The following is a 72,089-nucleotide window of genomic DNA, read 5'->3' on the forward strand; positions in this document are numbered from 1 at the left end:
ATGTTGTAGAACTAGAGTCATTTCTTTATTAGTCATCTTTTCTGGTATCTCTTAACCATCCTGTCATGACCACGAGGGAACCATCTCTCCTTGTTCTCCTCTCTGTTCTGGTCGCTTGCCCCTAACTCCTGTCTTCACTGGTCATCTACACACCTCGAACCTCTGCCCAGGTGAGGGCCTATTCAGATTCTTAGGCCCACAGAGATTCAAATAAGAGGCATATTACCCTGAGGCCATGGTAAACAATAGTAGCCTTACTGGCATTAACAATACAATAGTGGGCCAGAGCTTTCCGGTGTTCCATGTTTTCTGAAGTTGGAGGCTGGGCCCTAAAATATTTCATAACAGAATTATTTGGTCCCCCACACTGTTAACCTCCATATTCCTTCATAGGTTTGAGTTTTCCCTTCATATTTGTTTGAAGTGTTGTATTTGTGGGTACATGTTTAGATTTGGCTTTATAATGTGACATATTATTTTTTCCATCTATGATGATTGAAAATTTTCCATAGTATACTAGTCAGGACTAGGATCTGTGCTTTCACAGAAACTGCAATAAATCTGTTCAGGGTTTTCTACCTTTTGGGGTTTTTATTGACTAGTCATTTGTAATTCTGACTAATGTTCTTTATATGGTACCTGAGTTGTTTCACTTGCAACTTTTAATATCCATTTTTTGTTGTTCTGTGTATTTATTGCTCTGGTTATTTTATATCTAGGAGCTTTCTTTCTTGCTATAACCTATTTAATGTTCTGCATATTTCTTGTTCCTTTATAGGTATCTTATTATTCAGGTTAAGAGATATTCTTTTATCATTTGGCTGAAAATACTATCTGAGACTAGGAGCAGGAATATTTCCTTCCTCAAATTCTATTATTTTTAGTTTTCTGACTGTTTTATTGCCAGAGGTTTTTAGATGTAAAATATTTATTGACAAATGTATCCATTTCTTTTATTGCTTTTTCAATGCCTGAGGTTTTTCTATCCCTGCTAATCTTTTGATGAGGTTGCCTTTGTAGTTCTCTGAGTTCCGCTGCAATGTTAGGACCCCCAAAATAACACACAAAGACTTATATTGAAGGGACCAGCTTCCCTTTTGGCAGCCATAATGGCCGAACACGTACTCCTATGACCTTGTCCTAGAAACTAGAAAGTCAGATGCCTGCCTCATGACAAGGAACCAATCAGAAGTTAGCTGGTGGCGCTATGCTTTACGACCAAGCACACAGCAATGACATAGAGAGCATAGCAACCATCCTGGGAGGGCCTATGGGCCATAACAACCAGTTGACCAATCAACACAGGGCAAGCCCTCCAAGCCTGGAGGCACACCAATCCTGAGCCTGTGCGTACCCCTAGACACTCCCCTTACGCTGCCCTATAAGATCTTTCGGGAGCCCCTAGGAGCCGTCTTTTGCGAGCCATCCTCCATGGCGGGTGGGTGAAAGACCCGAGCTAAATTGGGTTAGCTCGTTAAATTACAATAAAGCCTCGTGCAGTTTGCAGTAAGCTCTCGAATCCGCCTGGTGATGGGGGGACCGAGAACGTGGCCTGAGACCCCGGATACTTGAGTTTTCGGGGGTCTAACAATATTAGGTATAATGCTGCTGGACAACGACTAGGATTTCTTATCTGCTAGCTCAGTCTTTTTTTTTCTTTTTGTTTTACCCTCTCCCTCCCCCCACCACCAACCCTCCTCCCCGACTCTCAACCTACCCCCCACTCCATCCACCCACCAATCATCAGGCAGAGTAGGACCCTCAACAGGGGCTCTGCAAAGTCCACCAAATCTTCCTGTGCTGGTCCTGGGCCCTACCCCATGTGTCCAAGGCCAGAGTGTAACCCTTCACGTGGGATGGGCTCTCAAAGTCCCTTCTTGCACCAGGGAAAAATACTAATCCACTACCAGAGGCTCCCTGGAGTACAGAGGCCTCCTTATTGACATCCATGTTCAGGGGTCTGGATCAGTCTTGTACGGGCCTCCCAGACAGCATCTGGGATTGTTGTGCTCTCCCTTGTTCAGGCCAACTGTTCCTGTGGGTTTCTCCAACCTGGTACAGACCCCTTCAATCTTCATTCCTCCCTCTTTTCAACTAAATTCCAGATTTCAGCACAGTGTATATCTGTGGATGTCTGTCTCTGCTTCCATCAGCCACTGGATGAGGGCTCTAGGATGGCATAAAGAAAAGTCATCAATCTCATTTTAGGGGAAGGGCTTTTAGGTTATCCTCTCCACCATAACCTGGATTGTCAGATCGTGTCATCCTTGTAAGTCTCTGGAGATCTCCCTGGTTCCAGATCTCTTCACAGACCTATAGTGGCTCCCTCTGATATGGTGTCTCTCATTCTGCTCTCTCCCCTCTATTCTTTCCCCAACTCAATATTTCTGCTCCTCCATTTCCTCTCCTCTACTCCTCTTCTCTTGCTTATTGTAGCAGGTCCCTCTCCCCTAGCCTCATGCTCCCAATTAGATCAGGAGTTCATGCCACTTCCATTCCTGGGGACCATTTATCCCTTAGAGTCCTACATGTTTCCTAGTTTCTTTGGTGAAAGGATTATAGGCTGGTAATTGTTTGCTCTATGTCTAAAATTCATATATGAGTGAGTACATAACATGTTTGTCTTTTTGTGACTGGGTTGCATCACTCAGGATGGTTTCTTCTAGTTGCATCCATTTGCCTGCAAATTTCAAGATTCCAAAGTTTTTTTTCTGCTGAGAAGTATTCCATTGTATACATGTACCACATTTTCTCAATCCATTCTGCAGTTGAGAGGCATCTAGGTTGCTTCTCGTTTCTGTCTATTACAAACAATGCTTGCTGTGAACATGGTTGAACATATGTCCTTGTTGTATGAACATGCACTATTTGGGTATATACCCAAGAGAGGAATGGCTGGATCTTGAGGTAGACTGATTCCCATTTTTCTGAGCAACCGCCATACTGATTTCCAGAGTGGTCTTACAAGTTTGCACTCCCACCAGCAATGGAGGAGTGTTCCTTTTTCTCCACATCCTCTCCAGCATAGATTGTCATTGGTATTTTTGATTTTAGCCATTCTGACAGACGTGAGGTGGTATCTCAGAGTTGTTTTGAGTTGCATTTCTCTGATGGCCAAGGACTTTGAGTACTTTCTTAAGTGTCTTACAGCCATTTCAGATTCCTCTGCTGAGAATTCTCTATTTAGTTCTGCACCCCACTTTTTAATTTCATTGCTTGATGTTTTGGTGGCTAGCTTCTTGAGTTTCTTGTATATTTTGGAAATCAGTCCTCTGTCAGATGTGGGATTGGTGAAGATCTTTTCCCATTCTGTGGATGGTCGTTTTATCCTACTGACTGTTTCCTTTGCCTTGCAGAAGCTTCTCAGTTTCAGGAGGTCCCATTTATTAATTGCAGACCTCAGTGTCTGTGCTACTGGCATAATGTTCAGGAATCAGTCTCCTGTGCCAATTTGTTCAAGGGTAATTCCCACTTTCTCTTGTAGAAGATTCAGTGTGGCTGGATTTATGGTGAGATCTTTGATCCATTTGCACTTAAGTTTTGTGCATGGTGACAGGTATGGATCTGCAATCTTCTGCATATCCGAATCCAATTGTGCTAGCACCATTTGTTGAAGATGCTATCTTTTTTCTATTGTATAGATTTAGCACCTTTGTCAAAAATAAGGTGTTGTAGTTGCATGGGTTAATATCAGGGTTTTCAATTCGATTCCATTGGTCTATCTGTCTATTTTTGTGTCAATACCAAGCTGTTTTCAGAACTATGCCTCTATAGTAGAGCTTGAAGTCAGGGATGATGATGCCTCCAGAAGATCCTTTATTGTAAAGAGTTGTTTTAGCTATCCTGGGTTTTTTATTTTTCCATATAAAGTTGAGTATTGTTCTTTCAATGTCTGTTGAAAAACTGTGTTGGGGTTTTGATGGGGATTGTGTTGAATCTGTAGATTGCTTTTGGCAAGATTGCCAATTTTACTATGTTAATTCTACCTATCCAAGAGCATGGCAGATCTTTCCATTTTGTTGTATCTTCTTGAATTTCTTTCCTTTAAGTCTCCAAGTTCTTGTTGTACAGGTCTTTCACTTTTTTGGTTAGTGTTACCCCAAGATATTTTATGTTGCTTGTGGATACTGTGAAAGGTGATGTTTCCCTGATTTCTTTCTCATTGCATTTATCATCTGTATATAGTAGGGCTGCTGATTTTTTTTAGTTACTTTTGTATCCTGCTACCTTGGTCCCCTGGTAGAGTTTTTTGGGTCACTAATGTAGACTATCATGTCCTCTGCAAATAGTGAAAGTTTGACTTCTTCCTTTCCAATTTGTATCTCTTTGATCCCCTTTTCTTGTCTTATTGCTCCAGCGAGAACTTCAAGTACAATATTGAAGAAATATGGAGAGAGTGGACAGCCTTGTCTTGTTCCTGATTTTAGAGAAAACGTTTTGAGTTTCTCTCCATTTAGTTTGATGTTGGCTATTGGTTTGGTGTATATTGCGTTTATTATGTTTAGATATGCTCCTGTTATTCCTGTTCTCTCCAAGATCTTTGTCATGAAGGGATGTTGGATTTTTTCAAAGGGTTTTTCAGCATCTAGTGAGAAAATCATGTGGTTTTTCTTTTTCAGTTTGTTTATATGGTAGATTACATTGATGGATTTTTGTATGTCAAACCATCCTTGCATCCCTGGGATGAAGCCTACTTGATCATGGTGGATGATTTTTCTGATATGCTCTTGGATTCGATTCGCCAATATTTTATTGAGTATGTTAGCATCGATGTTCATGAGGGATATTGGTTTGTAGTTCTCTTTCTTAGTCATATCTTTGTGTGGCTTGGTATCAAAGTTATTGTAGCCTGGTAGAAAGAGTTTGGCAATATCCCATCTGCTTCTATTGTGCGGGACAGTTTGAGGAGTACTGGAATTAGCTCTTGTTTGAATTTCTGGTAGAATTCTGCAGTGAAGCCATCTGGCCCTGGGCTTTTTTTGGTTGGGAGGCTTTGGATGACTGCTTCTACTTCATTCAGGGTTATAGATCGATTTAAACTGCTTTCTGACCTTGGTTTAATTTTGGTAAGTGATATTTATCCAGAAAACTGTCCATTTCCTTTAGATTTTCAAATTTTGTTGAGTACAGGTTTTCAAAATATGACCTGAAGATTCTCTGGATTTCCTCGGTGTCCGTTGTTATATCCCCCTTTTCATTTCTGATTTGTTAATTAGCATGCTCTCACCCTCTGCCTTTTGGTTAGTTTGGCTAGAGGTTTGTCTATCTTGTTGATCTTCTCAAAGAACCAACTCTTTGTTTCATTGATTCTTTGTACTGTTTTCCTAGATTCTACTTTATTGATTTCGGCCCTCAAGTTGATTATTTCCTGGCGTCTACTCCTCCTTGGTGAGCTTGCTTCTTTTTGCTCCAATGCTTTCAATTGTTCTGTCAATTCTCTAATGTGACTTTCCTCCAGTTTCTTCATGTGGGCACTTAGTGCTATGAACTTCCCTCTTAGCACTGCTTTCAGAGTGTCCCATAAGTTTGGGTATCTTGTGTCTACATTCTCATTAAATTCTAGGAAGTCTTTAATTTCTTTTTTTTTTTCTTCTTCAACCCAGGAATGGTGCAATTGGGTGTTATTCAATTTCACGAATATGTACGTTTTCTGCAATTCGCATTGCTGTTGAATTCTAGCTTCAATGCCTGGTGGTCTGATTAGATACAGGGGGGATTTCAATTCTTTTGTAACTGTGGACATTTTCTTTGCTGCCAACTATGTGGTCAATTTTAGAGAAGGTTCCATGTGGCGCTGAGAAGAAGGTATATTATTTTGTGTTTGGATGGAATGTTCTATAGATAGCTGTTAAACCCAGTTGAGTCATAACTTCTGTCAGATTCTTTGTTTCTTTGTTAAATTTCTGTCTGGCTGTCCTGTCTAGTGGTGTAAGGGGAGTGTTGAAGTCTCCTATTATAAGTGTGTGTGGTTTTATGTGTGGTTTGAGCTTTAGTAATGTTTCTTTTACAAATGTGGGTGCCTTTGTATTTGGGGCATAGATGTTCAGGATTGAGACTTCATCTTGATGGACTTTTCCTGTGATGAGTATGAAATGCCCTTCTTCATCTCTTTTGATTGATTTTAATTTGAAGTCTAATTTGTTAGATATTAGGATTGCTACACCAGCTTGTTTCTTGGGCCCATTTGATTGGAAAATCTTTTCCCATCCTTTTACTCTGAGGTATCGCCTGTCTTTGAAGTTGAGGTGTGTTTCTTGTAAACAGCAGAAAGATGGATTCTGTCTTTGTATCCATTCTGTTAGCCTATATCTTTTAATGGGTAAGTTAATACCATTGACATTTAGGGATATTAATGTCCACTGTTTGTTGGTTCTTATTTGTTTTGGATTTATTGTTGGTGGTGTCATTGTGTGTGGATTTCGCCCTCCTGTTTCTTTTGTGTTTGGTAAAATTAGATTATCTATTGCCAGTGTTTTTGTGAGTGTAGTTATGTTCGTAGGGTTGGAGTTTTCCTTCCAGAACCTTCTGTAGTGCTGGTTTGTGGATATGTATTGTTCAAATTTTTTTTGTCACGGAATATCTTGTTTCCTCCATCTATAGTGATTGAAAGTTTTGCTGGGTACAGTAGTCTGGGTTGACATCCATGCTCCCTTAGTGCTTGTAGGGTATTTATCCAAGACCTTCTGGCTTTCAGAGTTTCCACTGAGAAGTCGGGTGTGATTCTGATTGGTTTGCCTTTATATGTTACTTGGCCTTTTTCCTTTACTGTTCTTAATATTTTCTCTTTATTCTGTAGATTTGGTGTTTTGATTATCATGTGTCAGGGGGACTTCTTTTTGTGGTCCAGTCTGTTTGGTGTCCTGTAAGCTTCTTGTACTTTCATAGGCATATCCTTTTGTAGGTTGGGGAAGTTTTCTTCTATGATTTTGTTGAATATGTTTTCTGTACCTTTGAGCAGTGTTTCTTCACCTTCTTCTATACCTATTATTCTTAGGTTTGGTCTTTTCATGGTGTCCCATATTTCCTGGATATTTTGTGTTAGGGAAATGTTGGACTTGAGATTGTCTTTGGTCGATGAATGTATATCTTCTAACGAGTCTTCAATCGCTGAGTTTCTCTCTTACATCTCTTGAATTCTATTAGTTATACTCACATCTTTAGTTCCTAATCATTTATCCAGCCTTTCCATTTCCAGCATCACCTCATTCTGTGTTTTCTTTATTGTGTCTATTTCAGTTTTCATGCTTTGAATTGTTTCAAGGGCTTCCTTCACTTGTTTGGTTGTTTTTTCTTGGGTTTCTTTAGATTCTTTAAGAGATTTGTTTATTTCTTAAATTTTTTGGTTTGTCTTTTCCTCCATCTCATGTTATTTTTTGCTTGTTTTTTCTTCTATTTCTTTAAGGGATTTTCTTGTTTCCTCTTTAAAGGTCTCTATCATCTGCTCGAGATAATTTTTGAGGTCCATCTCTTCTTCCTGCTCTGTGTTGGGCTTTTCAGACTTGCTGAAGTGGAGTCCCTAGATTCTGGTGGTGTCATATTGGTCTTTCTTTTGTTGAGTGAGTTCTTATTCTGTCTTCTTCCCATATCTTCTTCCAGTGGGTGCAGGTGGGTTCTCTCTGTCTCCTGTTGTGACCCAGTGGTGTGTGTGTCTTACCCATGTTTAATTAATTTTTATTTTAATTAAAAACAGTCAGGTTTACAAATCAATCCCAGTTTCCTCTCCCTTCCATCCTCCCATTCTCCTTATCATCTCCACATCCCACCCATATCTATTCCCCAGGGAGGGTGAGGCCTCCCATGGGGGAATCATTGAAGTCTGTCACATTATTTGGTGCAGTACCAAGGCCCTCTCCCCTGTATCTAGGCTGAGAGAGTATCCCTCCATAGGGAATGGGCTCCAAAAAGCCGGTTCATGTACTAGGGATAAATACTGGTTCCACTGCCAGTGGCCCCATAGATTGCCCAAGCACCCAACTGACACTACATTCAGGGGGCCTGGTTTCGTCTTATGCAGGTTTCCCCTGCTGTCAGTCTGGAGTCCTTGGGCTCCCACTTGCTCAGGTCAGCTGTTGCTGTGGGTTTCCCCAGCATGGTTTTGACCCCTTTGTGATGGGGAATGTCACTCTGTGTGTATGTTTGTCTTATTGGCTGATAAATAAAGTACAGTTGGCCAATAGGAAAACAAGATAGGTGGGACTAGTAGTCAAGGAGGATTCTGGGAAATGTAGTAGAGATCCAGGCATGAAGTGACATAGCAGGCAGACTCAGATATAAGCAGGGAGAAGAAGAAAATGGTCCTCTTTCTCTTGATCTTCCTCCTCCTCTCTGTGCAATCGCCATGTGAACAACCAGGAAGACAGGACACATTCTGCCTGCCTCCTCCTCAAGATAAGTTTTTTATTATGGCTGATAATTAAGACTGAGCTAGCAGATAGGAAATCCTAGGCATTGGACAAGCAGCATTTGAAACGAATATAAGACTCTGTGTGCTATTCTGGGTGTCCACGTGTTGGCGGGGCTTGGGCGGATGGTGTAACGATTTAGCGTTACAACTTTGCTCATCACTGCTCCCTCTCCACAACCAGGAGTTCAGCTCAGTGTTAAGCAGTGAATCTCTGCTTCTGCTTCCATCAGTTACTGGATGAAGGCTCTAGGATGGCATTTAAGGTAGTCATCAATCTCATTATAGGGGAAGGGCATTTAAGGTAACCTCTCCATTATTGCTTAGATTCTTAGTTGGGGTCGTCCTTTTAGATTCCTGGAATTACACTAGTTTCAGGTTTCTGGTAGCCTCCCTTGGTTGTAGTGGGACCAAGGCTGTATCTCTTACTTTTTGGCTTTATCTTCAGCCCTTCATCTTCTGTTCATTTGCCTTGTTCAACTTCAATATGATAGGTTTTGTTTCATCATACTATATTTTGTTATAGCCAGTTGTTATCCTTTTGAGGCCTGTTCTTTTCTAATGAGACAGAGAGAGAAATGAAGTGGGTCTAGGTTAGATGAATATGGAAGAGAAGTGGACAGTAAAACTGTAATCAAGATATTTTCTATAAAAAGGAGTCTACTTTTGTTTATTTTTGTAGGAGCATAAACATTTATTGTTTTATTTTAAAACAGTCTTTTCTCATTTCACATACCACTCCCCTCCTATTGCTCCTCCCACCTTCAACCCACCCCAACCCCCATCCTCTCCTCAGAGAGGGTAAGGCTTCCCATTGGGAGTCACCAAAGTCTGGCACACCACTTTGAGGCAGGACCAAGGACCACCCCCCCCATATCTAGGTTGAACAAGGTATCCCTCCAAAGAGAATTAGCTCCAAAACCCAGTTCAAGAACAAGTGATAAATCCTGGTCCCACTGCCATTGGTCCCACAGACTGCCCAAGCCATACAACTGTCACTCACATTCAGAATGCCTACCTTGGTTCTAGGCAGGTTCCCCTGCTGTCAGTCTGAAGTCCGTGAGCTCCCACTAGCTCAATCAGCTGTTTCTGTGGGTATGATCCCTTTGCTCATAATATCAATATTCCCTCTCTTCAATTGGATCATGGGAACTGGGACCAATGTTTAGCTGTGGATCTTTGCATATAATTCCATCAGTTGCTGGATGAAGCTTCTATGGTGATAATTAAGGTAGCCATCAACCTGATAACACAGGAAGGTCAGTTCAATCACCCTCTCCACTATTGCTTGTGGTCTTGACTGGAGTCATCTTTGTGGATTCCTGGCTATTTCCCTATTGCCGGCTTTCTCATTGGCTCCATAATAGCTCCCTCAATCAAGATATCTCTTTCCCTGCTCTCATTCTGTGTCCTTTCATCTCAATCATCAAATTTCCTCATGTTCTTCTCCACTTCCCCCTCCCCCCCCACGTCTGCCCTCCCTTCTCCCCACACACAATACAAATTTTCTCAGGAGATCCTTCTACTTCCCTTTAGCAGGGGCTAAATGTATGTCTTTCTTATGGTCCTCCTTGCTACCTAGCTTTTCTGGGGTCACAGACTATATAGATTTTTTTACCCTTTGCTTTATATCTAATATCCACTTATGAGTGAGTACATACCATGTTTGTCTTTCTTGGTCTGGGTTACCTCACTCAGGATGGTTTTTCTAGTTCTATCCATTTCCCTGCCAATTTCAAGATGTCATTGTTATTTACTGCTGAGTTGTACTCCATCGTGTGTACTTACCTCATTTTCTTTATCCATTCTTTGGTTGAGGGTCATCTAGGCTGTTTCCAGGTTCTGGCTATTATGAATAATGCCGCTATGAACACAGTTGAGCAATTGTCCTTGTGGTATGGGTGTGAATCCTTTGGATATATGTCCAAGAATGGTATTGCTGGGTTTGATGTAGATGGATTCCCAATTTTCTGAGAAACTGCCAAAGTGGCTGTATAACTTTGCACTCCCACCAGTAATAGAGGAGTGTTCCCATTTCTCTGCATACTTTCCAGTATAAGCTTTCATCAGTGTTTTTGATCTTATCATTCTGAGGATTTTAGATTGTAGTAAAAGGAAAAGTGGCCAAAGGAGGGGACTATAAAAGAGATTAGGCAATATTTAAGAACAATACATGAATACTAAATAAATGAATCCATGAAGATTATACCTAACAAGAGCTTCCTTCACTGTGAACAGAATGAAATAATCCCTTAGATGTAGACAGTCTAAACTAGTGACGATTACTTAGAAAACTAGCAACAGTTGAGTCTAGATACAGAAACAGCTTCAAGGGAGATCCTATAAGAAGAACAAAAGAAGAAGGGAAGTTGAGAAAAAGGAAGGAACTAAGGGAGGGAGGGAAGGAGGGATGAAGGAATAGAAGAGGGAAGGGAGGGAAGGAAAGAGGGGTGGGAATTAAGGAAGAGAGGAAACATAGAAAGAAGGAAGGAAGGAAGGAAGGAAGGAAGGAAGGAAGGAAGGAGGGAAGGAAGAAGGAAGGGAGGAAAGGGATTACCTGAAGGTAGATCTGTTTTGCTTTGGAACTGTGGATGATCTTAAACTTCTGAAAGTCCTCGCAATGGTTAGAGCAATGGTTTTCAACAAGTGGCTTAACAGGGCTCACCTAAGACCATTTGAAATAATAGTAATTATATTATGATTCATAATAGTATCTAAATTACAGTTAAGAAATAGCAATGAAAATAATTTTATGATTGGGATTCATATAATCAGAGATTTTCCCTTCTAGTCCCTTCTGGGTCCTATTGGACCCATTTACTCTCCACCCACCAGGTCCCACAGCTGCTTAATAAAATAACCACTCAGAGAATTAATATGTATTTATAATTTTTATCCAATGGCTTAAGCTTCTCACTGGCTAGCTCTCTCTTCATTACTAACACATAACTATCAATCTATATATCTCCATGTGGCCCTATCTTACCAGAGAATGCCCAGTCATGCGATCTTCCTGGTAGCTACATGGCATCTGTCTGACTCCACCTGTGACCTTTCTCTATACCTGTTCAAATTTCCCACCTGGCTAAATCCTGCCTGTCCATTGAAAGAAACAGCTTTATTTATCAAACAATAAGATAAACATATATTCACAGCATACAGGACATCCCCCATCATATCCTCTTTTCTGTCGAAATAAAAAGAAAACTTTTAACTTTAGCATAGTGAAATTGTCTATAACAAAACAGTTATCAAGAAAGAAATATAGTTATCAAGATTTAGTCTACTAACATCTGACAAAATTTAAATGAAATATTTTATCATCTATCCTCTCTTTGTGAGTCTAAAGTTTTATATATAACTTGTCTTTTATCTTAACTAAGGAAAACTATAACCATAATTAATCTGTCTTCAACTACATCAAGTACCATAAACTCTAGAATTGACAGAGACATCTCACTGCCTGAAGAGTCACCCAAAGTTCCTCTGTAACGTTGGGGCAACCCACTTCAGTCCATAGGCCCAGAATGTCAGGAAGACTTTTTGATGAAGCAGGAACCTTGAAGGAACATGTGTCCCTTGGCAAGGTCAGCAGTCACTTTTCTTGTGACCTGCTTCTCCAGTTCAGACAGCATGCTGTCAAGCAGTCCAGGCAAGAGCAGTTTTTTGTTCAAATGACTACTCATATAACAACTTTCTTTGATGCCTGTCTTCCTCTCTGACATAATTGGTATTGTCAGGAGAAGTTGGGTCTCATTGTCATGAAAAACCCTAATAAACAATTTTAAATGCCATATTCTGTAGGTCTTTGAAAGATTTTGAAGAATACCATCCATTTGAAATATATCTCTGTATATCAAGAAAGCCTAACTAATATAACTATCAGTTTGGCTATTATAGGTAACTTCCTTAACATGTATTTAATTATACATTAAATTTTTAAATGAACTGTATAATTACAACATACATACACACACACACACACACACACACACACACACACACACACACACACACACACACATATATATATATATATATATATATATATATATATATATATCCTTAAATTTGTATCAATGAAGCAAAATCTATACCAATGCAATGCAAAGTATTCATTCCTATATCATAATCCCTTTTTTTTCTTTAGGAAGAGACTGTGATCATTAAGCATTCGTAACCCTCTCCATTAAAATAAAAACAAGCCAGGCGTTGGTGGCGTAGCCGGGCGATGGTGGTGCAGCCGGGCGATGGTGGTGCAAGCCTTTAATCCAAGCACTCGGGAGGCAGAGGCAGGCAGATCTCTGTGAGTTCGAGGACAGCCTGGTCTCCAGAGCGAGTGCCAGGATAGGCTCCAAAGCTACACAGAGAAACCCTGTGTCGAAAAAAACCAAAATAAAATAAAATAAAACATTTATAAACCATATTTGGTAATTTGGTCATAGTACTCTCCAAACTGCTTCCTGCTGTTTAGGGACACTGTCAATTCCAAGGGGATCCTGAGAAACCCATAATCCTGTCCAAACCCTGGCTGTAGTGGTCTATGAGGCTGCATTGTCTCAGCTGTTTTGGATGTTGGATCTCCTAGGCCACTGCTTTAGGGGGTATTGTTTGATTAAATCATATTATTCTGGAAGGAATCCACAGCTTTTCATCTTATGTGGAAACAAAAGCAGAAACTCTTTTCTAAAGTAACATGTCCTTAGACTTAAATTTTGAAGTCAAGGCATTTTCAAAATATAGAGGTTATATTAATATAGCAGCATTTATAATCATATGTCTCCTTCCTCAGCAGCCAAACAATTCAATGACAGCACAATAATATACATTCTCCAGACTCTCTGTGTATTGTTCATCTTTATGTGGATTTTTATTACTATATTTCATTTAATTTTATTTTTTTGTTTTCAAGACAGGGATTCTCTGTGTAACCCTGGCTTTCAGGAAACTCACTCGGTAGACCAGACTGACCTTGAAATCACAGATCCGCCTTCCTCTGCCTACAGAGTGCTGGATTAAAGCCCTGCGCCACATGCCCAGTTACTCTACTTCGTTTTTGAGGACTTCCTCTATCCTTTGTCTTTTCCAAAGCCTACATATTTTTTAACTCATTGTAAACTGTTCAGGGGGGTTGTTGTTATTGTTTGGGTTTTTCTAACTGACTATTTCTTTACTCTACATCTCTATCTTTTTCTGACCAGGTAAGTCATTATTCAGCTAGGCTGCATGGCTAGGATTAAAGCTGTGGCTATGGTGGCTGGCCATGTTCCATTCCTTTCCCTCCTGAGAGTCTAGTTTCATGGCAGAGGTCTTGGAAGGAGCCAAGTTTATTGACATAAATTGGCCGAATTCCTCAGACCATGCCATCATCAAGAAGCACACTGCCATTTTGGTGTTGGGTAGCATTGCCTCTTTAAAGAGCCTTGCAGTTTTTGCAGCCAGCACTGAGTCAGGAAGCCTCTCTTAAAGGATCCAACCCTCTGCTTGCCTCTAGATAACAGAGGCCACCTGAAAAATACTGCTACCAAGAAGCCATGCTTGATTCTGTCCTTTTGTGTTTAGAATCCATTTTAAAGCATTTGTCGGGTTATCCATGAAACATGGACACATTGGTGCCACATGTAGAGGGGACTTTGTGTCGTGCCTGGTCCCTTAGCTGTTTAGTCCCAAATAAACACACAGAGGCTTATATTAATTATAAGCTGTATGGACTATTGCTTGGGGTTCTTATTGACTAGCTCTTTTAATTATAAATCCATCAATAATCATCTATATATATCCATGTGGCCTTATCTTACTGGAGAATGCCCAACCATCCTAACCTCCCAGTAGCTACATGGTGTCTGTCCAACTCTGCCTACTACCTTTCTCTACCCCTGCCTGTCCTTTAGCTGAAACAGCTTTATTCATTAACCAATAAAAGTAACATATATTGACAACTTACAGAGCAGCCCCCTTCAGATTCATCACAACATGAGGGATTTTTTAAAGGGTCACAGAATTAAGAAGGTTAAGAACCACATATTCAGAGTTACCATACAAAATTTATGTAACTGATGCAATTGTGGAATCAAAGACTGATCTGGATGAGTTTAGGCAAGTAGTCTGCCAAGTGAATTAAACGCCAAGTCTCTGAAAAATTTTCAAAGATAAAGAATCATGTGTGATACAAATTAGGCTTAATGTTAAAGCACATAGTTTGCATGCCAAGACTCACAGTTTAATCCCAGAACTGTAATTTGTAAACAGTGTCTACAAACAGATTTCACTTTAAGGTACATGACACCTACACGTAAAGGGATAGACAAATAGTTTTATAAACCACCAAGAGAACATCAAATGTTCCCTCAACTTCTATCTAACCATCACTTATGTAAATACTGTTCCAGACACATGAAATATAATTCCTGATGAACTAAGTTGAATCTGGAAGAAAAGACAAAGCTAACAATTAAACAGCAGCCAGGACATAAGAAAAAACGGTGACCCTGTAGTTTTCAGTTTGATAATTCTGAGGGACACTGTGGAAATAAAACTCTTCTTGTGCACGATAGAGTTCCAGAAAGACTGAAATGAGGTGAAAAGAACTGTGTTGAACGTGGACAGCATAATCCCGTGCTTATATACCATTAGAAATAAAGGAGGAAAGCTACCTGAGTGCCAGAATGCGCCTTTGAGGGAAGACACGACGTTAACTCCTACATCACATTCTCACCATTATGCTTTGCCAGCGGGATGGAATTTTTCTTAAAACTCGAATCCTAAGGAAACTCTTCCATGAATTGATATTTTGCTCATTTTGTCAGAGGAATAACAAAAGCTATTCATCCTGAAATTTAGATCTGAGGTGTCAGACTGCTTTGAGAATGCAATTGATGACACTGTTTTTGAATTTTTGATCTGCTTTACAGAAGGTATATGGAAGAGAGAGGACTAGGCGCCTGAGATGCTTCAGAACGTGGTGAGAAGAGACAAAGGGAACTTTGTTTGGGGTTCTGGAGGATCAGAATGTGGAGAGAATACTTAAGAGTGTAGCAGCAGTGCCAGGGTCATGACAGAGGAAGAAGGATATTATTGGTGAATATGATAACACCACACACTCTACATACTTTGAAGCAATGGCACTGGATTAGCCCATGTGAGACTGACTTCAAAGTTAAAGGACTGTTTGTTTAGTAGGAGAAATTAGAATACAGGATCACATTTAGCCAGGTTATACTTTCTACTGGCTGCTCTTCAGGACTATATTGAAAATGAGGAAAACATGGTAGAAGAAAGAATTGAAATGTGAAACTTTCTGATGAATACTGTGTCATGAAGCTTCAGTTTGTCTGCAACACATCACATCTGAAAGGATCAGAAAGTAACACCATCACATAGATACTGCATGGTCAGCATTTTGAATGTAGCAAAGGTCCTCTAAAGGAAGACACCACTCCTCTAAGTTACTAATATGTAAATCAGAAATAATAATAAAGACAAAAGCCTCAGAAGAGTAAATATATAGTTTGGTACATAAAGAGTCATGGCTCCAAAATTTAACCAATTTCAAGAGCAAAACAATGAGTTTATGTTAGTGAAAACAATGAGAACTCATTCAATCACATCTCAAAGTATGAAGCTTTCAAGAGATTTATTAAACATGTTTATTTATTTTGGACAGTGGACATATACTAGTTAAGACTCAGAAAATTTTCTCTTTAATTCCACCATGTGGTTCTAGGGAATCAAGCTCAGAATGGTACATTTGGTGGGAAGAAGCTGTACCTACAGGTTCATATTTAGAACACATGGTATAATCTTAAATGTGACTGGTATAGTTGGAAAGAACTACCACAATTCAGTTTAATTCAAGGATCATGCGGATTAAGTTTTAAGTAAATTTTTGCTCCTGCCATCTCTTTTGTCCCTGACGTGATGAACTGAGTTTCTCTCTGGCTTCAACAAAATAATGTAGCACTTAGGGGCAAAGATCAGACATAGAATGCCTGCACTGGAAGCCAAGATAGAGAAGACTTCCATAGATAACATGACCTTCCCCTTGGTGCTGTGGTACACAGGGAGGAAAGTGACCCACACACTGCAGAAAACAAGCATGCTAAAAGACAGGAACTTGGCTTCATTAAATGTGTCAGGCAGGTTCCTGTACAAGAAAGCCATGAGGTAGCTGCTAAAGGCCATGACTCCCAGGTATGCCAGACTGCAGTAGAAGGCAATGGCTGAGCCCTTGTTGCAGAGAATGATGATGTGTCCATGTTCAGAATGAGCATCCATGTCAATGAATGGAGGAGATGTTCCCAGCCATATTGCAGAGAGAAGTACTTGTGTCAGGGTACAAATGGGAATGATGAAATTAGGGGCCTGTGATATCAGTAGCCACCTTGTCCTTCTCCCTGGAGCAGTAATGTGGAATGCCATAACTACAGTGATGGTTTTGGCCAACACGGTGGAGAGAACTACAGTAAAGAGAAGCCCAAATGCATTCTGCTGCAGGATACAGGTTGCTGTGTTGGGAAGGTCAATGAACAGCAAGGGGCAGAGGAAACAGAGCATGAGAGTGAAGAGCAGGATGTAACTGAGAGATCTATTATTGGCCCTGACAATTGGAGTGTCTCGGTGGTTTACAAAGACCCCAATAACAACAGCTGTGAGTGCAGAGAATCCCAGGGACACGAGTGTGAGTCCCTTCCCCAAGGGATCATCATAAGCCAGAAAGGTCACAGTTTTCTGCAGGCAGTGTCTCTTCTCTGCATTTACATAATGAGTTTCCGGACACTTGATACATTGATCCATACCTGGTAGAAATGGAGTTTATGATGAATGCATGCTCAAATTTTCTCTTTATCCTAACACTTCACAGTACCATCTCATTGGGTTGCTACCACAACCATATTCCTTGTTATTTTAGTCAAAAATAAATGAGTATGCTAAGGTGAATCATCCCACAATTTAGAGTTTCTATCTCTTTTAAAAAGCTTCAAGAAAAACAGTAACTTGGGGGATAAAGGAAATTCTTCACATTACAGCTCAAAGTAGCATAAGCGGTCAAGAACTGGGGCTGTGCCCATGGTGGTGAGATGTCTCCTGACCAGCCTCTAGTGTCCTGCTCAACCTGTTTTGCTACACAGCTCAGAATAACATTCTCAGGTGATTCTAGAAGACCACACAGTGTGGTCGTCCAGCCCACAGCAATCATTAATCAAAAATATGTACAAGAAACTTCCCTAGAGGCCATTATCAGAGGCATTTCCTTAATTGTTAAATAATCAAGCTTTTGCCAAGTCGATAAAGATAATGCCCAGGACACCACATCTGATAAGTCCATTTCTTTTAGCTATATGTTAAACTATTCTAAAGGTTTCCTCTGTTCTTACTGAATTTTTTGTTTATATTTTGTAGTATTGTTAAAATTTACATTTTAATCATCAGAATACCAAATTATACTGCCAAACTTAATCCAGTCCTTACATACTTCTCAAAAATATTTCTTATCTTCCAGTAGATCGTGGAAAATCAATTTTAATAATAGTATTGTACTTTAAATTTCTCGTTAATGATGGTGGTCACAAACATAAGACACACACTTTTTTTTAATTCTTTTTTTTCTTTTTATTCTTATTATTATTATTAATTCAAGTTAGGGAACAGGCTTGTTTCACATGTAATTCCCCTCTCCCTCTCCCTCCCCTCACCCCCATTCCTTCTCCCCCACCTCCAACCTACCCCCACCCCATCCACCCACCACTCCCCAGGCAGGGTGGGGCCCAACCGGGCCTCCACCAAGTCCACCAAATCTTTCTGTGCTGGGCCTAGGCCCCTCCCCATGTGTCCAGAAACAGAGCCCATCCCTTCAAGTGGGATGGGCTCTCATAGTCCCCCACACACACACCAGGGCAAAACGCCAGTCCACCCCCGGAGGCTCCCAGGAATGCAGGGGCCTCCCCATTGGCATCCATGATTGGGGGGCTAGATTAGTCCCATACTGGCCTCCCAAAGAGCATCTGGGGTCGATATGCTTTCCCTTTTTCAGGCCAACTGTTTATGTGGGTTTCTCCAACCTGGTACAGACCCCTTTGTTCTTCATTCCTCCCTCTCTTCAACTAGGTTCCCGATTTCAGCTCAGTGTATTTCTGTGGATGTGTGTCTCTGCTTCCATCAGCCACTGGATGAGGACTCTAGGATAGCATAGAGAGTAGTCATCAATCTCATTCTAGGGGAAGGGCTTCTAGGCCATCCTCTCCTCCACTGCCCGGACTGTCAGATCGTGTCATCCTTGTAGGTCTCTGGAGATCTCCCTAGTTCTACATCTCTTCTCGGACCTATAGTGGCTCCCTCTGATATGGTATCTCTCATCCTGCTCTCTCTCCTCTATTCTTCCCCCAACTCAATATATCTGCTCCTCCATTTCTTCTCCTCTACTCTTATTCTTGTGCTCTTATTGTGGCAGCACCCACTCCCCTACCCTCATGCTCTCAATTAGCTCGGGAGTTCCTGCCACTTCCCGTTCCTGGGGACCATTTATCCCTTAGAGTCATTCATGATTTCTAGTTTCTTTGGGGAAGCAGATTATAGGCTGGTAAACCTTTGCTCTATGTCTAAAAATCATATATGAGTGAGTACATACCAAGTTTGTCTTTTTGTGATTGGGTTACCTCACTCAGGATGGTTTCTTCTAGTTCCATCCATTTGCCTGCGAATTTCAAGATTCCATTGCTTTTTTTCTGCTGAGTAGTACTCCATTGTATAAATGTACCACATTTTCTCTATCCATTCTTCAGTTGAGGGGCATCTAGGTTGCTTCTCGTTTCTGGCTATTACAAACAATGCTGCTATGAACATGGTTGAACATATGTCCTTGCTGCACAAACATGCACTATTTGGGTATATACCCAAGAGAGGAATGTCTGGATCTTGAGGTAGACTGATTCCCATTTTTCTGAGCAACCGCCATACTGCTTTCCAAAGTGGTCTTACAATTTCACACGCCCACCAGCAATGGAGGAGTGTTCCTTCTTCTCCGCATCCTCTCCAGCATAGGTTGTCATTGGTATTTTTGAATTTAGCCATTCTGACAGGTGTGAGGTGGTATCTCAGAGTTGTTTTGAGTTGCATTTCTCTGATGGCCAAGGATTTTGAGCACTTTCTTAAGTGTCTTTCAGCCATTTCAGATTCCTCTGTTGAAAAATCTCTGTTTAGTTCTGCACCCCACTTTTTAATTTCATTGTATGGTGTTTTGGTGGCTAGCTTCTTGAGCTCCTTGTATATTTTGGAAATCAGTCCTCTGTCAGATGTGGGGCTGGTGAAGATCTTTTCCCATTCTGTGGGTGGTCGTTTTGTCTTACTGACTGTGTCCTTTGCCTTACAGAAGCTTCTCAGTTTCAGGAGGTCCCATTTATTGATTGCAGACCTTAGTGTCTATGCTTCTGGCGTGATGTTCAGGAAGTGGTCTCCTGTGCCAATTTGTTCAAGGGTTATTCCCACTTTCTCTTCTAGAAGATTCAGTGTGGCTGGGTTTATGGAGAGATCTTTGATCCATTTGCACTTAAGTTTCGTGCATGGTGACAAGTATGGATCAATCTGCAATTTTCTGCATGTTCGAATCCAATTGTGCCAGCACCATTTGTTGAAGATGCTATCTTTTTTCCATTGTATGGATTTAGCACCTTTGTCAAAAATAAGGTGTTCGTAGGTGCGTGGGTTAATATCTGGGTCTTCAATTCGATTCCATTGGTCTATCTGTCTATTCTTGTGCCAATACCAAGCTGTTTTCAGAACTATGGCTCTATAGTAGAGCTTGAAGTCAGGGATGGTGATGCCTCCAGAAGATCTTTTATTGTAAAGAGTTGTTTTGGCTATCCTGGGTTTTTTATTTTTCCATATAAAGTTGAGTATTGTTCTTTCAATGTCTGTGAAAAACTGTGTTGGGATTTTGACGGGGATTGTGTTGAATCTGTAGATTGCTTTTGGTAGGATTGCCATTTTTACTATATTAATTCTGCCTATCCAAGAGCATGGGAGATCTTTCCACTTTCTGGTATCTTCTTTAATTTCTTTCTTTAGAGTCTCAAAGTTCTTATTGTATAGGTCTTTCACTTTTTTGGTTAGTGTTACCCCCAGGTATTTTATGTTGCTTGTGGATATTGTGAAAGGTGATGTTTCCATGATTTCTTTCTCATTGAGTTTATCATCTGTATACAGTAGGGCTACAGATTTTTTTGAGTTAATTTTGTATCCTGCTACCTTGCTGAAGGTGTTTATCAGCTGTAGGAGTTTCCTGGTAGAGTTTTTCGGGTCACTTATGTAGACTATCATAAGCAAATAGTGAAAGTTTGACTTCATCCTTTCCAATTTGTATTCCTTTGATCCCCTGTTCTTGTCTTATTGCTCTAGCTAGAACTTCAAGTACAATATTGAAGAGGTATGGAGAGAGTGAACATCCTTGTCTTGTTCCTGATTTTAGAGGAAACGTTTCGAGTTTCTCTCCATTTAGTTTGATGTTGGCTCTTGGTTTGGTATATGTTGCGTTTATCATGTTTAGATATGTTCCTGTTATTCCTGTTGTCTCCAAGATCTTTATCATGAAGGGATGTTGGATTTTGTCAAAGGCTTTTTCAGCATCTAGTGAGATGATCATGTGGTTTTTCTTTTTCAGTTTGTTTATATGGTGGATTACATTGATGGTTTTTCGTATGTTGAACCATCCTTGCATCCCTGGGATGAAGCCTACTTGATCGTGGTGGATGATTTTTCTGATATGTTCTTGGATTCGATTAGCCAATATTTTATTGAGTATTTTAGCATCAATGTTCATGAGGGATATCGGTCTGTAGTTCTCTTTCTTAGTCTTATCTTTGTGTGGCTTGGGTATTCAAAGTGGTTGTAGCCTCGTAGAAAGAGTTTGGCAAAACCCATCTGCTTCTATTGTGCGGAACAGTTTGAGGAGTACTGGTATCAGCTCTTGTTTGAATTTCTGGTAGAATTCTGCAGTGAAGCCATCTGGTCCTGGGCTTTTTTTTTGGTTGGGAGGCTTTTGATGAATGTTTCTATTTCATTTGAGGTTATGGGTCGATTTAAACTGTTTATCTGATCTTGGTTTAATTTTGGTAAGTGATATTTATCCAGGAAACTGTCCATTTCCATTAGATTTTCGAATTTTGTGGAGTACAGATTTTCAAAGTATGACCTAAAGATTCTCTGGATTTCCACAGTGTCCGTTGTTATATCCCCCTTTTCGTTTCTGATTTTGTTAATTACTGTGCTCTCTCTCTGCCTTTTGGTTAGTTTGGCTAGAGGTTTGTCTATCTTGTTGATCTTCTCAAAGAACCAACTCTTTGTTTCATTGATTCTTTGTAATGTTTTCCTAGTTTCTACTTTATTGATTTCAGCTCTCAGGTTGATTATTTCCTGGCATCTACTCCTCCTTGGTGAGTTTGCTTCTTTTTGCTCTAGTGCTTTCAGTTGTTCTGTCAGTTCTCTGATGTGACTTTTCTCTAGTTTCTTCATGTGGGCACTTAGTGCTATGAACTTCCCTCTTAGCACTGCTTTCAGAGTGTCCCATAAGTTTGGGTATGTTGTGTCTGCATTCTCATTAGATTCTAGGAAGTCTTTAATTTGTTTTTTTATTTCTTCCTCAACCCAGGAATGGTGCAATTGGGTGTTATTCATTTTCCAAGAGTTTGCAGGTTTTCTGCCATTTGTATTGTTGCTGAATTCTAGCTTTAATGCATGGTGGTCTGATAAGATACAGGGGGTTATTTCAATTCTTTTGTAACTATGGAGGTTTGCTTTGTTGCCTACTATGTGGTCAATTTTAGAGAAGGTGCCATGTGGTGCTGAGAAGAAGGTATATTCTTTTGAGTTTGGATGGAATGCTCTATAGATATCCGTTAACCCCAGTTGGGTCATAACTTCTTTCAGATCCTTTGTTTCTTTGTTAAGTTTCTGTCTGGTGGTCCTGTCTAGTGGCGTAAGGGGGGTGTTGAAGTCTCCTACTATAAGTGTGTGTGGTTTTATGTGTGGTTTGAGCTTTAGTAATGTTTCTTTCACAAATGTGGGTGCCTTCGTATTTGGAGCATAGATGTTCAGGATTGAGATTTCATCTTGATGGACTTTTCCTGTGATGAGTATGAAATGCCCTTCTTCATCTCTTTGGATTGATTTTAGTTTAAAGTCCAATTTGTTAGATATTAGGATTGCTACACCGGCCTGTTTCTTGAGGCCATTTGATTGGAAAATCTTTTCCCATCCTTTTACTCTGAGGTATCGCCTGTCTTTGAAGTTGAGGTGTGTTTCTTGTTAACAGCAAAAGGATGGATTCTGTTATCGTATCCATTCTATTAACCTATATCTTTTTATGGGTAACTTAAGACCATTGACATTTAGGGATATTCATGTCCCTTGTTCGTTGGTTCTTGTTTGTTTTGGATTTATTGTTGGTGGTATCATTGTGTGTGGTTTTTGCCCTCCTGCTTCTTTTTGTGTTTGGCAAAATTAGATTATCTATTGCCTGTGTTTTTGTGCATGTAGTTATGTTCCTTGGGTTGGAGTTTTCCTTCCAGAACCTTCTGTAGTGCTGGATTTGTGGATATGTATTGTTTAAATCTGTTTTTGTCATGGAATATCTTGTTTTCTCCATCTATAATGATTGAAAGTTTTGCTGGGTACAGTAGTCTGGGTTGACATCCATGCTCCCTTAGTGCTTGTAGGGTATCTATCCAAGACCTTCTGGCTTTCAGAGTTTCCATTGAGAAGTCGGGTGTGATTCTAATTGGTTTGCCTTTATATGTTACTTGGCCTTTTTCCTTTGAAGCTCTTAATATTTTCTCTTTATTCTGTAGATTTGGAGTTTTGATTATTATGTGTCATGGGGACTTCTTTTTGTGGTCCAGTCTGTTTGGTGTCATATAAGCTTCTTGTACTTTCATAGGCATATCTTTCTGTAGGTTGGGGAAGTTTTCTTCTATGATTTTGTTAAATATGTTTTCTGTACCTTTGAGCAGTGTTTCTTCACCTTCTTCTATACCTATTATTCTTAGGTTTGGTCTTTTCACGGTGTCCCATATTTCCTGGATATTTTGTGTTAGGGATTTGTTGGACTTGAGGTTTTCTTTGGTTGATGAATGTATATCCTCTAGCGAGTCTTCAATAGCTGAGATTCTCTCTTCTGTCTCTTGGATTCTATTAGTTATACTCACGTCTTTAGATCCTGATCGTTTATCCAGTCTTTCCATTTCCAGCATCGCCTCATTCTGTGTTTTCTTTATTGTGTCTAATTCAGCTTTCATGCTTTGAAGTGTTTCAAGCGCTTCCTTCACTTGTTTGGTTGTTTTATTTTGGGTTTCTTTAGCTTCTTTAAGAGATTTGTTTATTTCTTGAATTTTTTGGTTTGTCTTTTCCTCCATTTCGTGTAATTTTTTGCTTGTTTTTTCTTCTATTCCTTTAAGGGATTTTCTTGTTTCCTCTTTGAAGGCCTCTATCATCTTGCTGAGATAATTTTTGAGGTCCATCTCTTCTTCATGCACTATGTTGTGCTTTTCAGGTCTTGCTGGAGTGGAGTCCCTAGATTCTGGTGGTGTCATATTGGTCATTCTGTTGTTGAGCGAGTTCTTATTCTGTCTTCTTCCCATATCTTTTTCCAGTGAGTGCAGGTAGGATCTCTCTATCTCCTCTTGCTACACTGTAGTGTGTGTGGGCCAGGAATTCAATGTTCGAAGCTCTGGATGTTCTTGCCTCTCCTCATAGTCTCCTCACTCTCCTGGCAGATCGGTCCACGGAAACGGAAGGAAGAGTGGCCTGTACCCAGATTCAGGGAGCTCCTCCCTGCCTGGTCGTGTCTGTTTCAAGCAGGGACAATCCTGGAGGGATCTGGGTGAATGGCACTTAGGACAGTTGGGTAAAAGCAGGGGTCGCTCACCTGGTCTGTGATGAGTCAGCGGCGGAAAGGGAAGGAAGAGTGGCCTGTACACACTCTTATTCACAAATTTCTCTTGAAAAAATTTCATCTGCATGTAGATCTTGATTACATATTTTTAAATGCTTTGGCAAATGTTTTTTGTTTTCCTCCTCTCCCCTTTTGTATTTCATATCAGGGGGGTCTCACATATGCCAGAGGGTAGTACCAATGTCAGCAAGAGATAACCGGGACCTGATTCTCTCCCTGAATTCTGGGTTCTGGAATCAAATTCTGGTTGCTGTGATGGGCTTTAATCCACTTTACATATTGAGACAATTCCATTACTGTTAAATTACTAAACTTTTGAAAGTCATTTTCAGTAAGATGTCTATTTAGTACTTCAACTTAGATATTATTTGTTCTTTCTAGAACAGATTTTTTAAGACTCTCTGAATAAATACTTGTGAATTGAACTTGGAAGCAACAAAATATATTCTCCTGTAGCATTTAATGTCACATATCAAGCAAGATAAAATTTTTAATATTTCTGTTAGGATTTCTTTTTCAACCATCATTTTCAGTTTCCTTTTAATTCATAAAATATATGGAGGGATGCCCATAGCTTCATAGTACTTGCTGTTCTTCCACAGAAACTGAGTCTGATTCCCAGAATCCACATGGTGGGTCACAGCCATCTGTAACTTCTGTCCCAGGTGATAGAGTGTCCTCATTTGTCTCCAGAAACAAAAGAATGCCTGCAGTACACACACCTACATGCATCTCTGTACATGTGTGTCTTACTTATATTTTCTTACACTCACTTTCACAATAGTTGACATTTTCTCAAGATGTTTTTTCTTCCTAATGTCACATTCTCGTGTTACCACATTATGCTCCAGGTTGACTTTATTTTTGTTGAAGAGTTATTTTAGCTTCTATAGAGTGCATCATATGAAGAATGCCGACTCTTTCTCATTAATGGTTTTTGACATTTAAGAAACAAAATCTATTTCCTATATGATTAAAACTTTGTGTTGTAAATAATGTTTAGCATATTCTACTGTATTTCATTTACACTCACTAATTTTGGAGTATTCAACATATGTGTAACTGCTTTTTCTCTTTCATTCTTTTTTATTTATTTTTGTTTTCATTAAAAACAATTTTATTTTACGTATCAATCCCAGTTCCCTCCCATCCCATCCTCCCATGTCCCCCACCAAAACCCTATCCCATACCCTCTGTCTGTTCCCTATGGATGGTGAGACTTTCCATGGAGAAACATAAAAATCTTTCACATCTTTTGGAGAAGTGCCTAGGTCCTCCCCCTTGTATCTAGGCTGAGAGAGTCCCTCTATAGGGTATGGCTTCCAAAGTCCATTTGTACACCAGGGATAAATACTGTTCCACTACTAGTGACCCCATAGACTGCCCAGGCCTCCTAAATGACATGCACATTCAGGGTGCATGGTTCAGTCCTATGCTGGTTTCCCAGCTGTCAGTCTGGGGGACCATGAGCTCCAACTAAATCTATGGTTTTCCACAGCCATTGCTCATCACTCCTCCCTCTCTACAACTGGATTCCAGGAGTTCAGCTCATTGCTTAGCTGTGGGTCTCTGCTTCTGCTTCCATCAGGTACTAGATGAAGGCTCATGTTTTTCTTCTTGTGACTGGGGTACCTCACTCAGAATGGTCTCTTATATTTCCATCCATTTTTTGAAATTTCAATATTCCATTGTTTTTATTTACTGCTGAGTATTACTCCATTGCATGAATATACCACATTTTCTGTATCCATTCTTCAATTGAGGGGCATCTAGCTTGCTTCCAGGTTCTGGCTATTACAAATAATGCTCCTATGAACATAGTTGAACACATGTCCATGCTACATGAATGTGCATCCTTTGTGTATATGCCTAAGAGGGAATTGCTGGATCTTGAGGTAGACTATTCCCATTTTGCTGCCATACTGTTTCCAACTTGGCTGTACAAGTTTGCACTCTCACCATGAGTGGAGGAGTGTTCCCCTTTCTGCAATCCTCTCCAGCATAAACTGTCATTGATGTTTTTGATTGTAGCCATTCTGACAGGAGTAAGGTGGTATCTCAGAGTTGTTTTGATTTGCATTTCCCTGATGGCTAAGGATATTGAGCACGTTCTTAAGTATCTTTCAGCCTTTTTAGATTCCTCTATTGAGAAGCCTCTATTAAGTTCTGTACCCCACTTTTTAATTGGATTATTTGGTGTTTTGGTGATTCCTTCAAATGCTCTTGGATAGGTAGGATCAACATAGTAAAAATGGCAATCTTGCCAAAATCAATGTACATATTCAATGCAATCCCCATCAAAATACACAATTCTTCACAAACCTTGAGAGAATAATACTCAGCTTTATATAGGAAAAGAAGTCTCACTCCTCACCCTTGTCCATCCTCTGCCTTCTGCACTCTAGCTGCCCAATGAGCCTGAGGTGAATCAGGCAATGTTCTGTCCCCAACCCCCTATCAATCCCTGCTTGTTGCCTGAGGGCCCTGGACAAGAGTGGACCTGCCCAGACCAGAAGGACCACCCTGAGTCCAGACACTCCTCACTCTTATCCTCCCTCCACCCTCTGCCCTATGGCTGTTTCCTGAGCCTGAGCCTGGTGCCTGAGCCTGAGCCCTCCCCACGTGCTGACTGGAAGAAGGGATGGGAAGATGACAGATTAAGAACACAGAAAGACTAATATGACACCACCAGAATCTAGGGACTCCACACCAGCAAGAACTGAAAAGCCCAATGCAGAGGATGAAGAAGAGATGCACCTTAAAAATTATCTGATGAAGATGATAAACACCATTAAAGAGGAAACAAGAAAATTCCTTAAAGAAATAGAAGAAATAACAAGCAAAAAATTGCATGAAATGGAGGAAAAGACAAACAAAAAAATTCAAGAAATAAACAAATCTCTTAAAGAATCTAAAGAAAGCCAAGAAAAAACAACCAAACAAGTGAAGGAAACAATTCAAACAGTTAAGAGTTTGAAAGCACAATTAGAACCAATGAAGAAAACACAGAATGAGGGTATGCTGGAAATAGAAAACCTGGGTAAATGATCAGGAACCTCTGTTCAGGTACGCATAACCAATACATGAGATGGAAGACATAATCTCAAGTGTTGAAGACTCATTACAGGATATACACTCATCGAGCAAAGAAAATCTCAATTCCAACAAGTCCCTAACACAAAAATAACCAAGAAATATGGGTCACCATGCAGAGACCAAACCTAAGAATCATAGGAATAGAAGAAGGTGAAGAAATTCAGCTCAAAGGTACAGAAAACATATTCAACAAAATCATAAAGAAAACTTCCCCAACCTAAAGAAGGATAGCCTATGAAAGCACAAGAAAGCTTACGGAACACCAAATAGATTGGACCTCAAAAAAGAATGCCCCTCACCACAAAATGATCAAAATGCTAAACTTACAAAATAAAGAAAAATATTAACAGCAGCTAAAGAAAAAGGCCAAATAATATGCAAAGGCAGACCTATACAAATTACACACGACTTCTCAATGGAAACTTTGAAAGCCAGAAGATCCTGGATATATGTTCTACAAACGCTAAGGAAACATGGATGCCAGCTTAGACTACTGTATCCAGAAAAGCTTTCAATCACTATAGATGGAGAAATCAAAACATTCCATGACAAAACCAGATTTAAGCAATACACATCCACAAATCAGGCCTACAGAAATTACTGGAAAGAAAACTCCAACGTAATGAAGGTAACTATGCTCAAAAAACCATAGGAAATAGATAATTCCATGTTACCAAACAAAATGTGGGGAAATCCACACACAATAACACCACCAACAACAACCCCAAAACAAACAAGAACCAACAATCCCCCAAAGTCAATGGTCTTAACTTGCCTATAAAAAGATACAGGCTAACAGAATGGATACAAAGACAGAATCCATCCTTCTGCTGGATACAAGAAAGACGTCTCAATGTTATAGACCTCAGAATAAAGGATTGGGAAAAATTTTCCAATCAAATGGACCCAAGAAACAAGCTGGTATAGCAACCCTAATTCTAACAAACTAGACTTCAAACTAAAATCAATCAAAAGAGATGAAGAAGGTCATTTCATACTCATCACAGGATGAAGTCTCAATCCTGAACATCTATGACCCAAATACAAAGGCACCCACATTTGTAAAAGAATCATTACTAAAGCTCAAATCACACATAAAACCTCACACACACTATATGTTGAAAACCAGTTCTTCAATAAACTGCCCTCGGAGATTTTATATATTCTTATGATTACAGACATTTGTGGAAGAAAAATGTGACCAGCTTAAAATGAGTTCATTTTTCGGTCCTGAAAAGCTCTTTCTGATATAGGAATATTGTCTCCACCTGTATGTCTTGACATACATTATGGTTGGTATGTTTCCACAGGATTAGGACCTGTGTCTTCACTAGCATTGCAATTTGGATTCTTCTGAATAAACCCCTGGAACAGTGATTTTTCTACCTTACTAAGGCTGGAACACATTAAAAATTTCCTCATGTTGTAGTGACACACAAAAATAAAATTATTTTAATGAATCAAAAAAAACCTCACACACTTAGAGTAGGAGACTTCACCACCCAGCTCTCACCACAATAAGACCACCAGACAGAAACTTAACAAAGAAACAAAAGACCTAACAGATGTTATGACCCAATTGGGTTTAACAGATATCTATATAACATTCCATTCAAACACAAAAGAATATACCTTCTTCTCAGCGCCACATGGAACCTTCTCTAAAATTGACCACCTACTAGGCAACATACCAAACCTACACAGATACAAAAAAGTGAAAAAAAAAACGTGTATCTCATCAGACCACCATGCTTTAAAGTTAGAATTCAACAACAACACAAATTGCAGAAATCCTACAAACTCATGGAAATTGAATAATGTGCAATTGAACCATTTCTGGGTCAGAGAGAAATAAAAAATGAAATCAAAGATTCCTAGAATTTTTTTTGGTTTTTCAAGACAGGGTTTCTCTGTATTGCTTTGGAGGTTGTCTCATTTTGTAGACCAAGCTGGCCTTAAACTCACAGACATCCACCTGAATCTGCCTCCAGAGAGCTGGGAACACACCCCCACTCAGGCAGAACCTCATGGGTTAAGGTTGAGACATGCTGGGTCATGACAGACTGTGGTGTGAACTGACCTTGTAACTTATGTTGACCGCTTCAATAAAGTGAGAAGAAGTAATTTCTGGGAGAATTCTGCCATGGGGCTGCCATCATAGGAAGAAACTGGGATGAAGGTCCAAGTAGATATTTTATCTCACAAATTTAGAAATAGTAAATGTGTATTAACTGGCATATGCCCAAATAATAATTTTATTTGACACAGGAAACCTGTGCTCACCTAGTTGACAGACATGCTCCATTTTTCATAAAGCTTTTCCTTATCAGGGTGATCTGTGTTTTCTTTCTTTTGCTCTTTTCTTTTTGCTTGCTTGAGGGCAAGTAGACTCCCCAACTTTTGACCAGGTTGAATTTACTGTACCAAAGGTGAATTCCCCCTTATGGAGCCAGCTTCAAAGCTAAGCAAAAGTGATTGGTTACCCCCATAATAGTTATGCCACTAATGCATCAGTAGGTATATCTTGTAGTCTGTGTTCTCCTGAGAGGAGCTGCTTATTCAGTGGACTACAAAAAGCAAACAGAGAGAAGGAAGTCACCCCTTCCCACAATGCACATGCATGCATATGCACTAAGCAAAGAAGAATATTTGGGAGATTTGTTGGAATGATGATAATCATTTATGGACTTTTAAGGGTATAGGGCATTTTTAATTTCTTATTATTATTTCCTATTAAAAGTTTTTATTTGCTCATACAATAAGGACACATGTTCAACTATGTTCACAGCAGCATTATTTGTAATAGCCAAAACCTGGAAGCATCCTAGATGCCCCCCCAACTGAATGGATAGAGAAATTGTGTTACATTTACACAATAGAGAACTACTCAGCAGAAACAAACAATAGAATCTTGAAATTCACAGGCAAATGGATGGAACTAGAAGAAACCATCATGAGTGAGGTAACCCAGTCACAAAAAGATATACATGGTATGTACTCACTCATTTTTAATTTTTAGACATACAGCAGAAGATCACTAGTCTACAATCCACACTATCAGAGGAGCTAGGAAACAAGGAGGACCCCAAGAGAAGATTGCACAGTCCCTCCGTGAAGGGGATGGGGCAAGAGCCCCTGAGCAAAGTGGGAGCCCAGGGGCAGGGAGAGGAGGGAGAGCCTTCATCATGTTGCTGTTCAAAGCAGAAACAGACACCCACAGCTAAGCATTGAACTACACTGCTGTTATTCAGTAAAGGAGAGGAAGGAGGGATGAGCAAAAGAGCTAAGACAGGGATGGAGAGACCTGCAGAAACAGTGGACCTGACCTACTGATAGAATGGAGACCCTAGTCATAAAGCTGGGGAAATACCATTAGGCCAAACCAAGCCCTCTGAATGTGGGTGCCACTAGGTGGCCAAGACAGCCTATGAGACCTCTAATGGTGGAGCCAGTCTTTATCCCTAGAGCACAATGGACTTTGGGAACCCATTCCTCATGGAGGGATACTATTATAGCCCAGATAAAGCAATAAGGGCCTAGGCCCTACCCCAAACAATTTGACAGACTTTGAAGGTCCCTGGTATGAGGCCTCACTATCCCTGGGGAGGAGTTGGGGATGGGTTGGCGGGGTGTTGGGGGGAACATGGGAAAATGGGAGGGCAAGGGAATGGGGGATGGATATGTAAATATGAGTAGTAATTAAAGAATAAAAATTTAAAAAGAACTTTGAGTCTTTAAAGAAAGAATGTAAAGAATATACCAGAAAATGGAAGGATCTTCCATGCTCTAGGATAGGTAGGATCAACATAGTAAAAATGGCAATCTTGTCAAAAGTAATCTACAGATTCAAAACAATCCCATTCAAAATCCCAGCACAGTTCTTCACAGACCTTGGAAGAACAATACTCAACTTCATATGGAAAAACAAAAAATCCAGGATAGCCTAAACAACCTGTACAATAAAGAGATGTCCAGAGACATCACCATCCCTGACTTCAAGCTCTATCATAGAGCCATAGTACTGAAAACAGCTTGGTATTGGCACAAAAATAGACAGGTTGACCAAGGGAAGTGAATTGAAAACCCTGATATTAATCCACACACCTCTGAACACCTGATTTTTGACAAAGAAGTTAAATCTATACAATGGAAAAAAGAAAGCATCTTCAACAAATGGTGTTGGCATAACATGTAGAAGATTGCAGTTAGATCCATATCTATCTCCATGCACTAAACTTAACTCCAAATGGATCAAGGACCTCAACATAAATTCAGCCACACTGAACCTTCTAGAAGACAAGGTAGGTGCCACCAAGGAACAAATTGGTACAGGAGCCTGCTTTGTGAACATAACCCCAGGAGCACAAACATTGAGATCCACAATTAATAAATGGGACCTCCTGAAAATTCTGTAAAGCAAAGGACACAGTTAGTGAGACAAAATGCCAGCCCACAGAATGGGAAAAGATATTCACCAACCCCACATCTTACAGAGGGCTGATCACCAAAATATACAATGAACTCAAGAAGCTAGCCATCAAAATACCGAATAATGCAATTAAAAGTTGGAGTGCAGAATTAAATAGAGAATTCTCAATAGAGAAATCCAAAATGGCTGAAAGACACTTGAAAAAGTGCTCAATATCCTTAGCCATCAGGGAAATGCAACTCAAAAACACTCTGAGATACCATCTTACTCCTGTCAGAATGGCTAAAATTAATAACACCAATGGCAATCTATGCTGGAGAGGATGTGGAGAAAGAGGAACTCTCCTCTATTGCTGGCAGGAGTACAAACTTGTACAACCACTTTGGAAATCAGTATGGCGGTTTCTCAGGAAAATGGGAATCAGTCTACCTCAAAACGCAGCAATTCCTCTCTTGGGCATATACCCAGAGAATGCACAGTCACACAATAAGGACATTTGCTCAACTATGTTCACAGCAGCATTTTTGGTAATAGCCAGAATGTGGAAACAACCTAGATGCCCCTCAACTGAAGAATGGAAAGAGAAAATGTGGTATATTTTTTTAATTTTTTTATTTGAATTACAAACAAGATTGAATTACATGACAATCCCAGTTCCCTTCTCCCTCCCTCCTCCTCCATCAACCCCCAACTAAAACTCTACCTATCACATATCCTTTCTTCTAATCTACACCTGACTCAACCTTTCTGCTCCCTCATGACCTCTGCATCCTTCCTCTTCTTCCCTTCTCAGTCTCGTAGCTCCCTCCCTCTACTTCCCATGCTCTCAATTTGCTCAAGGGATCGTGACCCTTTCCCCTTCTGCAGGGGACAAAGTTTGACTCGTTTAGGGTCCTCCTTGTTTACAGGTTTCTCTGGCAGTGTGGATTGTAGGCTGGTAATCCCTTACTCTATGTCTAAAATCCACATATGAGTGAGTACATATCATGTTTGTCTTTTTGTGAATGGGTTACCTTGCTCAGAATGATTTCTTCGCGTTCCATCCATTTTCCTGCAAATATCAAGATTCCATTATTTTTTTCTGCTGATTAGTACTTCATTGTGTAAATGTACCACATTTTCTCTATCCATTCTTTGGTTCAGGAGCATAAAGGCTGCTTCTAGTTTCTGGCTATTACAAATAGTGCTGCTATGAACATCGTTGAATTGCTGGATTTTGGTGTGGAATTGCTGGATCTTATGGTAAACTGATTCCCATGAGAAAATACACAATGGAATACTACTCAGCCAAAAAAAAAAAACAGTGTAATACTGAAATTCACAGGCAAATGGATGGAACTAGAAGAAACCATCATGAGTGAGGTAACCCGATCACAAAAAGATAAACAGGATGTGTACTCACTCATCTTTGATTCTTAGACATAGAGCAAAGGATCACTAGACTACAATCCACCCTGCCAGAAGAGCTAGGAAACAAAGAGGACCGCAAGAAAAGATTGCATAGTCCTTCGAAGAAGAGGATGGGGACAAGAACCTCTGACCAATTTGGTGCCCGGGGACAGGGAGAGGAAGGAGAACTTTCATCCAGTTGCTGTTTGAAGCAGAAACAGTCACCCAGAGCAAAGCACTGAAACATACTACTGGAATTCAGTTGTGGAGAAGGAGTAGGGATGAGCAAAGGAGCCAAGATGGGGCTGGAGACACCTGCAGAAACAGTGGACCTGACCTACTGATAGAATGGAGACCCTAGTCATAAAGCTGGGGGAAAAGCATTGGACCAAACCAAACCCTCTAAATGTGGGTACCAGATAAGAGGCCAAGACAGTCTATGGGACCTCTAATGGTGGAGCCAGTCTTTATCCCTTGAGCACAAATGTACTTCACAAGCCCATTCCCTATGGAGGGATAATATTGCAGCCTAGATTCAGGAAGGAGGGTCTAGGCCCTCCCCCCAAACAATATGACAGACTTTGAAGATCCTTGGTGGAGGGCCTCATGATCACTGGGAAGGAGTTGGTGGTGGGTTGTGGGGGGTATTAGAAGGGGAACATGGGAGGGAGAGGGAATGGAGGGGATGGATATGAAAATATGAGTAGTAGTTAAAGAATGTAAATTTTTTAAAAAGGAAAATAAAAGACCCAGGATAGCCAAAATAACCCTGTATGATAAAGGATCTTCCAGAGGCAACACCATCCCGGACTTCAAGCTCTATTACAGAGCTATTGTACTGAAAATGCTTTGGTACTGGCACAAAAACAGACAGGTTGACCAATGGAATCAAATTGAAAACCCTGATATTAACCCACACACCTACAAACACCTGATTTTTGACAAAGAAGCTAAAACTATACAATGGAAAACAGAAAGCATCTTCAACAAATGGTGCTGGCATAACTGGAAGCTGGCATGTAGAAGATCACAGATAGATCAGTAGCTATCTCCATGCACAAAATTTAAGTCCAAATGGATCAATGACCTCAACATAAATCCAGCCACACTGAACCTCTTAGAAGAGAAAGTGGAAAGTACCCTGGAATGAATTGGTACAGGAGACCACTTCCTGAACATAACACCAGTAGCACAGACACTGAGATCTACAATAATAATATTAATAAATGGGACCTCCTGAAGCTGAGAAGCTTCTGTAAGGCAAAGGGCACCATCAATAAGAAAAAATGGCAGCCCACAAAATGGGAAAAGATCTTCCCCAACCTCACATCTGACAGGGGGCTGATTTCCAAAATTCACAAAGAACTCAAGAAATTAGTCGCAAAAACACCAAATAATACAATTCTTTTAAAGTGAGATTTTTATATAATTTAACCAGTTCTTTATTCCCTCCGTTGCCTCCAAACTTAAACATCCCTGTAGAGCCTAGAACTTACTCTGGATCCATGTAACTTTTAATGTGCCATGTGATGTGCTAGTTCTATATGCACTTCAAACACATACATGAACTTTCTATGACTTCATATCTGTGTAAAGCCACTATAGCCAAGTGACAGTTAGGTAGTCACTATGTGCAGTTCCAATATGTTCCACAGAAAAACCTAAGTCTATATTTTTCCAAATGTCAAGTAGTGGACATTCATAGATAAAAAACGGAAAAGGCATCCATTTCATTTCAGAAATGTGGTATTTTAGCCCTAAGTAATTATATTTTATTTTGGTTTTGCGAGACAGGGTTTCTCTGTAGCTTTGGAGGCTGTCCTAGAACTAGCTCTTGTAGTCCAGGCTGGTCTCGAACTCACAGAGATCCACCTGCCTCTGCCTCCCAAGTGCTGGGATTAAAGGCGTGCGCCACCAACGCCCGGCTCTAAGTAATTATTAAATGTAAAAAATATGTCATACAAAATACTGAAAAAAATCTCCAAATAGCCTGCTATTTCACATGAAGTAGTATGATAGCAAATCCCCCTGGGTTTCCTTTCCTATTCCTAGAGGATTATATCTGTGCTTACTCTAAAATATTCTGATTACAGTTACATTGTGACTTTCTTATGTTTGCTAAACTTATTTTGTCATAAGCTTCCCCAATGTTAACCAAGATTGCACACAAATAATTCTCTTCCACTTATGTGTCCTTTGGGGTTATCTCAGACATGTGCCCCAGATCATGGAATATTCACTCCAGAAACATTGAAACCTATGCCAGATTTTCTCATTTCAAATAGCCACCATAAGATATTGGTCCATATTTATCTTTATAATCCAAATAATACCTCCAATGAGATTGTTCATGCACTACTGATGTTTGGAAATTGAAAGTTATTGAGCAATATCAATATTCTTTAATATTAATGTTCTTTAAGCTCAAAGAACATTACCAGTGGTCCTGCACTCATAATAAAAATATCATATAGTAGCCTCAACTCGATTAGTAGATGAGCAAATGTTGAATTTTTAAATCATTAATTCCCAGTGGATGAATATGAATGTTTTTGAAATACTATACTAAATATGGATTCCTTTTTCTATTGCATCCACTAAGTATCTTACTGTCTTCATATTTCAAACTGTTCAAAAGACCTTATGTTGACCTTGTAGTACATTGATTGACAGGAATACATATTGTTTCAAAAGGCCTGTCAGTAAAATCTTGTGATTAAGTCAATTTAGAACCTGCTGATTGCAGCACAGCAAAATGTGCTACTGTAAAAGTGAAGCAAAGCTTCCTGATCTCCTGGATGAATCAAGGCTGTGAGGGCACTATGACTGTAGCCTGAAAAGATACCATTTGATAAATCATAAGTGGGGTTGAAATTTGAATATATGGAAACTTGATACGATCCACACTGCCAGAGCAACTAGGCAACAAGGAGGATCCTAAGAGACACATACATGGTCCCCTGAGAAAGGGAAAGGGAAACGATCTCCTGAGTAACTTGGGAGCATGGGGGTAGGGGAAGGATATGAGAGATAAGAGGGTAGAAGGAAGGAGAACATGAGGGGTCAGGAAGGTCAAGTTGGGGGAAGAACAGAAAAGGAAAGCATAGAAAGATATTTTGATATAGGGAGCTGATATGGGCTTAACAAGAAATCTGGCCCTAGGAAAATATCCAGGAATCCACAAAGATGAACACAACTAAGAATCTAAGCAATAGTGAAGAGAATACCTTAAATGCCCTTCCACTATAAAGGCATTGATGACTATCTTAAATGCCATCATAGAATCTTCATCCAGTAGCTGAAGGAAGCAGAAGCAGAGACCCACAGCTAAGAAGTGAGCCTAACTCCTGGAGTACAGATGCAGTGAAGGGGAGTGGTCAGCAAAAGGATCTTCTGGAGGCATCACCATCCCCAACTTCAAGCTCTACTATAGAGCCATAGTTCTGAATACAGCTTGGTATTGGCACAAAAGATAGACAGATAGACAAATGGAATCGAATTGAAAACCCTGATATTAACCCACGCATCTACAAACACCTTATTTTTGACAAAGCTGCTAAATCTATACAATGGAAAAAAAGCATCTTCAACAAATGGTGCTGCCACAATTGGCCTCGGACATGCAGAAGATTGCAGATAGATCCATACCTGTCACCATGCACAAAACTTAAGTGCAAATGGATCAAAGATCTCACCATAAGTCTAGCCACACTGAATCTTCTAGAAGAGAAAATGGGAATTACCCTTGAACAAATTGGCACAGGAGACCACTTCCTGAACATTATGCCAGCAACACAGACATTGAGGCCTGCAATTGATAAATGGGACCTCCTGAAACTGAGAAACTTCTGCAAGGCAAAGGTCACAGTCAGTAGGACAAAACGACCACCCACAGAATGGGAAAAGATCTTCACCGACTCCACATCTGACAGAGGGCTGATTTCCAAAATATACAAGGAGCTCAAGAAGCTAGCAATCAAAACACCAAACAATGAAATTAAAAGTGGCTCTAAATAGAGAATTCTCAACAGAGGAATCTGAAATGGCTGAAAGACACTTAACAAAGTGCTCAAAATCATTGGCCATCAGAGAAATGCAACTCAAAACAACTCTGAGATACCACCTCACACCTGTCAGAATGGCTAAAATCAAAAATACCAATGACAATCTATGCTGGAGACATGTGGAGAAAAAGGAACACTCCTCCATTGCTGGTGGGAGTGCAAACTTGTAAGACCACTCTGGAAATCAGTATGGCGGTTGCTCAGAAAAATGGGAATCAGTCTACCTCAAGATCCAGCCATTCCTCTCTTGGGTATATACCCAAATAGTGCATGTTCATACAACAAGGACATATGTTCGACCATGTTCACAGCAGCATTGTTTGTAATAGCCAGAAACGAGAAGCAACCTAGATGCCCCTCAACTGTAAAATGCATTGAGAAAATGTGGTACATTTGTACAATGGAGTACTACTCAGCAGAAAAAAGCAATGGAATCTTGAAATTCGCAGGCAAATGGATGGAACTAGAAGAAACCATCCTGAGTGAGGTAACCCAGTTACAAAAAGACAAATATGGTATGTACTCACTCATATATGAATTTTAGACATAGAGCAAACGATTACCAGCCTATAATCCTCTTCACCAAAGAAACTAGGAAACATGTAGCACTCTAAGGGATAAATGGTCCCCAGAAATGGGAAGTGGCATGAACTCCTGAGCTAATTGGGAGCATGAGGGTAGGGGAGAAGGAGCTGCGACAATAAGAGCAGGAGAAGAGGAGTAGAGAAGACGAAATGGAGGAGCAGAAATATTGAGTTGGGGGAAGAATAGAGGAGAGAGAGCAGGATGAGAGATACCATATCAGAGGGAGCCACTATAGGTCCAAGAAGAGATCTGGAACTAGGAAGATCTCCAGAGACCTACAAGGATGACATGATCTGACAATCCAGGCAAAGGTTGAGAGGATAACCTAAAAGCCCTTCCCCTAAAATGAGATTGATGACTACTCTTTATGCCATCCTAGAGCCCTCATCCAGTGGCTGGTGGAGCAGAGACAGACATCCACAGATATACACTGGGCTGAAATCTGGAATTTAGTTGAAGAGAGGCAGGAATGAAGATTGAAGGAGTCGGACCAGGTTGGAGAAACCCACAGAAACAGTTGGCCTGAACAAGGGAGAGCACATCGACCCCCAGATGCTGTCTGGGAGGCCAGTACAAGACTGATCCAGACCCCTGAACATGGATGTCAATAAAAAGGCCTCTGCACTCTAGGGAAGCCTCTGGTAGTGGATTAGAATATTTCCCTGGTATAAGAAGGGACTTTGAGAGCCCATCCCACGTGAAGGGTTACACTCTGGCCCTGGACACATGGGGAAGGGCCCAGGCCCAGCACAGGAAGATTTGGCGGATTTTGCAGAGCCCCGTTGAGGGACCTACCCTGCCTGGGGAGTGGTGGGTGGATGGGGTTGGGGGGTGTGGGGATGGGGGAGGAGGGATAATGGAGAGGGAGAAGGGACTTACATGTGAAACAAGCTTGTTCCCTAACTTGAACTAATAAAATAAATAAAATAAAACCAAAAAGTAACATACTAAGCTTGTTCTCTTGTTTACAGTTTTCATTATTGTGATGAAACAACATGTCAATAGCAAATTGTTGCCTGAAGGCTTATTTCATCTTTCACTTCTACCCTACCATTTATCCTAAATGTAAGTAAGGAGATAAAAACAGATAGCTGGAGATAGGAATTAAAATAGAGAAAATGTAGCGTTCCTGCTTACTGGTGTGTTCATCATGGCTATCTCAGATTTGTTTCTTAAACAACTAAAAGCCACCTGCAACCACTTTCATTTTAAGGGCTCTTCCCACATCAATCCTTTATCAGGATAATGCCTTACCTTTAGGCCACAATTTTGGAAATATTTCCTAAAATGAGATTACTCTTCTCAGGTGACTCTAATTTATTCAAGTTGAGAAAAATTAACTAAGACCCTGAAAATTAAAATAAGCATCCTGTCAGCTGTTTTTGACAATGATGTCACAAATTACTAATTCATAACTTGTATTTAAATATCAAAATAAATGGACAATTAGACATACATTCACCAGAATAAGCAATCAGAAATTTTTTATGCTGAGAGTTGTGATATACTGATGGGGGCCAATTAACAAGCAAGACTCATCAGACAGAGATAGATTGTTTTGTTATTATCGTACACTAGAAGCTTTAAAAAAGGCCCATACCCACCTCTGAAAATCCTGTGGGCCACTGAATCATATATTGAAATATTGACAAGTGTTGCCCCTGTGGAGCTCTTGGAGAAAATGTACCCACTTTCACCTGCAGTGAAAGACCTGTTGGGAAATTCCAAATGTTGTTAATGTCATACTCTACATCTGACTTCTTTTTCCAGTCCAGAACCACAAGATCTCCAACAGGATTTTTCACTTGAATCCTCTTTAGTGAAGCTAAAAGAGATGTGAGATCTGGTCATGAAGTTGGTGCCACAGACGTACAATAGAACTACAAACAGGAAGTTGCTTCTGGACTGTAATGTATGTTGTTAATATTATTTTACAGAAAGCATCTATAACATCAAACAAAGGAATACCAAGGAGGAAGTAACTATGATTGGGTTCTAAATGTCATTTTGATATAAATGAATTAACCCAAGAATTACCAAATAAGGAAAGATTATCCAATAAACAAACCACAACTTCTATACAAACTAGCTACTCCTTGAATTTTCTGAATTTCTTTGAGTCTTCAGGGGGAAACGTGAGTTACTTGAGTTTATTGGACAATCTGGAATGCTTAGGAGAGCATAACAATAATTCACATATAGGAATATGTGACAATAGTGAGAAATGAAAAAGAAAGCCTATATTTTTCTCACTTATTTATTAACAAGAGAAGATACTGATGCTGTTTCTACCAAAAGTAGTATTATTCTCTTAAATGAAAACTCCAACTTCAGCAGTGTAACCCCCACTCACTGTGTACATTGACATGGATGTGCATAATATTTTATGTCCACAATATATACTAACTCTAGTTTAATTAAAGAAAGACAAGAATCTAAAACAACTAGATTGGATGTATTTGCGGTAATATCTGGTGTCTTCTTCCTGATATTACAATACTAAAAAAGGATATTACCTGCCAGGGAAAGAATATAGTCCTATCTTTATTTGCCTCCGTTTGAACTTGTACTTGATTGAGACTCATCTCATGGAGACTGTGACTGCATACACAGCATTGTTACATTGTAACTCTCTTCACTCATGGCCATGTCAAAAATGTTCCCTGGCAACAATTCCAAAGAGGCATTGGGCAGACAGTTTTCAAAGATTTCACAATTAGAAGGCAAAAGTGAGCAATTGAAATATATGTTCCAAAATACATGAAGATAAATGTCTTCTGGGTATTTTATAGGGGTGGCTTCCTGCATGAATTTTGGGAAACCCAAAATCTCCCCGTGATGGGGAGAAAAAATGAAACTCCCATGGAATGAATCTAACATGGTATATTCATGCAACCTGCTACCACCCCATTTTGAGTTCATGACCCAAACCTTCCTAGATAAGAACTTTCCCCATTTATTTACCATTACAGTTAATAAAGAAGTAATGTCTCCATAAATTACAATCACATTTGATGATGATTCCTGAATATGCACCACAGTATGAACGGAATTGTAATATCCTGACGCTCCCAAAATTGGTATTGTTTCCACAAAAGCTATGCAGACTCCATTCCTGTCGAGCTCCCTTCTCATGTCTGATAGAATCTGAGCACCTGTGTGGTCACTTGTGATGAGCAGTCCCACCCAGTTCCAGCTGAAATGAAGCATCAAAGAAGCAATGCCACGTGGCAGAGATGTGTCCTTTGGAGCCACCTGATACACAGATTGAAACTGGCTTCCTTCAGTCAGACCAGGATCAAAAGCCCCGAAAGTAAGCTAAAATGAATACAGTATTTTTAGGAATGGAACAAGCATTGCCATGAAGAACAATCTTAGTCTTGCAAAACAGATTGAAGTGACAGAGAAAAAAATCTCTTCAAAAGTTGTCAAAGTCACATATCACTCCCTGGAAATATCCAAAAAATTACTCAAGAGTGTCAAATTTTCAGTCTACCACTGTTAATTCTATTCTCTTCATTTCAAACTAAAAATGTGCATATGTTTTTATAATTCTTTTATACATATTAATGAACACCTCTCACTCATTTTGCACACAGTTAAAATGTATGGAAAGAGATCTGCCTGCCCAACATTCACGCCACTCTCACTCACCTGAGGAAATTTGTAAAGATGCAGTAATGTCCCAATGAGTTCAGATGTTTTCCATCTTATTCCTATAAGCAAAGCAGCTGATTTTCTCTCTATGCCACAGAAGTAATTAGGGCTGAAGGTGCTCAAACCTGTGAACCAATTAAACACGGTCTGGAGAACATTCATTTCAGAAAATGGGAGATTATAAACCTCAATTCCGAGAGAGGTGTTTGGTAAAAGATGGGAGTTCCTGTTGATTTCCTCGATAGCAAATAACATGGCCAAAAGAAGCTGGTAGTTTTGCTCCATCACCCTGCATAAAAGTGTTACAGTATTCAGGTGGGAACCCAGAACAATCAAATCCACAAATGTAAATGCAATGGTTTCTACAGGTTGAAAGGTTGTGCTTTTTAAAACACATAATTTCACATATATTAATAAATGGTTTTGATTAAAATTATGTGATATGACATTCTCCAAATTGATGAAATGCAATTTTTCCCTCTTAAGTCACCAACTTCCTGAGACAATTTGTTATGAATGAACATCCCTAGTTGAATTAAATCTGTCTGTGGCAATAGTTAGCTTCTTTACAGTTACGTATTTATGACAGATTGTATTGTGTATGCTGTGTTTCAGTGGTTCTGTCTCTTGCGTGTTTGGATGCACATCTCTTGTGGGGAAAACTTGTCAATGCTCGTTGTGCATGTAATCAGATGATAACTTCTCTGACTCCCTTTGTTTTTCAGCCCACTTCAGATTATGTGTCTCAGCTGTCACCACTACATACAGAAGCAAAGCTTCTGGGAGTCTTCCTGTCTCATCTTCCCACCTCCCTGAAACAGCACTTTCAATGTAACCGTGGCCTACCTCGCCCGCTGTGATGTGAGTTCTGTGGATGTGAACGCAGGTTCTTCTTTTTCTGAGTTGGTCTGGGAATTATTGACATGATGTGAGTGTGGAGAGAGGACTGATCTGAGTTTTTTTTTTTTAATTTTATTTTATTTTATTAGTTCTAGATAGGGAACAAGCTTATTTCAAGTCCCTTCTCCCTCTCCCTCCCCTCACCCCCAAACTTTCTCCCCCACCCCCAGCCCATCCCCCCAACCCCATCCACCCACTACTCCCCAGGCAGGGTAGGGCCCTCAACGGGAGCTCAGCAAAGTCCACCAAGTCTTCCTATGCTGATCCTGGGCCCTTCCCCATGTGTCCAGGGCCAGAGTGTAACCCTTCATATGGGATGGGCTCTCAAAGTCCCTTCTTGCACCAGGGAAAAATACTAATCCACTACCAGAGGCTCCCTGGAGTGCAGAGGCCTCCTTATTGACATCTATGTTCTGGGGTCTGGATCAGTCTTGTACAGGCCTCCTGGACAGCATCTGGGGTCGATGTGCTCTCCCTTGTTCAGGCCAACAGTTCCTGTGGGTTTCTCCATCCTAGTACAGACCCCTTCGTTCTTCATTCCTCCCTCTCTTCAACTAAATTCCCGATTTCGGCTCATTGTATATCTGTGGATGTCTGTCTCTGTTTCCATCAGCCACTGGGTGAGGGCTCTAGGATGGCATAAAGAGAAGTCATCAATCTCATTTTAGGGGGAGGGTTTTTAGGTTATCCTCTCCACCATTGCCTGGATTGTCAGATCGTGTCATCCTTGTAGGTCTCTGGAGATCTCCCTGGTTCCTGATCCCTTCTCGGGCCTACAGTGGCTCCCTCTGATATCGTTTCTCTCATCTTGCTCTCTTTCCTCTATTCTTCCCCCAACTCAATGTTTCTGCCCCTCCATTTCCTCTCCTCTTCTCCTCTTCTCTTGCTCTTATTGTAGCAGCTCCTTCCCCCCCCACCCTCATGCCCCCAATTAGTTCGGGAGTTCATGCCATTTCCATTCCTGGGGACCATTTAACCCTTAGAGTCCTTCATGTTTCCTAGTTTCTTTGGTGAAGAGCATTATATACTGGTAGTCTTTTGTTCTATGTCTAAAATTCATATATCAGTGAGTACATACCTTGCTTGTCTTTTTGTGACTGGGTTACCTCACTCAGGATGGTTTCCTCTAGTTCCATCCATTTGCCTGCGAATTTCAAGATTCCATTGCTTTTTTCTGCTGAGTAGTACTCCATTGTATAAATGTACCACATTTTCTCAATCCATTCTTCAATAGAGGGGCATCTAGGTTGTTTCCAGGTTCTGGCTATTACAAACAATGCTGCTATGAACATGGTTGAACATATGTCCTTGTTGTAAGTACATGCCCTATTTGGGTATATACCCAAGAGAGGAATGGCTGGATCTTGAGGTACACTGATTCCCATTTTTCTGAGCAACCGCCATACTGATTTCCAGAGTGGTCTTACAAGATCGCACTCCCACCAGCAATGGAGGAGTGTTCCTTTTTCTCCACATCCTCTCCAGCATAGATTGTCATTGGTGTTTTTTATTTTAGCCATTCTGACAGGCGTGAGATGGTATCTCAGAGTTGTTTTGAGTTGCATTTCTCTGATGGCCAATGATTTTGAGCACTTTTTTAAGTGTCTTTCAGCCATTTCAGATTCCTCTGTTGAGAATTCCCTATTTAGTTCTGCACCCCACTTTTTAATTTCGTTGTTTGGTGTTTTGGTGGCTAGCTTCTTGAGCTCCTTATATATTTTGGAAATCAGTCCTCTGTCAGATGTGGGATCGGTGAAGATCTTTTCCCATTCTGTGGGTGGTCGTTTTATCCTACTGACTGTTTCCTTTGCCTTGCAGAAGCTTCTCAGTTTCAGTAGGTCCCATTTATTAATTGCAGACCTCAATGTCTGTGCTTCTGGCATAATGTTCAGGAAGTGGTCTCCTGTGCCAATTTGTTCAAGGGTTGTTCCCACTTTCTCTTCTAGAAGATTCAGTGTGGTTGGATTTATGCTGAGATCTTTGATCCATTTGCACTTAAGTTTTGTGCATGGTGACAGGTATGGATCTATCTGTAATTTTCTGCATGTCCACATCCAATTGTGCCAGCACCATTTGTTGAAGATGCTGTCTTTTTTCCATTGTATAGATTTAGCACCTTTGTCAAAAGTAAGGTATCCATAGGTGCGTGGGTCGATATCAGGGTTTTCAATTCGATTCCATTGGTCTATCAGTCTATTTTTGTGCCAATACCAAGCTGTTTTCAGAACTATGGCTCTATAGAAGAGCTTGAAGTCGGGATGGTGATGCCTCCAGAAGATCCTTTATTGTAAAGAGTTGTTTTGGCTATCCTGGGCTTTTTATTTTTCCATATAAAGTTGAGTATTGTTCTTTCAATGTCTGTGAAAAACTGTGTTGGGATTTTGATGGGGATTGCATTGAATCTGTAGATTGCTTTTGGCAGGATTGCCATTTTTACTATGTTAATTCTACCTATCCATGAGCATGGGAGATCTTTCCATTTTCTGGTATCTTCTTTAATTTCTTTCTTTAAGGTCTCAAAGTTCTTATTGTACAGGTCTTTCACTTTTTTGGTTAGTGTTACCCCCAGGTATTTTATGTTGCTTGTGGATATTGTGAAAGGTGATGTTTCCCTGATTTCTTTCTCATTGGATTTATCATCTGTATATAGTAGGGCTACTGATTTTTTTGAGTTAATTTTGTATCCTGCTACCTTGCTGAAGGTGTTTATCAGCCGTAGGAGTTCCCTGGTAGAGTTTTTCGGGTCACTAATGTAGACTATCATGTCGTCTGCAAATAGTGAAAGTTTTACTTCATCCTTTCCAATTTGTATCCCTTTGATCCCCTTTTCTTGTCTTATTGCTATAGCCAGAACTTCAAGTACAATATTGAAGAGATATGGAGAGAGTGGACAGCCTTGTCTTGTTCCTGATTTTAGAGGAAACGCTTTGAGTTTCTCTCCATTTACTTTGATGTTGGCTATTGGTTTGGTATATATTGCCTTGATCATGTTTAGATATGTTCCTGTTATTCCTGTTCTCTCCAAGATCTTTATCATGAAGGGATGTTGGATTTTGTCAAAGGCTTTTTCAGCATCTAGTGAGATGATCATGTGGTTTTTCTTTTTAAGTTTGTTTATATAGTGGATTACATTGATGGATTTTCGTATGTTGAACCATCCTTGCATCCCTGGGATAAAGCCTACTTGATCATGGTGGATGATTTTTCTGATATGTTCTTGTATTCGGTTGGCCAATATTTTATTGAGTATTTTAGCATCGATGTTCATGAGGGATATCGGTCTGTAGTTCTCTTTCTTAGTCATATCTTTGTGAGGCTTGGGTATCAAAGTGATTGTAGCCTCATAGAAAGAGTTTGGCAATATCCCATCTGCTTCTATTGTGTGGAACAGTTTGAGGAGTACTGGAATTAGCTCTTGTTTGAATTTCTGGTAGAATTCTGCAGTGAAGCCATCTGGCCCTGGGCTTTTTTTGGTTGGGAGGCTTTTGATTACTGCTTCTATCTCATTAGGGGTTATAGTTCGATTTAAACTGTCTATCTGATCTTGATTTAATTTTGGTAAGTGATATTTATCCAGAAAGTTGTCCATTTCCTTTAGGTTTTCCAATTTTGTGGAATACAGGTTTTCAAAGTATGACCTAAAGATTCTCTGGATTTCCTCAGTGTCCGTTGTTATGTCTCCCTTTTCATTTCTGATTTTGTTAATTAGCATGCTCTCTCTCTGCCTTTTGGTTAGTTTGGCTAGAGGCTTGTCTATCTTGTTGATCTTCTCAAAGAACCAACTCTTTGTTTCATTGATTCTTTGTACTGTTTTCCTAGTTTCTACTTTGTTGATTTCGGCTCTCAGGTTGATTATTTCCTGGCGTCTACTCCTCCTTGGTGAGTTTGCTTCCTCTTGCTCTAAAGCTTTCAGTTGTTCTGTCAATTCTCTAATGTGACTTTCCTCCAGTTTCTTCATGTGAGCACTTAGTGCTATGAACTTCCCTCTTAGCACTGCTTTCAGGGTGTCCCATAAGTTCGGGTATGTTGTGTCTACATTCTCATTAAATTCTAGAAAGTCTTTGATTTCTTTTTTTATTTCTTCCTCAACCAAGGAATGGTGCAATTGGGAGTTATTCATTTTCCACGTAAATGTAGGTTTTCTGCAATTCGTATTGCTGTTGAATTCTAGCTTTAATGCATGGTGGTCTGATAAGATACAGGGGGTTATTTCAATACTTTTGTACCTGTGGAGGTTTGCTTTGCTGCCAACTATGTGGTCAATTTTTGAGAAGGTTCCATGTGGCGCTGAGAAGAAGGTATATTCTTTTGTGTTTGGATGGAATGTTCTATAGATATCTGTTAAACCCAGTTGTGTCATAACTTCTTTCAGATCCTTTGTTTCTTTGTTAAGTTTCTGTCTAGTAGTTCTGTCCAGTGGTATAAGGGGGGTGTTGAAGTCTCCTACTATAAGTGTGTGTGGTTTTATGTGTGGTTTGAGCTTTAGTAATGTTTCTTTTACAAAAGTGGATGCTTTTGTATTAGGGGCATAGATGTTCAGGATTGAGACTTCGTCTTGATGGACTTTTCCTGTGATGAGTATGAAATGCCCTTCTTTATCTCTTTTGATTGCTTTCAGTTTAAAGTCTAATTTGTTAGATATTAGTATTGCTACCCCAGCTTGTTTCTTGAGCCCATTTGATTGGAAAATCTTTTCCCATCCTTTTACTCTGAGGTATCGCCTGTCTTTGAATTTGAGGTGTGTTTCTTGTAAACAGCAGAAGGATGGATTCTGTCTTCGTATCCATTCTGTTAGCCTGTATCTTTTTATGGGTAAGTTAAGACCATTGACATTCAGGGATATTAACGTCCATTGTTCATTGGTTCTTCTTAGTTTTGGATTTATTGTTGGTGGTATCATTGCGTGTGGATTTTGCCCTTCTGTTTCTTTTTGTGTTTGGTGAAATTCGATTAACTACTGACAGTGTTTTTGTGAGTGTAGTTATGTTCGTTGGGTTGGAGTTTTCCTTCCAGAGCCTTCTGTAGTGCTGGATTTGTTGATATGTATTGTTTAAATCTGTTTTTGTCATGGAATATCTTGTTTTCTCCATCTATAGTGATTGAAAGTTTTGCTGGGTACAGTAGTCTGGGTTGACATCCATGCTCCCTTAGTGCTTGTAGGGTATCTATCCAAGACCTTCTGGCTTTCAGAGTTTCCATTGAGAAGTCGGGTGTGATTCTGATTGGTTTGCCTTTATATGTTACTTGGCCTTTTTCCTTTGCTGCTCTTAATATTTTCTCTTTATTCTGTAGATTTGGTGTTTTGATTATTATGTGTCGGGGGACTTCTTTTTGTGGTCCAGTCTGTTTGGTGTCCTGTAAGCTTCTTGTACTTTCATAGGCATATCCTTCTGTAGGTTGGGGAAGTTTTCTTCTATGATTTTGTTGAATATGTTTTCTGTACCTTTGAGCAGTATTTCTTCACCTTCTTCTACACCTATTATTCTTAGGTTTGGCCTTTTTACGGTGTCCCATATTTCCTGGATATTTTGTGTTAGGGTTTTGTTGGACTTGAGGTTCTCTTTGGTGGATGAATGTATATCCTCTAGCGAGTCTTCAGTGGCTGAGATTCTCTCTTCCATCTCTTGAATCCTGTTGGATACACTTACATCTTTAGTTCCTGATCGTTTATCCAACCTTTCCATTTCCAACATGGTCTCATTCTGTGTTTTCTTTATTGTGTGTATTTCAGCTTTCATGTTTTGAACTATTTCAAGAGCTTCCTTCACTTGCTTGGATGTTTTTTCTTGGCTTTCTTTGGATTCTTTAAGAGATTTATTTATTTCTTGAATTTTTTGGTTTGTCTTTTCCTCCAATTCATTTAATTTTTTGTTTGTTTTCTCTTCTATTTCTTTAAGGGATTTTCTTGTTTCCTCTTTAAAGGTCTCTATCAACTTGCTGAGATAATTTTTGAGGTCCATCTCATCTTCATGCTCTGTGTTGGGCTTTTCAGCTCTTGCCGGAGTGGAGTCCCTAGGTTCTGGTGGTGTCATGTTGGTCTTTGTGTTGTTGAGTGAAATCTTATTCTGTCTTCTCCCCATATCCTTTTAGTGGGTGCGGGTGGGTTCTCTCTATCTCCTCTTGTGGCCCAGTGGTGTGTGGGGGCTAGGAATTCGATGTCCACAACTCTAGATGATCTCGACGCTCCTGGTGGTCTCCTCGCTAGTTCCTAGTTTCTTGGTCGTTCGGCGGAATGGAAGAGTGGGGTGCTACCAGATTTGGGGCACAGGGAGCTCCTCCCTGCCTGGGCTTGTCTGGCCCAAGCCGGCAGGCTCAGGAGGGGGTGGTGGGATGGGGGTGGTGGGGTGTTCTGGCCTGGAGTCGGGAGCGGGCAGGAGCTCACTCACCTAGTTCCAGGTCAGTCTGCGGCGGCGGAATGTAAGAATGGGGTGCTAGCAGATTGGTGGGGCAGAGGGCTCCTCCCTCTCTGGGCGTGTCTGGCCCAAGCCGGCAGGCTCAGGAGGGGGTGGTGGGATGGGGGTGGTGGGGTGTTCTGGTCTGGGGTCGGGAGCGGGCAGGAGCTCACTCACCTAGTTCCAGGCCAGTCTGCGGCGGCGGAATGTAAGAATGGAGTGCTAGCAGATTGGTGGGGCAGAGGGCTCCCTGATCTGAGTTTTATATCCATGACCAGAATATGAACCCTGGGGAACCCTGACTCAACTCAATCAAACATGTCAGTAATCTCTATGTTCTTGTTCATAGATCACTTCCTTTCTCTTTCTTGTGTGCATAATGGAGACAACAGTGCTTTAAACTTTCCAGGGACTAACTGAGGAATCAAAATGTTGGTATTTTGGTATTCAACAGCTGGAGGCTTGAATCCGAATGTGTGTCTTACTTCATATATCATTTTGAGAAAATTCATTCACCACTCAATGTCACTTTCCCTTTAACTGTGGTTAGAGTCCACAAAGTAATTTATTTCATAGAGTTCTTTAGATTCACTGAAATAATCCGTGGAAAACTTAAAGTGGAACCTGAATTCTGGCCAGCACCCAATTAATGCAAACTATAACTTTAGAAGGGCAACCATGTTTTATGGCAGTGAGCCCAGATTAATTGTTGCTCTTCCTCCTGCTGCCTTCCACCTTTAGAACTGTAGTGAGGCAGATTCCCCAAGGAGGTCCAGGTCTGTGGGCCAAAGGGATGTCATAGAGAGCACTAGTCAATGAGTGGCATTCTGTTCTCTTACATGGCACCAAGGCCTTTGTGAAGAAAGACTTCTTGGGAAAATAACAAATTCTCTGGAAGTAAAAACTTATGTGCTCTAATGAACTCATGTTCTTTCTTCACTTGTTTTGTAACCACTTTGCATTCTCTGGCATCCCATTAGCTTTACAATAATGACTTGTAGTGAACAGATAGCACCCTTTGGGAGGTTAAAGGTACACATGCAAAGAAGCTAAAATTAAACTTTCAAAATGTAATGTTCAGAAACCAAGTTTTCTATTTGTTCTGTAGTTTGAGACACAAAATGCTTGTTCATATCAAAACACTATTAGTTGCTTAATAAAATGAAATTTTTCATGTTGAAATATCCATTGGCAGCCAGGCATTAGTGGTGCACGCCTTTAATCCCTGCACTCTGGAAGCAGAGGCAAGCAGAACTCTGTGAATTCAAGGCCAGCCTGGTCTCCAGAGCGAGTGCCAGGACAGGCTCAAAAGATACACAGAGAAACCCTGTCTGGAAAACCAAAAAAAAGAAACAAAAGAAATGTCCATTGGCAAAGAGATTAATTCACTTAAGTTTATGTGAAAGGAAAGCGATTTCATTTCCTATTACAGAATGGTGCATTAGGATCCTCCTATTTAGTCCCTAAGCCTTTTAAAGGTATGGAGGAGCTTTTTAACCCTGACCCATTCCTAAATGCATTCTACATATTTTTCCTTATATCCACTCATAAAAGAAATTTCCCATTGCCACAAAAGATAACTACAGGATACCAGGAGTTGTCAAAGCAGAATGTGCAATCCTCAGGGATGCCCAAAAGAAATGATAAATCTACCACAAATCTCTTGCAACTAAGCATAGGGAATATTATAGTAGATGGGTAGAAAGATCATGAGAGTCAGGTGACCTAAATATGTCACATTATTTGTCTTACAGACAACGGATAAGGTATATACATGATACCCCAATAATATGGCTGCCTATGAAAGAACAAAACAATGACAAATAAGACTTTCACTGTCAGGAGAAATGTTCTCATGGAGAGCCACGCATAGGCTTAGGACCACTGACAACTGATTACTGCTGAAAAGAGGATGAGATAATCATTTCACAGATGAGCTTTTAATCAAATATCCAACCCTAAGTACTGAGCCCACAAACTATATACACACAATCAACATTAAATGGGCACAGCAGATAGTAGTTACATAGTTGCGCATATATATTTCACAGTAATAACTGTAACAAAGGAGCCCATAAAATTGACTGAGCTAAGAGTGGTAGATGGGAAGGTATAAAAGAATACAACAATGGAGATACTGGGTGATGAAAGCAAGGAGTCAAATGATATAATTACATGGTGACTATAATGAAAATATTACAAGAAGACACATACTATAAGCAAATTTTAAATTGTGTAGGAAATTATTCCTGGATCATATTATGTCTTAAATAACATAATTAATGTATCCCTGTTCACTAGGAAACACATGTACATAAAGGAATAGCTTAGTAGATATAAACACTCTCTCCCCAATGTATATATTTTGAATGATGAGTAACTGAATTAGGTGCAACAGTTCACCTTCATATTAAAATATCATACAAACATAAACTCACAGACATGTTATTGTTGCAAAAAGAGGTAACACAAATGTTCTTTGCCCATCCCAACAATGAACTGCTCCATCCTGGCACTTCCATTCCTCTTCTCACTATTTCTGACAGAAAATGCATGGATATGCCTAAAGAATCTGGCTCAGGAGTAGTCACATTTAAACAAGATTGAGTATAACAATTTATCCTAACACCAGAATGCTTATATGCCTTGGCCTCCAATTCTGTTGCAAATGTTGTTATTTCAGGGAAAATGACAGATGAAAATGAAAAGACAACACAAACTTTGTTGCTAAAAATTGTTCTCATTAAAAATAGAAAGGAGTCTCCTAGGAGTTACAAGAAAAAGTCCATTGCCACTGAAGCAAACACAAGAAATCACTTCTGAGATTCAATTTCTTCTTTAGTAAAATGACTCGTTTAACTTATGATGGCCTCAAAATCACCTTCTGGCTGAAGAGGACTGAAAGGGGTGGTATGCATAAATTTACTACACATGGGTTATGAATGTAAGCATATAAATCAGAACACACGTTATGGGGTGCTAGAGGATAAAACTCAGGTTTGCGCTTCCTTCAAATGTACTCTGCTACATCATATACTTCCTTATCCATTCTTTATCTCTACAATACAACTCAATACTATCAAGTAAATGGAGAAAATTCTTATATGGAAGGAGTTAACATAACAGTAACTAAAGTAGTTACATAGAAAATAAAAATGATACAAGAGACTTTAAATCTTTACTAATATTAAGTACAAGACAAAGAGAATCCAAAAGCAGCTTTAAAAACTTTAACAATCCATACTGACCAGTGCATTTACAAATATATTGGAAATATTTCCCCAGTTGTGAAATTTTGGATTCCTTTGTTCACGTTTTCTATTTCAATGTCAGACAAAATGTGAAAAGATATGCTCATTTTCTAATGATGTTTTATATCTGAACTATTTTCCTTCTCCTCTGATGTGACCTGACCACTCATCGATATACCAAGGAGATAGCAAAGTGTGTTTGCAGTGGCGCATACATCAGAATCTACCCCACGCTTTCACTAATTTTACATCAGCTGATAACAAACTAGACCTTGATGACATATTTTTCTTCCCTCAGTTGAGTACATGCTTCATTTTTCCATTTCAGATCTTCATTTCATGCACTCACTACATGGATAGACCTATCTGAATGAAGACAAGTATAATTTATTTCCTTCTCTATAAATATGCCAAGTATATTAGACATAGAGAAAAGGACTACCAGCCTACAATCCACACCACCAGAGAAACTAGGAAACAAGGACCCCAAGAGAAAAACACATGGTCCCCCAAGAAGGGGAAAGGGACAAGAACCCCTGAGCAAATTGGGAGCACCGGATGGGGGGAGAGGAGAGAGGTAGCAAGAAAAGAAGGGGAGAAGGGGAGGAGAGCAAAGGGGATCAGGAAATCTGAGACAGGGGAGGAATAGAGGAGAGCAAGAAAGGAGATACCTTGATAGAGGGAACCAGTATAAGTTAACAGAGGGGTCTGGCACTAGGGAAATGTTCAGGGATCCACAGGGATGATCTGAACTAAGAATCGAGGCAGTAGTGAAGAGACTGCCTTTGATTTGATGCCCTTCCCCTATAATGAGATTGATGACTATCTTGGTTGCCATCCTAGAGCCTTCATCCAGTAGCTGATTGAAGCAGAAGCAGGCACCGGCAGTTAAACACTGAGCCATACTCCCGGAATCCAGTTGTAGACAAGGGAGGAGGGATGAGCAAAGGAGCTAAGACTGAGCTAGAGAAACCCATAGAAACAGATGACCTGACCTAGTGAGAGCATGGAGACCCTAGTCATAATGCTGGGGAACCAGCATTGGACTGAACCAAGCGCTCTGAATGTGGGTGCCAGCTTGGAGGCCTGGGCAGTCTATGGGTCCTCTAACAGTGGAGCCAGTGTTTATCCCTACAGCACAAATGGACTTTGTGAGCCCATTCCCTATAGAGGGATACTATTGTGGCCCAGATAGATGAAAGAGGGCCTAGGCGCTCCAGCAAATGATGTGACAGCAAATGAGGCCCATGGAAAGCCTCACTATCCTTGGGGAGTGTATGGGGAAGTTGGGGTTCGGTGGGAGGCATGGGAGGATGAGAGGGTGCTGGAATGAGGGAATTGATATGTAAAATAAGAAAAGAAGAAGAAAAGTAAAAATAATAAATAAATAAATAAATATACCAAGTTAATTGAAACATACTGAATACTGTCTAGACCCGAGCCTGAAGATTTGAGAGGGTCTAAGGAAGAGCCCTCAGTGCACGTGATAACATAGATTATGTCTGTTGAATACATACATAAATCAAGTAAAGGTATACAGGAAACATATGGATCAAAAATGAAAATGGTAAAAAAAAAATCTGAGAGTTAAAAATATAGGGGGCATTTATTTTCTGAGAAATGTTAAAGATAGAAAACAGTAGGAAACAATTAAAACTTTAATCCTGATATCCCTGCACCTAAATCAGAGGCAAATTCTATCCTTATAGAACCTGAGGAAGGAATCCAAAGTCACTGCTTTCAAGGCATTATCTCCTCTAACAGAAGCACATTTCAAATTCCACAATTCCATGAAGTGCTGTGCCAAACTGCTGTCAACAACCTTTTTACTGCAGAGCTAGCACTAAATGAGCTCAGAGTCTTAGGAATTAACAGAAGCAGAAGATTCATCCACAAATTGCAATTGTCAAATAAGGAACATAAACCAAAGAAACCAAGTCTATCTCATCACATTAGACAGGACAAAATGAGTCAACAAGAAACAAAATAAAGAAATGATCTGGAAAGGACAGACAGGGCACATGTTGAAGGGAGATACATGAAATGATGATGTTCAAAGCCACACAGATTCTAGGACACATGGATCTTAGAAAAAAAGAAGTCAATACAATGCACTTACGTTGCCAAATATTCTACATCTGAAGGGTTTGCTTTCCAATCTAATTTTGTTCTTTCTGGGAAGAAAAGATAAATAGGGAAAAATGCACCAATGACCACAGACCCATTATTGTGAAATCGATATCTTTTTTCTTCTGTTATGCAGGAAGTCAGTACTGTTGTACATATGAGAGTTGGCATCTGCAGAAACCAGGAGATAAAGATCCAAGATACAAGCATATCAAGAGATGTATCTGCAAGATGTTAAGTTTAGGGCTGTGGGACATGCAGTGTGTGGTCTGTATATACACGCTTCATGTGTTTGTGTGCATGTATGAAGATAAAGGTGTTGATGACTGAGTTTGTCACTCTAATCAGCCTGAGATATTTCCAATGATCATTTCCACTACCATTTGAGAGTTCTGAGGTTCTTTCTCCTTCAGGGCATGCATCTGAGGCACCACACTCAGTGAAAAACAAGTCACTGCATTAAGTGACGTATTTTCTTCTCTAGTCATAATCACAAATATTTCCTCCAAGAGTTCAAGCTTCCCAGGTTGGGTTCTCCTTCTATGCATTTGGCCACAAGGGTCATGTGAAACCCTTGAGGATGGTGTAAGCATGTAACGTCAGAGCAAACCACGCTTGGTGGAAAGTCCCATCCCTGCCATTGTTAAGTTAAATTAAAGAAGTACTATAGTCCCCAAATAATACTATTGATCATCTCACTAGATGCTGAAAAAGCCTTTGACAAAATCCAACATCCCTTCATGATAAAGATCTTGGAGAGAACAGAAATAACAGGAACATATCTAAACATGATAAACGCGATATACACCAAACCAAGAGCCAACATCAAACTAAATGGAGAGAAACTCGAAGCGTTTCCTCTAAAATCAGGAACAAGACAAGGATATCCACTCTCTCCATACCTCCTCAATATTGTACTTGAAGTTCTAGCTAGAGCAATAAGACAACAAAAGGGGATCAAAGGGATACAAATTGGAAAGGACAAAGTCAAACTTTCACTATTTGCTGATGACATGATAGTCTACATAAGTGACCCGAAAAACTCTACCAGGAAACTCCTACAGCTGATAAACACCTTCAGCAAGGTAGCAGGATACAAAAATGATTTAATTTTTGTAAGTGATATCTCTCCAGAAAATTGCCCATTTCTTCAAGATTTTTGAATTTTGTGGAGTACAGGTTTTCACTGTATGACCTGATGAGTCCCTGGATTTCCTCATTGTCCATTGTTATGTCTCCCTTTTCATTTCTGATTTTGTTAATTAGCATGCTCTCTCTCTGCCTTTTGGTTAGTTTAGATAAAGGTTTGTCTATCTTGTTGATCTTCTCAAAGAACCAACTCTTTGTTTCATTGAGTCTTTGTACTGTTTTCCTAGTTTCTACTTTATTGATTTCACCCCTCAGTTTGATTATTTCCTAATGTCTACTCCTCTGGGGAGAGTTTGCTTTCTTTTGTTCTAGACCTTCCAGGTGTACTATTAATTCTCTAGTGTGACTATTCTCCAGTTTCTTCATGTGGGCACTTAGTGCTATGAACTTTCCTATTAGCGCTGCTTTCAAAGTGTCCCATAGGTTTGGGTATGGTGTATCTTCATTCTCATTAAATTCTAGGAAGTCTTTAATTTCTTTTTTTTATTTCTTCCTTGACCCAGGAATGGTGCAATTTGGCATTATTCAATTTCCATGAGTTTGCAGGGTTTCTGCAATTTGTGTTGTTGTTGAATTCTAACTTTAAAGCATGGTCGTCTGATAAGATACAGGGGGGTTATTCCAATTTTTTTGTATGTGTAGGTTTGCTATGTTGCCGAGTATGTGGTAGATTTTAGACAAGGCTCCATGAGGAGCTGGGAAGAAGGTATATTCTTTTGTGTTCAGATGGAATGTTCTATAGATATCTGTTAAACCCAATTGGTTCATAACATCTGTTAGTTCTTTTGTTTCTTTGTTAAGTTTCTGTCTGGTGGCCCTGTCTAGTGGTGAAAGGGGGTGTTAAAGTATCCTACTATAAGTGTGTGAGGTTTTATGTGTAGTTTGAGCTTTAGTAATGTTTCTTTTAGGAATATGGGTGCCTTTGTGTTTGGAGAGTAGATGTTTAGGATTTAGACTTCATCTTGATGTACTTTTCCTGTGCTAAGTATGAAATGCCCTTCTTCATCTCTTTTGATTGATTTTAGTTTGAAGTCTAATTTGTTAGATATTAGGATTGCTACACCAGCTTGTTTCTTGGGTCCAAAATCTTTTCCCAACCCTTTACTCTGAGGTAACGCCTGTCTTTGAAGTTGAGATGTGTTTCTTGTAAACAGCAGAAAGATAGATTGTATCTTCGTATCCATTCTGTTAACCTGTATCTTTTTATAGGCAGGTTAAGACCATTGACATTGAGGGATATTAATGTGCATTTATTGTTCATTCTTATTTGTTTTGGATTTGGCGGTGGTAGTGTTATTGTGTGTGTGTTTCCCCACTTGTTTTTTGGTTTGGTTTGGTTTGGTTTTTGGTGTTTCATAAAGTGGGATTATCTATTGCATATAGTTTTTTGAGCGTAGTTATTTTCATTGCATTGGAGTTTTCCTTCCAGTAATTTCTGTAGAGCTGGATTTGTGGATATGTATTGCTTAAATCTGGTTTTGTCATGGAATATCTTGTTTTCTCCATCTATAGTGATTGAAGGCTTTGCTGGGTACAGTAGTCATGGTTGTCATCCATGTTCCCTTAGTGTTTGTAGAACTATCCAGGATCTTCTGGCTTTCAAAATTTCCATTGAGAACTCTGGTGTAATTCGGATAGGTCTGCCTTTATATGTTGTTTGGCCTTTTTCTTTTACTGCTGTTAATATTTTTTCTTTATTCTGTAAGTTTGGCGTTTTGATTAATATGTGGTGAGAGGACTTCTTTTTTGATCCAATTTATTTAGTATTCTGTGAGCTTCTTATGCATACCTTTCTTTAGTTTGGGGAAGTTTTCTTCTATGATTTTGTTGAATATGGCTTCTGTACCTTTGAGCTGAATTTCTTCAGCTTCTTCTATACCTATTATTCTTAGGCTTGGTCTTTTCACAGAGTCCCGTATTTCCTGGATATTTAGTGTTAGGGACTTGTTGGACTTGAGATTTTCTTTGGCCGATGACTGTATATCCTCTAATGAGTCTTCAATACCTTCAATACCTATTCCATCTCTTGGATTCTATTGGTTCTGCTTACATCAGAGGTTCCTGATCATTTACACAGCTTCTCTATTTCCAGAACCCCCTCATCCTGTGTTTTCCTTATTGTTTCTAATTCTTTCAAACCCTGGGCTGTTTGTATTACTTCCTTAACTTGTTTGGTTGTTTTTTGTTTGTTTGTTTGTTGTTGTTGTTGTTGTTGTTGTTGGCTTTCTTTAGATTCTTTAAGGGATTTGTTTATTTCTTTAATTTTTTGGTTTGACTTTTTCCTCCATTTCATGTAATTTTTTGCTTGTTTTTTCTTCTATTTCTTTAAGGGATTTTCTTGTTTACTCTTTAATGATCTCTATCATTTTCACAAGATAATTTTTAAGGTCCATCTCTTCTTCACCCTCTGCATTGGGCTTTTCAGATCTTGCTGGTGTGGAGTCCCTAGATTCTGGTGGTGTCATATTGGTCTTTCTGTTGTTGAGTGTGTTCTTATTCTGTTGTCTTCCCATTCCTTCTTCCAGTGGGTACAGGTGGGGTCTCTCCCTCTCTCTGACAGCAGGCAGAGGGCAGAGGCTGGAGGAAGGACAAGGGTGAGGTGTGTCTGGACTCAGGGTGGGCCCTCTGGTCTGAGCAGGTCCACTCTTCTCTGGGGAAGGCTCAGGAAGAAAGGATCAGGAGGTGATGGGGTTGGGGGCAGAGCAGACTCACCTCAGGCAGAGGGTGGGGTGGGGTGTGGGGAGGACAAGGGTGAGGTACGTCCGGACTCTGGTGGAAGAAAATTTAAGTACAACAAATCCTTAACACAAAACATGCAGGAAATCTGGGACACCATGAAAAGACCAAACCTAAAAATAATAGGCATAGAAGAAGGAGAAGTCCAATTCAAAGGCACAGAAAATATATTCGACAAAATTATAGAAAAAAAACTTCCCCAACCTAAAGAAGGACATGCCTATGAAAATACAAGAGGTTTACAGAACACCAAATAGATTGGAATAAAAAAAAATACCCTTGCCACATAAGAATTAAAACACCAAACATACAGAATAAAGAAAGAATATTAAGTCCTCTCTTGGGCATATACCCAAATAGTGCATGTTCATACAACAAGGACATATGTTCAACCATGTTCACAGCAGCATTGTTTGTAATAGCCAGAACCTGGAAGCAACCTAGATGTCCCTCAACTGAAGAATGGATTGAGAAAATGTGGTACATTTATACAATGGAGTACTACTCAGCAGAAAAAACAATGGAATCTTTAAATTCGCAGGCAACTGGATGGAACTAGAAGAAACCATCCTGAGTGAGGTAACCCAGTCACAAAAAGACAAACATGGTATGTACTCACTCATATATGAATTTTAGACATAGAGCAAAGGTTTACCAGCATATAATCCTCTTCACCAAAGAAACTAGGAAACATAAAGGACTCTAAGGGATAAATGGTCCCCAGGAATGGGAAGTGGCATGAACTCCTGAGCTAATTGGGAGCATGAGGGTAGGGGAGAGGGACCTGCTACAATAAGAGCAAGAGAAGAGGAGTAGAGGAGAGGAAATGGAGGAGCAGAAATAATGAGTTGGGGGAAGAATAGAGGAGAGAGAGCAGGATGAGAGATACCATATCAGAGGGAGCCACTATAGGTCCAAGAAGAGATCTGGAACTAAGAAGATCTCCAGAGACCTACAAGGATGACACGATCTGACAATCCAGGCAATGGTGGAGAGGATAACCTAAAAGCCCTTCCCCTAAAATGAGATTGATGACTACTCTTTATGCCATCCTGGAGCCCTCATCCAGTGGCTGATGGAAGCAGAGACAGATATACACTGAGCTGAAATCTGGAATTTAGTTGAAGAGAGGGAGGAATGAAGAGTGAAGGGGTCTGTACCAGGTTGGAGAAACCCACAGGAACAGTTGGCCTGAACAAGGGAGAGCACATCGACCCCAGATGCTGTCTGGGAGGCCAGTGCAAGACTGATCCAGACCCCTGAACATGGATGTCAATAAGGAGGCCTCTGCACTCCAGGGAGCATCTGGTAGTGGATTAGCATTTTTCCCTGGTGTAAGAAGGGACTTTGAGAGCCCATCCCACGTGAAGGGATACACTCTGGCCCTGGACACATGGGAAAGGGCCCAGGACCAGCACAGGAAGATTTGGTGGACTTTGCAGAGCCCCCATTGAGGGCCCTACCCTGCCTGGGGAGTGGTGGGTGGATGGGGTGGGGGTAGGTTGGGGGTGGGGAGGAGGGATGGGGGTGAGGGGAGGGAGAGGAAGAAGGGACTTACATGTGAAACAAGCTTGTTCCCTAACTTGAACTAATAAAATTTTTTTTTAATTTCTCACATTCACTTCATTTGTAAGTTTTCTCTCCCCTATGAATTCTCTGATAAACTCTGAATTCTGAACCATATGTCAATGATTTCTCACATTCACTATATTTGTAAGGTTGATGTTCTGTATGAATTCTCTGATGTTTTGTAAGAACTGAGCAACATGCAAAGGATTTCTCACATTCACCACATCTGTAAGGTTTCTCTCTTGTATGAATTCTCTGTTTTCTAAGATTTGAACATTGTTGTAAAGGATTTCCCACATTCATTACATTTGTAAGGTTTCTCACCTGTATGAATCCTCTGATGTCTTCTGAGACTTAAACACTCTGTAAATGATTTCTCACATTCACTACATTTGTAAGGTTTCCCTCCTGTATGAATTTTTTGGTGATTTCTAAGACCTGAAGATTGTGTAAAGGACTTCCCAAAATCACTACATTTGTAAGGTTTCTCATCTGTATGAGTTCTCTGGTGTTTTCTAAGATTTGAGCCACAGGCAAAGGATTTCTCACATTCTCCAAATTTGTAAGGTTTCTCTCCTGTATGAATTCTCTGATCATCCTAAGATGATCTTTATGAATAAAGCATTTTCCACATTCACTACATTTATACGTTCTCCCTGCACAATGGATTCTATAAGGGTTTTTAATCTGATACAACTGATGAAAGCACTTGCCACATTCTTTACATTTGTAGGATTTCTCAACAAAACAAGTTATCTGATGTCTACTGAAGCTGGAGTAGGCCCAGAGCATTTCCCACATGTCCTGCATTGGTGTGGTTTCTCTGCACTAGAGATTTGTTTCAGCATTAGTATGTGTTCAGAGACAAATGATTTATCATATTCTGTATCTTTGTGTACTATCTTTCTAGTGTAAATTCTTTTACACATGATAGAACACAAATTTAATCATTTCCCACAGACTTTATATTTGCAAGGCTCTTCCCCAGTGTTTCCACTTCGATGACTGTATAAGTGTTTTGATTTCATAGAGGCATCCCTATGGTCACCACATCCATACTCACTGCAGTTTCTGTAGTATCACTTGTGTTATAAGGCAAACATTGAGAGAATGCATGGACCATTTTGTTAAACCCACTGCACTGAGAATATTTCTCTTGGATGCTCATAGGCTGATAGTGCACTTTGAGTTTTGATCCAGGACCTTTCCATATCAACCACACATATGATGTTTCTCTGAAAAATGAGCACAAATAGGGCTAATGGCAACTGATGCATGAGTAACAGATTCAATGACTGATGTCTCCTTAAGCTCTCTAAGACAAATTACCTAGCAATTCTTAGAAGCAAGATCTCAGAAAAGGACTTTTGTGTTTTCCTATTATTACATGGATGCACAGAAAAACCACTCTAATCTCCATCAAACTATGAGGAATGATATTAGCCTTCTCGTTCTTATATAAACTGCATTCCCTGTAGAAGCTATAGCAAAAAGGTGATTGAGCACTAATGCATTTTGAGAAAGGAGCTCTCTGAATAATGAAAGAATAAATCTCAATTTTCTTACTGTTTATAGACTTGGTTGCCTAGAAAAGCAGTATGAAACACAGGCTTGCCTGAAACTCAATTAGATCCTCTTGGTTCAGGCTCTCTAATGCTATGATTAAATTAATAATGTGCTTCCAGGTCCAAATAGTGAAATGACAACTATAAATAAATAAATAAATACAACTAAGTGTTCATCATGAACATATTTATCTACAAAATAAGTTTAAACCTATATTAAGATCAATATAATTCTAATCACTAAATATATTCTATGGCATTTTCTTGCTCTGAATATTCAACTTTTTTTGAACTTTGAAGTTGTCATTAAAAAGTAGATAAGAGGGAGCCGGGCATTGGTGATACACACCTTTAATCCCAGCACTCAGAAAGCAGAGGCAGGCAGATCTCTGTGAATTCAAAACCATCCTGGTCTCCAGAGCGAGTGCCAGGATAGGTTCCAAAGCTACAGAGAAACCCTATCTCAAAAATCCAAAACAAAAAGGTAGGTAAGAGGGATTCAGAAATCACAACGTATATAATATTGGTTGATCTTTCATAGAACACAGGAAATTCTAAAGCAAACACCATGAAAAAATTACGCTTATTACCAGAATTTCCATCATGTCTGATAGTCTCTAGTCTATTCAGAGAGTTGACATACATACAAAGTATACAAATAAAAGGAAGAGTCAAGAATTCTACAGGAAGAACATTCTTACCTACAAAGACTAGATTGCTGTAATTCTCCAACATCACATCAATGTACAAATCCCTCCAAGCAGAATCCAGACTCCTCCTGGGAGAAGTTCAGAGCCACATCCCTGAATGTCAGCAGATCCTGTAATGGAAAAATTACTCATTTCCCAAGTGTTACTGGAGAAAATGCTTTCCTAGAAAATAGAAACCTAAAGAATTAGAAACTGTTTTGGGATACAAATGATAAATTACCATGACAATTATTCCAAGACAAATGTTTTCTAGAGGCGGTGTCAAGATGGTTCAGCAGATAAGATCACTGGCTGCTAATCTAGAAGATACACATTTGGAAGCCAGCACCCACATGGCATCACACAACTGGTTCTAATTCTAGTTCCCTGGGGTGCAACGCTCTTCTGAACTCTATAAGCAGGAGGCACATATAGAACTAACCCATGCATTCAGTCAAATAGACAAATACCCATAAAAGAAAAATGAAAATTGATATTTAAGATACTTCACAGATACTCTTTATTGTATTTTCTATCTCTGTAAAAAGATGACATAGGGGGCTGGAGAGATGGCTCAGAGGTTAAGAGTGCCGACTGCTCTTCCAGAGGTCTTGAGTTCAATTCCCAGCAACCACATGGTGGCTCACAACCATCCATTATGAGATCTGGTGCCCTCTTCTGGTGTGCAGATATACATGGAAGCAGAATGTTGTATACATAATATATAAATAAATAAATAAATAAATAAATAAATAAATAGAAGATGACATAATAATTTTACAAACATTAATCTTTAAAGGAAAATAAGATATGCAGTTGAGGGTTAGATCCAAGGATGTATCATTAAGAAGATAACATTGATATTATTATCAATAGGATCACAGGGTTTCCTATCAGATGGACAAGTTATATTGAGCAAAACTGTTCTTGCAGATACAACAACTGTCACCCTTACTCAAATATGGACATTAGGTCAATCCTGTCAACAGCTAGACATCCCCTAACTTTATTCTAACATGCTCATTGGGGATGTTGAGGTGCAGGATCAATGTTCCATACATTATAGAACAATGAGGAAGAATGTAGAAGTCAGAATTCATGGAAGAATTAACAGTCAAAACGTTTTGATTTTTTTTAACTGTAAGGCATATAACAATACAACATATATTGTATTGTTATATACAACAAACTAAACAATATACTAAACAACATATAGAATTAAATATTCTGTAAGATTATGTGATGAAAATCATGAAATAGAAAAATCAATACTAGATAACATTAGTATTATCTAAATTTCTCTAAAAGTCAACAAACTAGTACAAATAAAAATACCACAAAATCCATATGTGGTCTCATTACAAAATAGGAAAAAAATTGTATAGATAAATGGCCTATATGACAATGAGTTAAGATGAAGTAGAAAGATCCTCTGTGATTGAAACAAATGTATTAAGGTTCCTGAAAATAATACTAATTCTTCATTAATTTAGAATATATTATTTTTCATGAGATTGGCTCAACTGAAAATTTAAATCTTGTAATTTCAACTATACTCTTTTTGTCAATATCTGAGCTCAACCATCTAAGAGAATTTTAGACTGCAATAACAAGTATTATTTATGATTTTTTTCATCTTTTCAAAAATTAGGTGACACAAGGTTGATTACTGTTCCTTCACAAATCTTCACCATAAAAGTAAACCTGGGGGCTAGAGAGATGGCTCAATGTTAAAAGGCACATGCATTTCTTTTTTATATATGAATTTTATTTAAATTAGAAACAATCTTATTTACATACCAATTCTAGTTCCCTCTCACTTCCATCCTCCAATGCCCCCAACCAACCTCCCCATCCCATCCCCCATCCACTCCCCAGGGAAAGTAAGGCCTTTCATGAGGGATCATCAAAATCTGTCATGTCATTTGGGGCAGAGTCTAAGCCATGCCCTGTGTATCTAGGCTAAGAGAGTATCCCTCTTGGGAAATGGGCTCCCGAAGTCCATTCCCACACTAGGGATACATCCTTGTTCCACTGCCAGAGGCCCCATAGACTACTGCTCCTAGCTGACACCCACATTCAGGGGGCCTGGTTTGGTCCTATGTTGGTTCCCCAGTTGTCAGACTGGAGTCGTTGATTCCCACTTGCTCAGCTCAGCTGTTTCAGTGGGTTTTTCCAGAGTGGTCTTGATGCCTTTGTTCGACAGAACTCCCTCTCTACAACTGGATTCCAGGAGTTTGGCTCAGTGCTTAGCTGTGGATCTCTGCTTCTGCTTCCATCAGCTACTAGATGAAGGCTCTAAGATGGCATTTAAGGTAGTCATCAATCTCCTTATAGTCCTTTCCTCGACCGACCCAGGAACTAGGTGAGTCTCTGCCCTTACCCAACTCCCACCCAAAACATCACTCACCCAGACCTCCCCCCCCACCTGCGCCTGCGGGCTTGGGTTAGACACACCCAGGCAGGGAGGAGCTCCCTGCTCTCTGAATCTGCTAGCACCCCACACTTCAATGCTTTCCGCTAACCAAACCAGGAACTAGGTGAGTGAGTCTCTGCCCTTATCCAACTCCTGCCCAAAACACCACTCACCACGACCACCCCCCCCCCACCGCCTGCACCTGCCGGCTTGTTGTAGACATGCCCAGGCAGGGAGGAGCTCTCTGCTCCCTGAATCTGGTAGCACCCCTCTCTTCCATCCCTTTCCACTGACCCACCCAGGAAAGAGGTGAGTGAGTCTCTGCCCTTACCCAATCCCCACCCAAACCATCACTCACCCCGACCACCCAGGGCCTGTGCCCGCCTGCTTGGGATAGACACTCACAGACAAGGAGGAGCTCCCTGAATCTGGAAACACCACACTCTTCCATCTCTTTCCGCCAACCGATCCACAACGAGTGAGGAGACTACCAGGAGAGCCAAGACCATCCAGAGTTGTGGACATTGAATTCCTGGCCCCGACACACCACTGGGTCACAAGAAGAGATAGAGAGACCCCACCTGCACCCACTAAAAGAAGATATGGGAAGAAGACAGAATAAGATTTCACTCAACAACAGAAAGACCAATATGACACCACCAGAATCTAGGGACTCCACTCCAGCAAGATCTGAAAAGCCCAACACAGAGCATGAAGATGAGATGGACCTCAAAAATTATCTCAGCAAGATGATAGAGACCTTTAAAGAGGAAACAAGAAAATCCCTTAAAGAAATAGAAGAAAAAGCTTCCCTCCCTTTCTGCCGACCCATCAGCAACTAGATCTCCCCAGGCTTGCCCCTGCTTGAAATAGACACGCCCAGGCAGGGAGGAGCTCCCTGAATCCAGTTTCAGGCCAGTCTTCCTTCCCTTTCCGCCGACCCATCAGCAACTAGGTGAGTGACCCCCTACTTTTACCCAAATCCTGTCCAAAGTGCCAATCACCCAGATCTCCCCAGGCTTGTCCCTGCTTGAAGTACACACGCCCAGGCAGGAAAGAGCTCCCTGAATCCAGTTACAAGCCAGTCTTCCTTCCCTTTCCGTCAACCCATCAGCAACTAGGTGAGTGACCCCCTGCTTTTACCCAACTCCTGTCCAAAGCGCCACTCACCCAGATCTCCCCAAGCTTGTGAATGCTTGGAGTAGACACTCCCAGGCAGGGAGAAGCTCCCTGAATCTGGGTACAGGCCACTCTTCCTTCCCTTCCCGCCAACCGATCTGCAAGGAGGTGAGTGATGCACTGCTCTTACCCAACTCCCTTCCAAAGCCCCATCCACCCTGATCTCCCCGGGCCTGCTCCTGCTTGGAGTAGACCTGCCCAGTCAGTGAGGAACCCCCAGAGCCTGGAAACACCCCACTCTTACTTCCTGTCCCGACCACACACACCCGATCCCTATGGAGGCCTAACTCCTTCAGAGTGAGGAGACTACCAGGAGAGGCAAGACCATCCAGAGCTTCAGACATTGAATTCCTGGCCCACACACACTACTGGGTAACAAGAGGAGATAGAGAGACCCCACCTGCACTCACTGGAAAAAGATATGGGAAGAAGACAGAATAAGAACTCACTCAACAACAGAAAGACCAATATGACACCACCAGAATCTAGGAACTCCACTCCAGCAAGATCTGAAAAGCCCAACACAGTGCATGAAGAAGACATGGACCTCAAAAATTATCTCAGCAAGATGATAGAGACCTTCAAAGAGGAAACAAGAAAATCCCTTAAAGAAATAGAAGAAAAAACAAGTAAAAAATTACACGAAATGGAGGAAAATACAAACCAAAAAATACAAGAAATAAACAAATCTCTTAAAGAATCTAAAGAAACCCAAGATAAAACAACCAAACAAGTGAAGGAAGCTCTTGAAACAGTTCAAAGCATGAAAGCTGAATTAGACACAATAAAGAAAACACAGAATGAGACGATGATGGAAATGGAAAGGCTGGATAAACGATCAGGAATTAAAGATGTGAGTTTAACTAATAGAATCCAAGAGACAGAAGAGAGAATCTCAGCGATTGAAGACTCGCTAGAGGATATACATTCATCAACCAAAGAAAACCTCAAGTCCAACAAATCCCTAACACAAAATATCCAGGAAATATGGGACATCGTGAAAAGACCAAACCTAAGAATAACAGGTATAGAAGAAGATGAAGAAACACTGCTAAAAGGTACAGAAAACAAATTCAACAAAATCATAGAAGAAAACTTCCCCAACCTACAGAAGGATATGCCTATGAAAGGACAAGAAGCTTACAGGACACCAAACAGATTGGACCACAAAAAGAAGTTCCCCTGACACATAATAATCAAAACTCCAAATCTACAGAATAAAGAGAAAATATTAAGAGCAGCAAAGGAAAAAGGCCAAGTAACATATAAAGGCAAACCAATTAGAATTACACCTGACTTCTCAGTGGAAACTCTGAAAGTCAAAAGGTCTTGGATAGATACCCTACAAGCACTAAGGCAGCATGGATGCCAACCCAGTCTACTGTACCCAGCAAAACTTTCAATCACTATAGATGGAGAAAACAAGATATTCCATGACAAAAACAGATTTAAACAATACATATCCACAAATCCAGAAGGTTCTGGAAGGAAAACACCCACCCAAGGAACATAACAACATGCACAAAAACACAGGCAATAGATAATCTAATTTTACCAAACACAAAAAGAAGCAGGAGGGCAAAATCCACACACAATGACACCACCAACAATAAATGCAAAACAAAGAAGTACCAACAAACAATGGACATTAATATCCCTAAATGTCAATGGTCTTAACTTACCCATAAAAAGATATAGGCTAACAGAATGGATACGAAGACAGAATCCATCCTTCTGCTGTTTATAAGAAACACACCTCAATTTCAAAGACAGGCGATACCTCAGAGTAAAAGGATGGGAAAAGATTTTCCAATCAAATGGGCTCAAGAAACAAACTGGTGTAACAATCCTAACATCTAACAAATTGGACTTTAAACCAAAATCAATCAAAAGAGATGAAGAAGGGCATTTCATACTCATCACAGGAAAAGTCCATCAAGATGAAATCTCAATCCTGAACATCTATGCCCCAAATACAAAGGCACCCACATTTGTGAAAGAAACATTACTAAAGCACAAACCACACATAAAACCACACACACTTATAGTAGGAGACTTCAACACCCCCCTTACACCACTAGACAGGACCACCAGACAGAAACTTAACAAAGAAACAAAGGATCTGACAGAAGTTATGACCCAACTGGGTTTAACATATCTATAGAACATTCCATCCAAACTCAAAAGAATATACCTTCTTCTCAGCACCTTCTCTAAAATTGACCACATAGTAGGCAACAAAGCAAACCTCCATAGTTACAAAAGAATTGAAATAACCCCCTGTATCTTATCAGACCAACATGCATTAAAGCTAGAATTCAGAAATAATACAAATTGCAGAAAACCTACAAACTCTTGGAAAATGAATAACACCCAATTGCACCATTCCTGGGTTGAGGAAGAAATAAAAAAAGAAGTTAAAGACTTCCTAGAATCTAATGAGAATGCAGACACAACATACCCGAACTTATGGGACACTCTGAAAGCAGTGCTAAGAGGGAAGTTCATAGCACTAAGTGCTCACATGAAGAAACTGGAGAAAAGTCACATTAGAGAATTGACAGAACAACTGAAAGCACTGGAGCAAAAAGAAGCAAACTCACCAAGGAGGAGTAGACGCCAGGAAATAATCAACCTGAAAGCCGATATCAACAAAGTAGAAACTAAGAAAACAGTACAAAGAATCAATGAAACAAAGAGTTGGTTCTTTGAGAAGATCAACAAGATAGACAAACCTCTAGCCAAACTAACCAAAAGGCAGAGAGAGAGCATGCTAATTAACAAAATCAGAAACAAAAAGGGGGATATAACAATGGACACTGGGGAAATCCAGAGAGTCTTCAAGTCATAGTTTGAAAACCTGTACTCCACAAAATTCGAAAATCTAAATGAAATGGACAGTTTTCTGGATAAATATCACTTACCAAAATTAAACCAAGATCAAATAAACAGTTTAAATCGACCTATAACCCCTAATGAAATAGAAGCAGTCATCAAAAGCCTCCCAACCAAAACAAGCCCAGGGCCAGATGGCTTCACTGCAGAATTCTACCAGAAATTCAAACAAGAGCTGATACCAGTACTCCTCAAACTGTTCCGCACAATAGAAGCAAATGGGATATTGCCAAACTCTTTCTACGAGGCTACAATCACTTTGATACCCAAGCCACACAAATATAAGACTAAGAAAGAGAACTACAAACCAATATACCTCATGAACATCAATGCTAAAATACTCAATAAAATATTGGCAAATCGAATCCAAGAACATATCAGAAAAATCATCCACCACGATCAAGTAGGCTTCATCCCAGGCATGCAAGGATGGTTCAACATATGAAAATCCAACAATGTAATCCACCATATAAACAAACTGAAAAAGAAAAACCACATGATCATCTCACTAGATGCTGAAAAAGCCTTTGACAAAATCCAACATCCCTTCATGATAAAGATCTTGGAGAGAACAGGAATAACAGGAACATATCTAAACATAATGAACGCAATATACACCAAACCAAGAGCCAACATCAAACTAAATGGAGAGAAACTCGAAACGTTTCCTCTAAAATCAGGAACAAGACAAGGCTGTCCACTCTCTCCGTATCTCTTCAATATTATACTTGAAGTTCTAGCTAGAGCAATAAAACAAGAACAGGGGATCAAATGGATACAAATTGGAAAGGATGAAGTCAAACTTTCACTATTTGCAGATGACATGATCTACCTTAGGGACCCGAAAAACTCTACCAGGAAACTCCTACTGCTGATAAACACTTTCAGCAAGGTAGCAGGATACAAAATTAACTCAAAAAAAATCAGTAGCCCTACTGTATACAGATGATAAACTCAATGAGAAAGAAATCATGGAAACATAACCTTTCACAATATCCACAAGCAACATAAAATATCTGGGGATAACACTAACCAAAAAAGTGAAAGACCTGTACAATAAGAACATTGAGACTTTAAAGAAAGAAATTAAAGAAGATACCAGAAATGGAAAGATCTCCCATGCTCTTGGATAGGTAGAATTAACATAGTAAAAATGGCAATCTTGCCGAAAGCAATCTACAGATTCAACACAATCCCCGTCAAAATCCCAACACAGTTTTTCACAGACATTGAAAGAACAATACTCAACTTTATATGGAAAAATAAAAAACCCAGGATAGCCAAAACAACTCTTTACAATAAAAGATCTTCTGGAGGCATCACCATTCCTGACTTCAAGCTCTACTATAGAGCCATAGTTCTGAAAACAGCTTGGTATTGGCACAAGAATAGACAGATAGACCAATGGAATCGAATTGAAGACCCAGATATTAACTCACGCACCTATGAACACCTTATTTTTGACAAAGGTGCTAAATCTATACAATGGAAAAAAGATAGCATCTTCAACAAATGGTGCTGGCACAATTGGATTCGGACATGCCGAAGATTGCAGATTGATCCATACCTGTCTCCATGCACGAAACTTAAGTGCAAATGGATCAAAGATCTCTCCATAAATCAGCCACACTGAATCTTCTAGAAGAGAAAGTGGGAATTACCCTTGAACAAATTGGCACAGGAGACTGATTCCTGACTATCACGCCAGGAGCACAGACACTGAGGTCTGCAATCAATAAATGGTACCTCCTGAAACTGAGAGTCTTCTGTAAGGCAAAGGACACAGTCAGTAAAACAAAACGACCACCCACAGAATGGGAAAAGATCTTCACCGATCCCACATCTGACAGAGGGTTGATTTCCAAAATATACAAGGAGCTCAAGAAGCTAGCCACCAAAACACCAAACAATGAAATTAAAAAGTGGGGTGCAGAACTAAACAGAGATTTTTCAACAGAGGAATCTGAAATGGCTGAAAGACACTTAAGAAAGTGCTCAAAATCCTTGGCCATCAGAGAAATGCAACTCAAAACAACTCTGAGATACCACCTCACACCTGTCAGAATGGCTAAAATCAAAAATACCAATGACAATCTATGCTGGAGAGGATGCGGAGAAGAAGGAACACTCCTCCATTGCTGGTGGGAGTGTTAACTTGTAAGACCATTCTGGAAATCAGTATGGCGGTTCCTCAGAAAAATGAGAATCAATCTACCTCAAGATCCAGCCATTCCTCTCTTGGGTATATACCCAAATAGTGCATGTTCATGCAGCAAGGACATATGTTCAACCATGTTCACAGCAGCATTGTTTGTAATAGCCAGAACCTGGAAGCAACCTAGATGCCTCTCAACTGAAGAATGGATAGAGAAAATGTGGTACATTTGTACAATGGAGTACTACTCAGCAGAAAAAAAGCAATGGAATCTTGAAATTCGCAGGCAAATGGATGGAACTAGAAGAAACCATCCTGAGTGAGGTAACCCAGTCACAAAAAGACAAACATGGTATGTACTCACTCATATATGATTTTTAGACATAGAGCAAAGGTTTACCAGCATATAATCCTCTTCACAAAAGAAACTAGGAATCATGAAGGACTCAAGGGATAAATGGACCCCAGGAATGGAAGTAGCATGAACTGCCAAGCTAATTGAGGGCATGAGGGTAGGGGAGAGGGTGCTGCCACAATAAGAGCACAAGAAGCGGAGAGGAGAGGAAATGGAGGGGCAGAGATATTGAGTAGGGGGAAGAATAGAGGAGAGAGAGCAGGATGAGAGATACCATATCAGAGGGAGCCACTATAGGTCCAAGAAGAGATCTGGAACTAGAAAGATCTCCAGAGACCGACAAGGATGACACGATCTGACAGTCCGGGCAGTGGAGGAGAGGATGGCCTAGAAGCCCTTCCCCTAGAATGAGATTGATTGCTTCTCTCTATGCTATCCTAGAGTCCTCATCCAGTGGCTGATGGAAGCAGAGACAGACATCTACAGAAATACACTGAGCTGAAATCTGGAACCTAGTTGAAGAGAGGGAGGAATGAAGAACGAAGGGGTCTGTACCAGGTTGGAGAACCCCACAGGAACAGTTGGTCTGAACAAGGGAGAGCACATCGACCCCCGATGCTGTCGGGGAGGCCAGTACAAGACTGATCCAGACTCCTGAACATGGATGCCAATTGGGAGGCCTCTGCACTTCAGGGAGCCTCTGGTGGTGGATTAGTGTTTTTCCCTGGTGCAGGAGGGGACTTTGGGAGCCCATCCCACGTGAAGGGATATACTCTGTCCCTGGACACATGGGAAAGGGCCCAGGACCAGCACAGGTATATTTGGTGGACCTTGCAGAGCCCCCGTTGAGGGCCCTGCCCTGCCTGGAGAGTGGTGGGTGGATTGGGTGGGGGGTGGGCTGGGGGTGAGGGAGGAGGGATGGGGGTGAGGGGAGGGAGAGGGAAAAGGGACTTACATGTGAAACAAGCTTGTTCCCTAACTAGAACTAATAAATAAATTTTTTAAAAAATGTAAATGGGGACATAGCGACAGACACTGGGGAAATCCAGAGAATCATTTGGTCATACTTCAAGATCCTGGACTCCACAAAATTGCAAAATCTGAAAAAAAATGGATAATTTTCTGGATAGGTACCACATACCAAAATTAA

At 40.2% G+C, this 72,089-nt stretch overlaps 1 pseudogene; it reads right to left on the minus strand.

Moving 5' to 3' along the window:
• Positions 1 to 16,267: 16,267 nt before the first annotated feature.
• On the minus strand, positions 16,268 to 54,441 carry LOC100774002 (annotated as a pseudogene).
• Between the last annotated feature and the right edge of the window lie 17,648 nt (positions 54,442 to 72,089).

This window comes from Cricetulus griseus, chromosome 5 (assembly GCF_003668045.3).
Source record: "Cricetulus griseus strain 17A/GY chromosome 5, alternate assembly CriGri-PICRH-1.0, whole genome shotgun sequence".
NCBI classification, from domain to species: Eukaryota; Metazoa; Chordata; class Mammalia; order Rodentia; family Cricetidae; genus Cricetulus; species Cricetulus griseus.